The sequence below is a fragment of the Trichomycterus rosablanca genome, chromosome 2 (assembly GCF_030014385.1).
Source record: "Trichomycterus rosablanca isolate fTriRos1 chromosome 2, fTriRos1.hap1, whole genome shotgun sequence".
In the NCBI taxonomy this organism is placed as follows: domain Eukaryota; kingdom Metazoa; phylum Chordata; class Actinopteri; order Siluriformes; family Trichomycteridae; genus Trichomycterus; species Trichomycterus rosablanca.
The window spans coordinates 55,547,983-55,603,374 of NC_085989.1; the positions used below are offsets into that span (position 1 = coordinate 55,547,983).

Genomic DNA, 55,392 nt, shown 5'->3' on the forward strand with positions numbered 1-55,392 from the left:
CATGCTTTGGGGCTTTTTTTTTGCAAAGGGGACAGGACGACTGATCCGTGTTGAGGGAAGAATGAACGGGGCCATGTATCGTGAGATTTTAAGCCAAAACCTCCTTCCATCAGTGAGAGCATTGAAGATGGAACGTGGCTGGGTCTTCCAGCATGGCAATGATCCCAAACACACCGCTCGGGCAACGAAGGAGTGGCTCCGTAAAAAGCATTTCAAGGTCCTGGAGTGGCCTAGCCAGTCTCCAGACCTCAACCCCATAGAAAATTTGTGGAGTCCGTGTTGCCCAGCGACAGCCCCAAAACATCACTGCTCTAGAGGAGATCTACATGGAGGAATGGGCCAAAATACCAGCTACAGTGTGTGCAAACCTGGTGAAGACTTACAGGAAACGTTTGACCTCTGCCATTGCCAACAAAGGTTATGTTACAAAGTATTGAGTTGAACTTTTGTTATTGACCAAATACTTATTTTCCACCATAATTTACAAATAAATTCTTAAAAAATCCTACAATGTGATTTCCTGGATTTTTTTTTCCTCATTTTGTCTCTCATAGTTGAAGTGTACCTATAATGAAAATTACAGACCTCTCTCATCTTTCTAAGTAGGAGAACTTGCACAATCAGTGGCTGACTAAATACTTTTTGACCCCACTGTAGATGTCTGAGGAGAATTTCTAAAAGGCTTAGCTACATAGTTCTGTTGTGACATTGCTGTCTCGCATATACAATAGAGCTGGGCAGTTCCTGATTCACCCGGGTAATTCAAATCTTTGTACTGAATCAGGAATCACGAGTTCGAAATCTCAATTACCCCGGATTCTATGAGTCCTCTGAGTTGCTGCTAAGTACACAAGGCGAGTGAGCAGACTCACTGGAAACCCGCGGACTCAGATGATTTGGCTGGACCAACCTCACTCCAGTCTGTGAATCTAAGTAATAAGTTAAATATTCTAATAAACAAGCAGTTAAACACACTGGTGTTCATTATATAGCTGGTTTTATGCACCTGCTATTATTATTATTATCAGTAGTCAAGGTATAGATTAGTAATACAGCATATTTCCTTGTTAGCAAAACAACAACAAAATATAGTTATATATTTTATTATAACCCATCTAATCGGTAGGTGAGTTCACCCCCTCTCACCCATGATCAAGATTTCACTTAGAAAAAAGTGTCAACTTGTCACTGACAAGAGAAGTGTGAGGTGGCAAGATAATTAAGAGAGAAGGATTTATTTACAGAAGATGAGTGCACGAAAGTAATATTTGGATGCATTTTTATGCAGTAAATCAATCACAATCAAGATGTCGGTACAAGTGACTTAAGTGAACCGGATAACATTACTGAGTGACTCAGATTAACCCGAGTCCATAAAATGAACTGGATTTACCACCAGTAATAACCAGCTGGTAGTAGTAGTAGTAGTAGTTTAATCGTCCTGTTTATTAAATCTATTTGTAAAGATTAAAATGGTTGCTCTGAAGCTAATACGACCATGTTTTACAACTTGTGTTGTTTTTGTTGTTTCTGGCACAGATTAGACCAGAATCAAGATGTACCAGTAACTGGCAAGACTGTTTTCAGGTCTATGACCAGGGAAAAATTAGAGAGGTTTTCTATCAGCAGAACGGAAACCCCCGGATTTCCAAATTTTATCAAAGTTAGCAACCTTAAAAGCATAACAAGACTCAGTATAGACTGTGACAAATTGATTTTTTACAAAATAGACATGCTTGCTTGATTGATTACTTTAATAATCCTCTCAGGGAAATTGCAAAAAAAAAAAAAGCCCTAGTATGAGACACAATTCTATAATCAATAATAAATGATTTACGTTTGAAAATAACTCAGTTCATTGCTCTGCACCATCCACCATATTTGTAATTTTTTTTGTGAGAAAAGTTGTGCCGCACTGAATGCTGGGATTGCCTTCACCGCTAATGCCAGGTTCACACTACACGACTTACTGATTTGTCGGGTCACTGTACAGTTCACACTACACGACTGAATCTTTTGCACTCGGGAGTCTTTCAGTCGGTGTGTATTTCACACTACACGACTGATCGGCGATAGGGGGTTTCACACTACACCATCTATCACCAACTGGAATCGCAGGCGAGCTTCTCTGGTCTCCCAAACACACGTGAGAAGTGACGAGGGGTTTAATGATACCACGTCCAAAAATGCACGTCAACAAGAAGCGAGCGATCAAAGTGTTTGTGCGCTGATGTGGTGCAGCGTAAAATCAAAGAGAAAAAATAAATGAATCTGAGTGGATTTGGCAACACGAACAGTATGGATTGTTGGAGGTTAATTAATATTTTTGCAATGCAGTGTTGTTATGGTTTGTAGAGGACGATCAAGTCAGAAATACTGTAAAACTTGTGTGTGTGCCGGTGTATTCTGATATAAACTATATTATCCCCCTGTCCCACCTGTTTACACTCCTCTCCTGCGTTTCCCCTCAGACCGTATCTTGCGTTCTTACTGGCTGTTCGACATAGCACTCACTGCCAGTCTGGCAACTGAGATAAGATATCTGACATGTTAGAAATCTCGATCCGGTCACCAAGCGCTCAGCAAGCCGCTCAGATCGAGTTGTTGGGTAGTTCACACTTAGCGATTAAGAGCCGAGTTTTGATCGCCGAGCGAACGCCGAGTTCCTCCCGAGCCGGCAAATCTAGCGCCGACCAGTCGCCGAGCGAAAATCAGGGCAACAATCGTGTAGTGTGAACTAGGCATAAGGCAGCATCAGATGCTCCCTCATTATTTAGGCAAAATACCATTCAGATTTAAGGTCCCTTACTAGGCAGCATTTTAAGGCATCTAAGAATTTGAAGAGCCTCTTGGGGTATGATGCAAAATGCTGTTTATGTAGGGAGCTCACTAGGTCTTCAAACAAACCCAGTGTGATGTTGACATTAAAGCACCAACATTTTTAATCAAGTGTATGTAGTTACTGACTAGCTGTCCTATGTGTTGTTGCTGTTTTCCTTTTTCTAGTTGACTTTTTTGTACATGTATGTACTGAAATGCTTGCTGCAGAATAGATATTAATGGTACACACAAAAAACACAACACTTACAGCACTAGACTTTAATGACTTCAGGTTTTGTCATAGCCTAGTGTTAAGGTACTGGACTAGTAATCTGAAGGTCACTGGTTCAAGCCCCAACACTGCCAGACTGTACACTGTAACTGTAATATAAGTCGCTTTGGATAAAAGCATCTGCTAAAATGCAGAAAATGTAAATGTGCATGCATGAACTTCAGGAGGTGTTTTGGTTTCCTGAAAAGGAAAAGGTGTGTACAGCCACTGTCAGGAAGTCATCCTGCTGCTTTTTACTGGCACTGATGTCATTGATGGCGTGGCTCTGTAATTTAAAGAGCAGTATTTAAAATAGCCTTTGTTTTAATTTTTCAGCTGTCACATGATTTCAAGTACCTGTCCGTCTGTAGTATAAAGACCTGTTTGGCTTCTTTTGATTTAAATAAGAACAAAGAGGCTTCAGAGCTCAGAAATAATTTTATCTATAATAAACTATATACAGAATATGTATTGTGTTGATTTATAAAAATGTTTCCTTTTGGTTTTGATATAAAATTTACTAATTAACTAATAACAAAAATTTACAATACAAATACAACCCAAATCAGAAAAAGTTGGGACAGTATGGAAAATGCAAGTGCAGTGTTGCTTACATTTACTTTGATTTTTATCTTATTGCAGACAGTTTGAACCTGAGATATTTCATGTTTTATCTGCTCAACTTCATTTCATTTATTACTAAACATCCAATCCTGCATTTCAGGCCTGCAATACAATCCAAAAAAGATTGGGACAGGGGGCAATTTAGGGCTAGTAATGAGGTGAAAAAACTAAATAATGATGTGATGTGAACAGGTGATTGTAATCATGGTTTGGTACAAAAGCAGCATCCAGGAAAGGCTGAGAGTCTCTGATGAGTAAAGATGATCAGAGGATCCAGTTTGTCCACAAATGTGTGAGAAAATTATTGAAATCTTTAAAAACAATGAACCTCAAAGAAAGATTGGAAGGGATTTGCATGTTCTCCCTCTACAGTGCAGAATATCATTAAACCATTCAAGGAATCGTCCCATTTTTTTGGAAAAAATGGACGCCATGTGCTCTGGACCAACGATGAAAAGGACCATCCAGACTGTTATCAGCAACAAGTCCAAAAGCCAGAGTCTGTCATGGTATGGGCGTGTGTCAGTACCAGGGTCTGTCATGGTATGGGGGTGTGTCAGTACCAGGGTGTGTCATGGTATAGGGTGTGTCAGTACCAGGGTCTGTCATGGTATGGGCGTGTGTCAGTACCAGGGTCTGTCATGGTATGGGGGTGTGTCAGTACCAGGGTCTGTCATGGTATGGGGGTGTGTCAGTACCAGGGTCTGTCATGGCATGGGGGTGTATCAGTACCAGGGTGTGTCATGGTATAGGGTGTGTCAGTACCAGGGTCTGTCATGGTATGGGGGTGTGTCAGTACCAGGGTCTGTCATGGTATGGGGGTGTGTCAGTACCAGGGTCTGTCATGGTATGGGGGCGTGTCAGTACCAGGGTCTGTCATGGTATGGGGGTGTGTCAGTACCAGGATCTGTCATGGTATGGGGGTGTGTCAGTACCAGGGTCTGTCATGGTATGGGGGTGTGTCAGTACCAGGGTCTGTCATGGTATGGGGGTGTGTCAGTACCAGGGTCTGTCATGGTATGGGGGTGTGTCAGTATCAGGGTCTGTCATGGTATGGGGGCGTGTCAGTGCCCTTGGTAAAGGTCATTAACACTTCTGTGATGCAGCATTAATGCAGAAAATTACATTGAGATTGACATGTGCTGCCTTCAAGACGTCGTCTTTTCCAGAGACGTCCAGCATTTTTCAACAAGACGATGCAAAACCACCTGCTGCACACATTACAAAAGTGTGGCTGCAAAAGAAGAGGGTATTGGTACTGGACTGGCCTGCCTGCAGTCCTGACCTGTCCCCAATAGAGAACATGTAGAGGATTTTAAAACGACAACAACCCTGAACTGTTGCACATCTTAAGACGTGTTTTCATGAAGAACGAGACAAATTAAAAGCTCAAACACTAAATCACTTGGTCACCTCGGTGCCAAAACCTCTTTTAAGTGATAAATGATTTAATGTTTTTAGAATGCAGGCCTGAAATGAAGGAATTTATGTTTATTAATAAATGAAATAAAAGTCAAAGTCAATGTAAGAAACTCTTGTGTTTTTATAATTGCATTTTCCATACTGTCCCAACTTTTTTTCTAATTTGGGTTTGTATAATACAACTACAACAGTTCCAAATATTATACAGTATACATTGGCACTTATTAGCACACATCCCTGCCTGTATGAACCAGGCTCACCAGATGGGGGTTCTGAGTAAAGGAATTGACTAAAATTCAAAATGGGGAATTATCACATTTATTTATAAAAGCAGGCATCATATAATGTGCGATGATAAAATGTACATTAAATTCAACGCTTGGTACAGTAACCAGTGTGATGTTGACTAATCATTAGGTAGTCAGTATTTAGTGCATTTGTCGGTAATTTTCTAGTTGACTTTTTCGTACATGTATCTACTGAAATGCTTGCTGGAGACCAGGTGTCAATGTTACACACAAATAACACAACACTGTCTGTATTATTAACAAAATAATGGAGGTAAGGTTGGAGGCAAGTGGATAGCACTACACTTTACTAAATAGCCATTGTTTTAGGTGTGTAGTACTTAAGGTATTTATTGTGTAATGACTTCAGGTTTTGCATGAACTTCAGGAGGTGTTTTGATTTCCTGACAAGGTAAAGGTGTGTACAGCCACTGTCAGGAATTCATCCAGCTGTTTTTTACTGACACTGACGACAATGATGGTGTGGCTCAGTAATTTAAAGAGCAGTATTTAAATAGCTTTTGATTTTAAGTAATACCAGTCCTTCTGTTTGGCTTCTTTTGATTTCAATGAGGACAAAGAAGCTTCAGTGCTCAGGTAAGATTTTATCTATAATAAACTATATACAGAATATGTATTGTATTGATTTATAGAAATGTTATAAATTTTTTTGGTTTTGATATAAAGATTCCGATTTACTAAGAAACCAATAACAAAAATGTACAGTACAAATATAAGTATAAACAGTTCCAAATATTATATACATTAGCACACATCCCTGCATGAATGAACCAGGCTCACCAGATGGGGGTTCTGGAGGGAAGAATTGACTAAAATAAAAAATGGGGAACTATCACACTCATTTATAAAAGCAGGCATCATATAATTTGCTTATTCAAATCTTGGCCCAGTAACCAGTGTGATGTTGACTTTAAAGCACCAAAAATTTTTATCAAGTGTATGTATTTATTATGTAGCTGTTCTTTCTGTGTGTTGTAGGAGTTTTCAGAGTTCAGTAAGATGCCACCAGGAACTTACAAAGCTACAGAATGAGTTTTTGATGTCACTGATCCCTACACACCAAGCATTGTCTCATGGTAAGTTTAGATAGATAGATTTACCACAAATATCATTGGATAGGGGAAATACAGGGGTTGGACAAAATAACTGAAACACCTGTCATTTTAGTGTGGGAGGTTTCATGGCTAAATTGGACCAGTCTGGTGGCCAATCTTCATTAATTGCACATTGCACCAGTAAGAGCAGAGTGTGAAGGTTCAATTAGCAGGGTAAGAGCACAGTTTTGCTCAAAATATTGCAATGCACACAACATTATGGGTGACATACCAGAGTTCAAAAGAGGACAAATTGTTGGTGCACGTCTTGCTGGCGCATCTGTGACCAAGACAGCAAGTCTTTGTGATGTAACAAGAGCCACGGTATCCAGGGTAATGTCAGCATACCACCAAGAAGGACAAACCACATCCAACAGGATTAACTGTGGACGCAAGAGGAAGCTGTCTGAAAGGGATGTTCGGGTGCTAACCCGGATTGTATCCAAAAAACATAAAACCACGGCTGCCCAAATCACGGCAGAATTAAATGTGCACCTCAACTCTCCTGTTTCCACCAGAACTGTCCGTCGGGAGCTCCACAGGGTCAATATACACGGCCGGGCTGCTATAGCCAAACCTTTGGTCACTCGTGCCGATGCCAAACGTCGGTTTCAATGGTGCAAGGAGCGCAAATCTTGGGCTGTGGACAATGTGAAACATGTATTGTTCTCTGATGAGTCCACCTTTACTGTTTTCCCCACATCCGGGAGAGTTACGGTGTGGAGAAGCCCCAAAGAAGCGTACCACCCAGACTGTTGCATGCCCAGAGTGAAGCATGGGGGTGGATCAGTGATGGTTTGGGCTGCCATATCATGGCATTCCCTTGGCCCAATACTTGTGCTAGATGGGCGCGTCACTGCCATGGACTACCGAACCATTCTGGAGGACCATGTGCATCCAATGGCGGTGCCGTGTATCAGGATGACAATGCACCAATACACACAGCAAGACTGGTGAAAGATTGGTTTGATGAACATGAAAGTGAAGTTGAACATCTCCCATGGCCTGCACAGTCACCAGATCTAAATATTATTGAGCCACTTTGGGGTGTTTTGGAGAAGCGAGTCAGGAAACGTTTTCCTCCACCAGCATCACGTAGTGACCTGGCCACTATCCTGCAAGAAGAATTGCTTAAAATCCCTCTGACCACTGTGCAGGACTTGTATATGTCATTTCCAAGACGAATTGACGCTGTATTGGCCGCAAAAGGAGGCCCTACACCATACTAATAAATTATTGTGGTCTAAAACTATAACGAGGTCTGTAGTAGCTGGTGAACGTGCCCCGGGTTCTCAGCGAAATAGACCTTACAGAGCTCAGAAATCAAAGGCCTCATATACCAGGCCTCCCAATTAGTGCAGATCACCCGCAGCTGTGGGGCTGCCTATTTAAGCCAGCTCCACACAGCAGCGGGTGTCGCACCTTTGTTTGGTTTAGCTCTCTCGTGGCAGCTCGTCCACGCTTGTTTATAGCCTTAGGTGGTATCCCTGGTGGCACAAGGCCATCCGGGAGTGTAAAACCGCAAGGTTTGAGGTAGACAGGGTTTTCTTTCTACCTTTTAGAACTAGTGTGGTGCGACGCCATGCAGTCCTCGAACTGCTGTTCCTTTAAGCGCTAGCATTTAGCTTTAGCGATTTTCATTCAGCGCCAGCGTTTCAGCGCTGGTAGCAACTTCGGCCTCAGTGCCATTAGTTAATCTGTTCACTGGATTCTTCAACCGCTGGGTGGCGACTCCGCAAAGCAAGCGGTAGTCTCGCCAACGCCCCCGGTTCGAATCCGCATTTCAGTATCTGCCTAACTCTGCTTATTTGTTTTCTCTCTTGTTTCAGATCGGCCACGACTAAAGGTGCGCCGATCGATTCCCTGGCTAGTCGACCGCAGTACGGGCACTAGTTTTCCTCGGAGGTTCCTTCCTCCCGTTTCTCTCTCTCCTGAGGGCTTTAGGCACTCGCGTGCTTTCATTTTTCCAGCGCTGCAGTAGCGCGTTGGTAACGCCGCAGACCCGGGTTCGCGTCCCGCTTTCTTTGTTTTGGTTTTGGTTTTTGGCATTTTTATTTTGCTGCGCCTGCAGCCCCCATCGGAGGTTCCGATCATTTTTTTTTTATGTCTTTTGTTTACTGTTTACCTTTTTCGTTGCTTATGTTAAATAAATAAAATATTCTTTATTATTTATCTTCTCCATTTGTGTCCTTTCTTCACCACGTGACAGAAAGGTGCGACCATACCATGGACGCAGCAGAAGTGCCACCCTTTGCTGACGTTCTACGTCACCAAGGGGTGGCGTTAGGCAGGCACGAGGTTGCCCTGAACGAGTTGGCGCAGCGGGTAGCTGCGCTCACCCAGCAGTCGCTAACTCCTAGCTCCGGTCCTGACTCTTCAGTCCCCTCTCCTACCCACTTCGGAGTGTGTGGAAACCGCGACACCCCTATTCCGCCTCCCGAAAGGTATTCGGGAGAGGCTAAGAGGTGCCGTGGCTTCCTCCTCCAGTGTGCCCTTGCGTTCGAGCTGCAACCCTCTCGCTACCCCACTGAGCGGTCGAAGGTTGCATGCATAATATCCCTGTTGACTGGCCGAGCCTTAGAATGGGCTACCGCCCTCTGGGAGCAAAACGCTCCGGAATGCTCTTCAGAAAGCTCCTTTAAGGAAGCCATCAAGGAGACCTTTTTTCACCCTTGGGGGGGTCGTGAGGTAGGCCCTCGCCTACTTGACCTCACTCAGGGTGCTCGGTCAGTCGCCGACTATGTAATCGAGTTTCGAACGCTCGCGGCGGAGTGCGGTTGGGATGAGGGGGCCCTTACTGCCATTTTCCATCGTGGTTTGTCTGGTAAAGTTAAGGACGAGCTGGCCACTAGGGACCCTCCAACCACTCTTAGGGAGTTCTATGTCCTGGCCACCGCCATTGACACCCGTCTTCGCCAGCGAGCAAGGGAACGGGGCACTTGCCCTCCGTTCACCCGCTCGCAGACGTCTCCTTAATCTCCTCCGCCTGTCCTGGATCCCAAGCCCATGCAGTTGGGGTCAGCTCGCGCTGGCGCTCCAACAACATCGGCTCCGTCTGCCCGACCCCGGCAGCCGTTAAACGAGTAGGCCGCTCTCGAGCCAGGGACTCGGGAGCGAGCCGAACTAACATCCCTGTCCAAGGACTATTTCTGCAGGCCCGGTTGCTTTGGGGCCTGGGGAATACAGACCTCCGGGTCTGTGTGGATTCAGGCGCAGTGGAGAATTTCATTGACATCAATCTGGTACACAGGCTGGGGATTGATGTCCAACCGCTAATAACCCCAGTGTCGGTCCATGCAGTGGATGGCCGACCTGTAGCGGGCAGCCCGATAACCCACCAGACGCAACCTCTCACGTTGCGTCTGGAGAACCACGAGGAACGGATCACCTTTCTTGTGACTCACGTTCCTCACCTCCAGGTGGTATTGGGGTATTCGTGGCTGCGAAGACACAACCCCCAGATCGACTGGGCCACCGGATCGATCTTCATCTGGGGAACGCAGTGTCGGGACTCGTGCTTGCTGCAAGCCGGCACGAGCCCCGAACCGTCCGAACCCAAGAAGGCGATTCCGGATTTGGCAGCTGTTCCTCCTGTGTACCACGATTTACGGGAGGTTTTTAGCAAGTCCCGGGCGCAGGACTTGCCCCCCCACAGACCGTTCGATTGCGCCATCAATTTGTTGCCCGGCACTACTCCTCCTAGGGGGCGCCTTTTTTCGCTCTCCGGTCCAGAAAAGGTCGCTATGGAGGAGTATGTGCGTGAGGCCCTTAAACAGGGGTTCATCCGTCCTTCCTCCTCCCCAGCTGGGGCAGGGTTCTTTTTTGTGAACAAGAAGGACGGCACCCTGCGCCCCTGTATCGATTATCGCGGTCTGAATGCCGTTACGATCAAGGATTGGTACCCGCTGCCGCTGATGGCCACGGCTTTCGAAGCCCTTCAGCGAGCATCTGTTTTTTCCAAGCTCGATCTTCGCAGCGCGTACAATCTGATCCGGATCAGGCAGGGGGATGAGTGGAAGACTGCGTTCATTACGCCCACTGGCCACTGAGTATCTGGTGATGCCATTTGGGTTAATGAATGCCCCCGCAGTCTTCCAGAGATTTATCAATGAGGTCTTGCGGGAGACTCTTGGTAAATTCGTCTATGTTTACCTAGACGACATTCTTATCTTTAGTCGGTCCATCGACGAGCACATAGGGCATGTCCGACGAGTTCTCCAGCTTTTGCTCGACAAACATTGGTTTGTCAAGCTGGAGAAGTCGGTCTTTCACTCCCCCACGGTTTCGTTCCTGGGGTTTGTAGTCTCCGAGGGCACCCTGCGCATGGACTCGGCTAAAGTATCTGCTGTGGAGAAGTGGCCAACTCCAAGTTCTTTACGCCAACTGCAAAGGTTTTTGGGCTTTGCAAACTTTTTTCGGCGTTTCATTAAGAGCTTTAGCTCAGTCGCCTCTCCGTTAACGGACCTCACAGGCAAAGGTCCATTCCAATGGATGGTGCAGGCCCAACAAGCTTTTGATAAGCTAAAAACACTCTTGACAACTGCTCCCGTCTTGCAGTTGCCAGACCCAGAGGAGCCCTTCGTGGTCGAAGTGGATGCCTCTGAGGTAGGGGCAGGGGCAGTTTTGTCCCAAAGAGTGGGACCAGGGAAGAAGCTGCATCCATGTGCCTTCTTCTCGCACCGCCTGACTCCAGCCGAGCGGAACTACTCGGTTGGAGACAGGGAACTCTTGGCCATTAAGTTGGCATTAGAGGAGTGGCGACACTGGCTCGAGGGGGCCAAACATCCTTTTCTTGTCTGGACGGATCACAAAAATCTGTCATTCATCCAGCAAGTAAAGAGGATGAACTCCCGTCAGGCCCGGTGGTCCTTATTTTTTGGAAGGTTCAATTTTACACTGTCTTATAGACCGGGGTCCAAGAACGTTAAACCGGACGCTCTGTCTAGACAGTGGGAACCGACTAGGCCGGAGACCGGACCTGATCCCGTGATCCCCTCGACCCAGATAGCGGCCCCAGTCACCTGGGGCATATCAAAGGTCATTCGGGATGCCCAACGGGCTGAACCCGACCCCGGTGGGGGACCTCCTGACAGACTGTACGTACCTTCATCCGTACGGCGTCAGGTCTTCGAGTGGGCTCATGCTTCCCCATTTGCGGCGCACCCAGGTGTGACTAAGTCCCTGGTCTTGCTGCGCCGAAGATTTTGGTGGCCGGGGATGGAGAACCAGGTACGTGACTTTGTCCGTGCCTGCTCTGTGTGTGCTCTGAACAAGAGCCCCAGAGAGCGCCCGAGGGGCCTTCTTCATCCGTTGCCAATACCTGCTAGACCGTGGTCCCACATTGCCCTGGACTTTGTGAAAGGCTTGCCAAAGTCCAGAGGGTTCACGGCGGTATTGGTAATTGTCGACCGGTTTACCAAATCTTGCCTCTTTATCCCACTGCCCAAGCTACCATCCGCCATGGGTACTGCGCAGATCATTCAGAATCATGTGGTGAGAGCACATTAGGTCCCGGCAGACATTGTGTCTGATCGGGGCCCACAGTTTGTGAGCCAGTGCTGGCGGGCCTTTTGCCAACTTATTGGCGCTAAGGCCAGCTTATCCTCCGGTTACCACCCGGAGTCGAATGGGCAGTCGGAGAGGCTTATCCAGGATCTGAGCAAGATGCTCAGGTGCCTGACGGCAGGGAATCCGACCACGTGGTCGGATAAGTTGATGTGGGCAGAGTTTGCTCACAACACCTTGCATCATTCGGCGATTGGCATGTCACCGTTTGAAGCTCAGTTCGGGTACCCTCCGCCGCTCTTTCCTGAGCAGGAGCAGCAGGTAGCGGTCCCGTCTGTACAGCTTCATGTCCGTCGTTGCCGCGCCACCTGGCGCAAAGCTAGGCAGGCACTTGTGGCCACCCAGCGCTCTGTGAAGCGCAAAGCTGACCGCAGGCGGCAGCCGGCTCTTACCTTCCGGCCAGGCCAACGGGTACTTGTTTCAATGAGGGATCTCCCCGTTCGAGGTGTCCCACATAAGCTGGCACCCAAGTACATTGGCCCGTTCAAGGTGGTAAGGCGGATTAACCCGGTGACATATAGGTTGGAGCTTCCTCCCCGCATGAAAGTGCATCCAACCTTCCATGTCTCCCATCTCCGACCATTTATGTGCGGGGGAGTTTTACCCCCTGCCCAACCTCCCGCCCCTCGTATCATCCAGGGTGCCCCTGCCTTCACTGTCCGTCAGTTACTTGATAGCAGGAAGGTTCAGGGTAGCACCCAATACCTGGTGGATTGGGAAGGTTACGGCCCTGAGGAACGTTCATGGGTACCGGCTCGCCAGATCCTGGACCCTGAACTGATCCGCGAGTTCCGACGGAACCGAGCTGCGGGTCTTGGGTCTCGGAGGTTCCTTCCTCCCGTTTCTCTCTCTCCTGAGGGCTTTAGGCACTCGCGTGCTTTCATTTTTCCAGCGCTGCAGTAGCGCGTTGGTAACGCTCCCGGTAGTCACGCCGCAGACCCGGGTTCGCGTCCTGCTTTCTTTGTTTTGGTTTTCGTTTTTGGCATTTTTATTTTGCTGCGCCTGCAGCCTCCATCGGAGGTTCCGATCGGTTTTTTTGTTATGTCTTTTGTTTACTGTTTACCTTTTTCGTTGCTTATGTTAAATAAATAAAATATTCTTTATTATTTATCTTCTGCATTTGTGTCCTTTCTTCACCACGTGACAAAAACCAGGTGTTTTAATTATTTTGTCCAACCCCTGTAGATGGGAAGGCACCAGCAGTATCTTTAATTGCTACCTTGTCTATTGTTATCTAAACCTTGTCTAAAGTAACTTTTGTTTTACTAATAGAGTTTCTCTGCTGTTAGGTGATTTCAAGTAATACCTGTCCTTCTGTGGTATAAAGACCTGTTTGGCTTCTTTTGATTTCATTGAGGACAGAGAGGCTTCAGTGCTCAGGTAAGATTTTATCTATAATAAACTATATACAGATTTTGTTTTGTTTTTTATATACATTTTACTAAGAAAACAATAACAAAAATGTGCATTGCAATTACAATATAGCTATAAATATTTTCATGTATCATATGCTTATACATGCTTTACTAATTCCATAATTAATTAATAATTTAATGATAGTTATACTTTAATAATAGTTATAATTTAATAATATCATTTTACATTTCTAATAGTAATTTATAAGTAGTTTTTATTTTTTATTTTAATAATGGTGGTCATTAAAAAACTCTTAATTAAATACTTTAATTAGTGACCATTTAAAAAAGTTTACATTTAATAAAAGCCGTAATAATGTAATAATAGTGTTGCTAATAATACCAATATCAATAACAAATACTGTAAATGTGTTGCTTATATTTAGTTTTAGAGGCTCTCCTATTAGGGTCGTAAAAAATCATTGAAGATAAACAGATCCTGGTGTGGAAATCTCAGGGTAAAATTAGACACTGAAGAGAGAATTTTAAGAATAAAATAATCCATACATCTTTTTTGCAGTGTTCCACTACACATAGTTTTGAAGTTTATCTTTTTTTTAATGATTAAAAATCAAAAATTGGTCACTCAGGTGGTACAGATGAAAAAACATGCTAACACACCAGAGCAGACACAGGCACAGAGCCTGGTCCAGGTGAAAAGAAGTGGTTGGTGCTGCATGCATGTCGGAGAGGGCTTGTGACCGTTGCATATGGGAAAATTGCCACAGAATATGACTTAACAACATCACCTCCGGCGCTAGCTAGCATATTACTAGTGCTAATAAGCACAGAAAGGACAACAGATACTCCTACTGCCTCTCAGAAAACAACAGCAGCGCAGAGAGAGAAAACAGTTCAGACTAGGTAACGTAGTTTATTCCTCTCCTATATGCGGTCTCTCACCGACAAAATGGACTTTCTTCAGCTTTTCATCACCATAAGGGGGAACATACAAGACCCCTGTGCTCTGATTTTTATTGAAACATAGCTACATCTATTAAGTTATCAGGCCATATGCTGAGGGGATCGGACCACAGCCTCTGGTAAGAACAAAGACGGAGGTCTCTGGGTATGCACACACAGCAGCCGATATACAGACACAAAAATTGTCTATCGGCACTGTTCACCTAACCTGGAATATTTGATGCTAAGCTAGCACTGGTCGAGCTGCTACTGGCCATAACAAAGCAACAGAACTGCAACAGAACAGGCCATAACACAGCATCTGGACAGTGTTTTTGTTATCGCTGGAGATTTCGCTTAAGACTTCATTGCCAAAATTTCCAGAGGAGACCTTGTATATTTAAATAGCAAAGGTACTTACAAATCCTCACCTACAAATCCTCACCTTCCCACCATCTGGGCTAATCGGACCATGCTTTATTCATCATCACTTTCACATGCAGACCTATCATAAGTGTTGTGGAAAGGAGAGGTTAGCAATTAATTATTTATTTATATAATTAATAGCTAATAATCAAATACGGGGAACCACTGGCATTTTTAATGAGAAAAGACCAGGAAACCAAATTCATAACATATCAGTCACTTTCTGTTGCGGTAAAGTCTGTTAGTCGATTATTTCTCTCACCCTGGTAATCAAACTTAGAGTGCTAAATTTTGAATCATTATAATGTTTATTGAACTAACAAAAACATAACATACAATGACAGTTAATAAGTAATGGAATAACTAAGTGGTAATGATAGAGGTATAAATCTGTAGGTAAACTATTACTGGATAAATAACAAATGCTTATCTACAGAGGGGCCAAAAAGTATTTAGTCAGCCACTGATTGTGCAAGTTCTCCTACTTAGAAAGATGAGAGAGGTCTGTAATTTTCATCATAGGTACACTTCAACTATAAGAGACAAAATGAGAAAAAAAATCCAGGAAATCACATTGTAGGATTTTTAAATAATTTATTTGTAAATTATGGTAAGTATTTGGTCAATAACAAAAGTTCAACTCAATACTTTGTAACATAACCTTTGTTGGCAATGACAGAGGTCAAACGTTTCCTGTAAGTCTTTACCAGGTTTGCACACACTGTAGCTGGTATTTTGGCCCATTCCTTCATGCAGATCTCCTCTAGAGCAGTGATGTTTTGGGGCTGTCGCTGGGCAACACGGACTTTCAACTCCCTCCACAAATTTTCTATGGGGTTGAGGTCTGGAGACTGGCTAGGCCACTCCAGGACCTTGAAATGCTTTTTACGGAGCCACTCCTTTGTTGCCCGAGCGGTGTGTTTGGGATCATTGTCATGCTGGAAGACCCAGCCACGTTCCATCTTCAATGCTCTCACTGATGGAAGGAGGTTTTGGCTTAAAATCTCAAGATACATGGCCCCGTTCATTCTTCCCTTAACACTGATCAGTCGTCCTGTCCCCTTTGCAGAAAAACAGCCCCAAAGCATGATGTTTCCACCCCCATGCTTCACAGTAGGTATGGTGTTCTTGGGATGCAACTCAGCATTCTTCTTCCTCCAAACACGACGAGTTGAGTTTTTACCAAAAAGTTCCATTTTGGTTTCATCTGACCACATGATATTCTCCCAATCCTCTTCTGGATCATCCATATGCTCTCTGGCAAACTTCAGACGGGCCTGGACATGTACTGGCTTAAGCAGAGGGACACGCCTGGCACTGCAGGATTTGAGTCCCTCTCGGCGTAGTGTGTTACTGATGGTAGCCTTTGTTACTTTGGTCTCAGCTCTCTGCAGGTCATTCAACAGGTCCCTCCGTGTAGTTCTGGGATTTTTGCTCACCGTTCTCATGATCATTTTGACCCCACGGGATGAGATCTTGCGTGGGCCCCAGATCAAGGGAGATTATCAATGGTCTTGTATGTCTTCCATTTTCTTACAATTGCTCCCACAGTTGATTTATTCACACCAACCTGCTTGCCTGTTGTAGATTCACTCTTCCCAGCCTGGTGCAGGTCTACAATTTTCTTCCTGGTGTCCTTCGACAGCTCTTTGGTCTTGACCATGGTTGAGTTTGGAGTCTGACTGTTTGAGGCTGTGGACAGGTGTCTTTTATACAGATAACGAGGTCAAACAGGTGCCATTAATACAGGTAACGAGTGGAGGACAGAAGAGCTTCTTAAAGAAGAAGTTACAGGTCTGTGAGAGCCAGAAATCTTGCTTGTTTGTGGGTGACCAAATACTTATTTTCCACCATAATTTACAAATAAATTTTTTAAAAATCCTACAATGTGATTTCCTGGATTTTTTTTTCTCATTTTGTCTCTCATAGTTGAAGTGTACCTATGATGAAAATTACAGACCTCTCTCATCTTTCTACGTAGGAGAACTTGCACAATCAGTGGCTGACTAAATACTTTTTGGCCCCACTGTATAGGGGATGCAGTAGAGGATCTAGAGGCAAGCATTAGCCTAGTGGTTAAGGTACTGGACTAGTAACCAGAAGGTCACTGTTTCAAACCCCACCACTGCCAGGTTGCTGCTGTTGGGCCCATGAGTAAGACTTTTTACCCTCAATTGCTCAGACTGTATACTGTAACTGTAATGTAAGTTGCTTTGGATAAAGGCGTCTGCTAAATGCCGAAAATGTAAATGTAGAACCAGGAGGTTTCTCCGTTCCGCAACACTTCGCTCAGGTGCCTCGACCCAACAACCATTGATTCTGAGGTGTTTAAATTGGACTGAAGCACTCTCCTTTTCTTCGTCTCTGATGATGTAAGATGTGGAGCACAATGCACGCTTTGTGCAATTCTATGAAGAGTTGGATTCTCTACATACAGCCGAATGGGAGCAGACCATTCACGTCAAATCCAAACTTGCAAAACATGAACAGTAAAATACTGAATCAACTGAGTCGGCTTGATCGGCCTAACTCTAACTCTTCTGATTTAGCAGCTTTCTGTATCATCTGCGGCTGATTCGATCTCTGGAAAAGCTCTTAAACTCTTCCAAAACTTCTAAACTTTGATCATTCTTTAAAACTTTGAACTAACTTTGAAATGTGCCTCTTTTTAAGTCAGTTTAAGAGGTGTGGCATGCAGTAGTTGTAGCCAATGGCAGATTAACTTTCCTTAGGATAACATGTCGAAAAAGTTTCTGCACACCATGCAAGATAACCACTTGTGGTCAGTATGAGATGCTAAAACCTAAGTTTTGACAAAACATTCTATGTTGACTCACAAAGGAAACTTATCTGTTGTAAAATTGAACTCTTAATATCACTAACATAATAAAATAACAAAATCTAACTACCAATATGTAGATTAAACAGGTCTAATACACAGAATTCATTTCATATGTGATTTAAGCATGCAGTAGAAATGTTCTTTAGCCTTGTATACAGGATATAGGTATAAGATAATTCTTAACACTATATCTTGAGTCGAAGTCAGTAAGCAAAAATAGAAACAATACATAAAAGATATAATCATGGGGGTGGTATGTCTATATTCTAATACTTTTCATAGATAACATTTACAACAAGTCCTTTCCAAATTGAATAGATCATGGCCAAATCCCAATTCAGGTGAGTGTGTGTTTGGTTAAGGGAAACAAATGGTCTTGGGCCTCTATTATTTGAAAGTCCAAATGCAGATTCCGAAATGAAGAATGGGAAGGGGCATTCCATCTGTATGCCTCTGGTGACTCTTCCCTCCAATGGGGTCATAAAAAAAGGGATATCCCTTGAGATGAAAGAACAGAGTTATTCTGAGCTGTGACACTCATGGCTTTTGAGGTCAGAAATGTGGGTGCAGAGTACTTGTAAATGTGTGGGAAGACACTTGAGATTCCATTTTGGGGTTCTAGAAATCTTAAAAATAAACAGATTATTATGGAAATACTGTAAATGGTAGATTTTTTTTTTCAACTTTTGCTAATCCAGAGTAAGCTATAAACTGTATTAAACTGTCAACACATTTTTAAAACCAAAATGAGAGCTCATTTATAAACTTTAGAAGATGCAAACTGGAACAGATTGTATAAACGATGTGAGGAATAATGTATAATGTATATAACATAAAATGAATTATGACTTTTAATAAATATGCTGTGATCAAAATGTTTAAATGTATTTTACAGGAGAAAAAGATGGAGCTTGGAGCAGCAGAATTTAGATCAAAATGTGAACTCTTTACTAGACTTCATCTTCTGAAAAAGCAGAGACTAAAAATGAAAACTTCAGATGTTCTTCAGCTAATTTTTCTTTCATTACATTACCAAGAACCTTGTGAAGAAAAAGATCTGGTTCAAACTTTCCTACAAAGGTTGTTAATGATGGATTACAGAGCAAGATACATCACCACCAAAGAAGAAGCCACTGCTTTAAACCCTCCTTTTCCAGATAAAGATGAAGAAGAAGGTGATGAAATTGATGTGTTTTTTGGCAAAAATGCTGCATCTTCTGATGGTCAGAGTGTAAAAAATTCTATCCATCCCATGGATCTTCAGATGGCGGTGTTCCACTGCTCAGACAGTTTCCTGAAGCAACTAATAGTGACTAAACTCTCTCAGTGTCAGTACGCTCTGCCTCTACTGGTGCCAAATCCATTTACTGGAAAGATCGAGTTTCCTCTGTGGACATTTCGCCAAATTGTTCAAAGTTGGAAAACCACTGACACTTCTGGTACCAAGATCAGTAAAACCCAGCATGTTTATGAAGCAGAAACTCCAATGGTGGCGTTCTTCAGGTTAGGAGACGTGTCCTTTTCCAAGTCTCAGCTGATGAACAGCTTGATGAGTGAGAAGCATCAGACGTTCTTCCACAGACACTGTCGTGGCAGCATTAAAAACCGTCTACTGATGGGTGGAGTTGTGGAGATTACTTGGTACTGTCCATCTGGAAAGGAAACTGATCATTTTACTGATTGTGTTGCTTTCTGTAATCTACATGGTGATGCAAAAACCAGTAAAGAACAACTGGATATTCTGACTGAAATGTCGTCTGTAAATGTTGTTCTTTTATCTGATCCTAAAAATGAAAGATACAGAGAGATAATACAGAAGTTTCTAAAAGACCCCAAACCACTCATCTGTCTCCTTTCTGAGGATGAATCAGGTGTCACAAAGACTAAGAATGGAAAATACAGAATTGGTCTGAAAGACAGAAACCAATCAGACGTATCTGACAACCTCAGGACAACCATCACAGAGTGTCTGTCCAAGTCATCTTCAGTTTTTAAACTTGAAGATTTATACAAAAACAATGAGATCACCACAGATGAAGATGATCCTGAATGCAGGAAAGGAAAAGAAGCTGCAAAGGATGTAACAAAACAGCTGGTGGGGAAGGAAATATCCACATTAAAGGAAACACACCTGCCCTGTCAAGGGAAGCTCTGGCATGAGTGGTGTCAGATAAACAAAGACTTACATCATCTTCAAGGACACAATTTGGAAATGCAAAAGAGTGAAAAACAAACACAAATGAAACAAATTCGCAAACTACAACAAAAAGATAGAGTCTCTGGCTTTATGAAACAAATTATTTCCTCACTGAATTCTCTATCAGGAAATGAAAAATTATTCTTTATTAAATGGCTCGAGATTCTACTGGACAAACAAACCTCAGATGATCTTTTAGATCTTCATCACAAGTACAATGAAACATGGACAAGGGTTTTAAATCTCAAAAAGAAACATGATAAATCAGGAAAGATGAAGGCTGAGCAAACAGAACTTGAAGAAATATCTGTAAGACTGAATGCCGCAACATTTGGTCTGGAACACATCTTCAGAGAGATGGGTCAGATATACGAGTCAAATAAGAAAATATTTGAAGAGAGAGGTATTTTTACTCTTCCCAAACTTGCTGCAGAACTCATAAAATCTGGTCTTCCAATAGAGCTGATGGATGGTGATGCTGCTCATGTTCCTCTGATCTGGGTTTCAGCAGTTCTAGATGAACTCATAAAGAAACTGGGAGACCAGAGAGTCTTTGTGCTGTCAGTTCTAGGGATTCAGAGCTCAGGAAAATCCACCATGCTGAACGCCATGTTTGGACTCCAGTTTGCTGTCAGTGCTGGAAGGTGCACCCGAGGAGCCTTCATGCAGCTGGTCAGAGTATCAGAGGAGATGAAGGAGCAGCTGAAGTTTGATTACGTTCTTATTGTAGATACTGAAGGTCTTAGAGCACTTGAGCTTGCAGGAAAATTCACTCACCATCATGATAATGAACTTGCAACATTTGTTGTAGGTCTTGGAAATCTGACTTTGATCAACATATTTGGTGAGAACCCTACTGAGATGCAGGAGATTCTTCAGATTGTTGTTCAGGCCATCCTGAGAATGAAGAAGGTCAAACTAAATCCCAGATGTATGTTTGTCCATCAGAATGTTTGTGACATCACTGCTGGAGAGAAGAACATGGAGGGCAGGAGACGTCTACTTGAAAAACTGGATGAAATGACAAAATTAGCTGCTAAAGAGGAAGACAGTGGAGCTGAGTGCTTCAGTGATGTTATTGCTTTCAATGTACAAGATGATATTCAGTATTTTGCACAGCTCTGGGAGGGCAGCCCACCAATGGCTCCACCAAACCCCTCATACAGTGAAAATATTCAGAGGCTAAAGAGAGCTATTTTCACAAATGCTACCAAGTCTCATAGTATGAAACTCTCAGAGTTTAAATCCCGCATAAGTGATCTGTGGAAGGCTCTACTGAACGAGAACTTTGTTTTTAGTTTCAGAAACACACTGGAGATTGCAGTCTACAGGAAACTAGAAACTGAGTTTGGAAAATGGACCTGGTCCCTCAGAAGTGCCATGTTAGAACATGAAGAAAAACTGCACAACACAATTAAAAACAGAACACTGCAAAAGATAGAGGACAAAGACCTTCATGCTCACATGAAGAAGACCAAAGAAGAAGTGGACAAATCAATGAAATGTTACTTTGAGGAGGACAGAGACAAAGAAATCTTAATTCAATGGCAGGAAAAATTTAAACACAAAATTGAGCAACTTCGTGAAGATCTTGTTAAAAATGCAAAAACAAACCTGAATGATTTATTTCAACAGCAAAAAGCTCGAGAAGCTTTTAATCACAAAATGACAGAGTATGATGAAAAGCTCTTCAATATGAGTAAAGCACTTGCTCTAAAACTAAAAAGCACAGAAACTGATGAACGAGTCCTCAGACAGGAATTTGATAAAGTGTGGAACAAATGGGTCACTGCTCTAACACAAGAACCAACTGTAGAGAAACCTTTTGATGTTTGGGAGGATGTGATACAGATTCTATCTGAAGGTAATGAACAAGCTGCTGTGTATGAGCGAATATCTCAGGGAGATTACACAAAGATACACAGACTGGGAGATTATTCATGTTACATTTTAAAGAAACCAAACCAAGAAGAAACTGTTGATTATGTTAAGTCTGTATTTACACACGATGAAATGAGTTCTTTTGAAGACCAGGAGTCAGTGAGGAACCTAATTAACAATATCATCCAAAAATCTGAGGACTTAATTAAGCAAAATTGCAGCAAAATTACAGGACAGGGGTACAAGAACAGCTACATTCAGGAAATAACTGACCAGGTCAAACACAGAGTAAATGAATATAATAGTGATAACAAGAATATAAAACTCAAGAAGGCATTCACTCTGGATCTCTGCCTTCATGTGTGTAAACTTGCAAACCCCAATTTCACCAAGATCCACCAACAGTTCAGAGATGAAAATGATGTAAAATTGTACCTGGAAAAACAGAAACAACAATATTACAGCATCTTCCAAAAATACTGCAGAGGAGCAACAACCACAACAGTATTTAGTGAATGTGTCTGCAACAATCTTGTAACAGCCATCCTGGAAGCAGCCTACAATAAAACTGCTATTGATCTGTCAACACTGATAAGATCAAAATTTAATGATAACAGGTCACAGCTTGAGAAACACATCCTGAAATCTCTGGCAGAGCAGGAGAACTTTGAGAAGTACATGGAGTACATCAACCATCCCAAGAAACACTTTGAACAGTTTATTACAGACGAGGTTATTAAATACATCACTGATAATAACAGCGAGGTTCTGGATCTTCTCAAAGGAAACCTGAAACACAAAGAGCAGAAAGTGATGAACGCTGTGAACATCACAACTGAAGAAGTGAAGAACAGCTGTGGTGATGCAAACATGTGGCTGAGAAGTTTGAAGAATTCACTAACAGATGAGCTGAGCTTAAAAGAAATAACCTGCACTGGTCTGGAGGAAATTACAGATTTAGATTTTCTTCAGCAGGTTGTGGGTGAAGGTCTCACAAAGATGATGTCAGAACAACAGAAAAGCATCAACAGTGTAACAGACATCAACATGGAGAAGTTCAGGAAGAAACCAGATGAGATTCTGATTGAACATCTCTGTAAATGCTGCTGGGTTCAGTGTCCATTCTGTAATGCCATCTGCACCAACACAATGGAGAATCATGATGGAGATCACAGCGTCCCCTTCCACAGAGTAAATGGAATTGTAGGAAGTTACTACAGAACGACAACAATTCTATATACTGATATTTGCACAACTTTAGTACAAAGTGATAAATATTTCTACCCCCGTCATTATACAAATGATTTGGTACAGTACAAAATCTACAGAAGAGCAGGAGGAGAATATGCTAAGTGGAGCATCACCCCTGATAATTCAAAGCTCCCATACTGGAAGTGGTTTGTGTGCAAATTCCAAAGAGACCTGGAAAAGCATTATGGTAAAACATTCCAGGGAAAGGGAGAGATTCCTATGGCATGGAGAAAATACACAAAAACACAAGCTATAAAAAGTTTAGATGAACACTTCTAAATAACTGTACATACACACACCCACACACACAATGTATGTGTACACACAAACTCTGCATACAGAAACCCATGATATATGTACACACACAAATGATATATAATGATTACTCAGAGTTTTATAAAGAGTTATTTTAATTTTTTTTTTTTCATGGTTGTGGGATTTATAGATTAGTAGGATGTGCATGAATCTGATCTTTTTTCTTCTTAATGAATGTAATAATGATTGTGGTTTTAAATGTAAGTGCATGTAACATTAAATAAAGATCAATATCTCAAAGCCCACCAGCAATTTCATTTCAGTACATTTCTGCAAAAACTCCATTCAAAATTCCTTTATTAGGATTTATACATTTCGTCAAAATACAAATAAAGCTAAATTTTATATTATGCACTAGTTCCTGATAAACTGATTATTACTCAAAAAAAGAATACATTTCATTATTAAAATGTACACTAAAATATTAGTGTAAGTAAGTGCTTCTCAGCCTGCTGGAGCAGCCGACTGCTTTTTATGAAAACTATTACATGTTTATAAAAATTAAATAAATAAATGTTTTATTTCTAAAAACAGCATCTGTAAAAAAATGTCTTAGTCTTTTTGGTGTTGAAGCAAAAGAACGTCAGAATGAATTTAAACACAACAAACAAATCCTAAAGAAAGTTTAAGTGTGAAGAGAATCAGAGACGATGTCACACTTCCGGGTTCCCATTCTACCGCTAGCACTCCGGACTACAATACCCATAATCCATCACCGTATGACGTCAACATCACGGGTTCGCAATCAACCAATCGCAAACTGTTTTCCCGCTCGTCATCACCGGAATTCTAATCTCACACACCTGTACCTCATTACCTGAAACATATTTATACCCCATTGTTTGCATCGCGTCTTTGCGAGGTATTGCCAACTTAGTTGTCTCACTGAGCGTTTGTATTGCATTTCTTGTCTGTTCTATGGTTTTGACTTCTGTTCGTATTTCGGTTTCGTCTTTTGGATTCGCCCTTTGGTTTTGTTTGCGTATATTGATTACTACTCGGTTTCGACCCTTGCTTGTGTAACAGTGTAAAAAAGATGCATATGTTTGTGTATAGTTATGAAATTCTTGCAAATGAGTTTGGCACCACCTTTTGGTCACATGCCGCCAGCACCCTTTTATATAACCAGCTGCATTCTGGGAGATCCACAGCACATAGACGGAGCAGTGCTGTGGGTAAGTCCGTCTCAGCAGAGCTCCCAAAATATTGCTAAAAATATACTTTTATCACGTTGGTAACTATTCAGCTCTGCTGTGTTTTGTTTAATAGCAATATGTAGATCAATATTTGTGAGCTGGTAGTTTTTATAAGCTATTTTACATCTTTTTAATTGAAGTTTGTTAATCGCACGTGCTCAGTTAATAATGAGCCCATTCTGTTTAGGCTGGCTGGCTGATCGTTTTGTAACTGTGATTGCTGAACTCATTGCAGGCATATGAATAAAGAAACCCCTTCATCCACCAACCAGTGTCGTGTGATAAAAGGACAGGACGAGACACTAAAGGTCACATTGGTGCCGTGACTCGTGACTTCATTCAAGAACTGGAGGTCGTCCTGTCATCACTTCAGGTGGAAGCCAAAGCAAAGCATTAAGTGGCCTGTCACATACATTTCTCTTCTATTTTTATTTGGGTGTTGTTACCATATTGGTGTCAGAAAGATGTATTCTAGTCCTGGTAACCAGCCTATTTTAAATACACCAGCGCCATCTGTTGGTAGAGGGAAGGGAAAATTTACACCGATACCTTTTTCTGTTGGTAACTCTGTCAACCATATTGATGTACCTGATCTTGATCAAGTGCCTGTAGCAAGCATACCCTCTGCATCTCACCAAAGTAGTGTACCACATACTATAGACCCTGTAACTGCATCCACACCAAACTTAATGCATGAGTACTCCGGTTTGGTTGATAGCATGAGCAGCATAATACAGCAACTTGGTCAACAGTTAGCTGATAGCATAATAGCTCACATTCCAGCTTCTAGCCCAACAGCTTCTCATTCTGACAATGCACAAGTAGACACCAGCCTTAAGTCTCAGTCCACAAACAGCCAGGTTATGGATCCGTCTCAGGTTCATATAGTCACACCTAGGAAAATTGAAGAACCTCCAACTTTTAAAGGAGATGGCTCAGACACTGTTTCTATACAAGAATGGGAGGATCTTATGAAAACCTTCATTAAAAGAACCAATATAAGTTTGGGGGAGCAGACAGAAGAAATCCTTATGCACCTGCAGGGGAAAGCAAAAGATGTTGTGAGGTTTGGAATTCGTAACAGTAATCTCAACATTCAGGGTAACCCCGATGTGATTTATAGTGTCCTGAGGAAACACTTTAGCTGCACTAAGTATTCTTCTCTTCCTCTGGCTGACTTCTACACAACATTGCCTAAGGACAAGGAAAACCCCTTTGATTATTGGTTGAGACTGAATAAAGCTGCTGACACTGCCGCAGACTGTCTGACCGAACAGGGTAAGACACTAGATAACCCAGCATTAGAAGTGACGCGCATGTTTATCAGAAACTGCCCAAGCAAAGACTTAGCCCTTACTTTTAGATCCAAACCCATTGATAAGTGGACAGCAGAAGAAGTACAGGAAGTGTTGAATGAATATCATGCCGAAACTAGCTTTTCAGCTGCTGCACCTGTGTTTACTGGAGGGAAGGTGAGCGTTGCTGTAAACAAGGTAGAGGTGGGTCCTAACCCAGTCAATAATTCAAGTGATCAGATTTCACAACAGATGCCAAGCCCAGACCATGCCAGTTTAGCTCGTGTTGTGGAGATGCTGGAAAAGATTTTGCTTCATGGCACTGACGTACAGTCTGGCTTTCGGAGAGGAAATGCCTACAAGCTACCGAGAATTGAAGGCTTTGACAAAACACCTTGTTCAATTTGCAGTGATACCACTCACTCTGCCCTTTCTCACTGCCGTGAAAAGAAACTGTGTTTCCAGTGTCATTCAGCTGGCCATGCACGCCGCAACTGCCCAGTGAAGACAAGCGTCATCCCTCAGCATCAGGAAAACTAACCAGTCTGCACTTCAGGGAGGGCAGCGCAGACAAGCATGATGTGCCTCCCAACAATAACATTGGATCTGCTGAGTTTCACGATTATGATTCGCTTTTTGAATTAAGCAGTACTAGTTTAGCTTCATCCAAAACATTAATTTTTCTTGGTTCTCAGAGAATTGCTACAGTTGATAGCTTATTCTACACAGAGGTGACTTTGCACAATGGTCCCAATTTCAGAGCTATGATAGACAGTGGATCAATGGCCTGCACATTAAGTGAAGCTGCTGAGGCAGGCCTTTTATTACATTGTCCTGACATTATCAAGGAAGTGACTGAGGATATTGTCATTGTTGGCTGTGGGGGTCACCATGTAACTCCTAAGGGCTTGTATAATCTTGATGTTACTGTCTATGGGTGTAGAATGGTTATTCCTGCACTAGTTGTACCAGGCCAAACAGAGCAGATGATCTTGGGCAGCAATGCAATTAAGCACCTCTTGACGTCCTTGAAAGACACTGATAGTTATTGGAAGTTAATGTCCTTACCATGCGGTGATCAGAATGATGAGCTTTGTCAATTCATGTGTCTGTTGTCCAATACAGAAAGATGGAGGGGTGGTCCTGTTCCTGATAGAGTGGGCACAATACAGGTTAAAAGATGTGTGACGCTTGAACCACAGAGTGAACATCTTGTCTGGGGCAGGTTACCTAATACATCTTCAATGTCTGCAGGCAGCACAGTAATTGTTGAACCTACTCAGTCAAAAGCTAGGCCTAAGCACATCCTTGTTGGGAGGGTTGTTACACCTTTATGGGGTGATAGATGGGTGCCTGTCAAAGTAATCAATCCCACTAATCACGTCGTAGTTTTAAAAAGAAATGCAAAGATTGCTGATGTTTCCCCCTGTATTGCAGTGGAAGATTTATCCAGTCCCACTGAAGTCCACTGTGGCACGCAGTGCACGCAAAATGTACAATTACAGCCCAGGTCAGAGGAGGACATGGCGCATGTTTTAGAGACGCTGGGACTAAGGGATCTGGACTTAAAGTCATGTGAGGTGTCACTAGAGTGCAAGGACAAACTGCTTCGACTCATTGAGCAGTATGAATCAGTGTTTTCCAGACACAAAATGGACTGTGGTGAAGCCAAGGGCTTTGTACATCGCATTCACTTGGTTGATGATAAACCTTTCCGATTGCCATACCGACGCATTCCTCCGAGTCATTACGAAAAGCTGAGAACCGCTTTAAATGAAATGGAAGAAAGAGGCATTATACAAAAGTCACACAGTGAATATGCATCACCACTCGTTCTGGTGTGGAAGAAAAACGGTGATCTTAGAATTTGCACTGACTTTAGGTGGCTCAATGCTAGAACAGTGAAGGACGCCCACCCACTACCTCATCAAGCAGATTCTTTAGCTGCACTTGGTGGGAACGCATTTTTCTCCACCATGGATCTCACATCAGGCTTTTATAACATTCCGCTACATGAGGACGACAGGAAGTATACTGCATTTTCATCTCCATTTGGGCTGCATGAATATACTCGTCTTCCTCAAGGTCTGTGTAACAGTCCTGCTACGTTCATGCGTATGATGATGTCTATATTCGGTGATCAGAACTTTACAAGCCTGCTTTGTTACTTAGATGATCTTTTGGTGTTTGGTCCAACTGAAGAGATCGCACTTCAGAGATTGCAGATTGTATTCTCTCGTCTTGCAGAACACAACCTCAAACTTGCACCTAAAAAATGCTCCTTCCTTAGACAATCTGTGAGGTTTCTTGGTCACATCATATGTGAGGATGGTGTTCAAACAGACCCAGAGAAGGTTAAGGCCATTAATGATATCCAGGCAACTGACCTCATGGAAGCTGACATGAAAACACCATGTGCAAAGAAAATCAGGTCATTTCTAGGTATGGTCATGTATTATCAGCACTTTATTGAGAGATGCTCTGCAAAGGCCAAGCCTCTTTTCAAGCTCACTGCTGAACCAGGCAAACATAAATCTGGGAAGAGAGGACGAAATGCACCTAAGAAGGCAGGACACGTCAAACTGTCTCCTTCTGATTGGTCTACAGAATGTCAAGAGGCATTCGAGTCTCTGAAACATGACATCATGACAACTGTCACTCTGGCCCATCCTAACTTCAATGAGCCTTTCATTTTGGCTGTGGACGCTTCATTTGATGGAATCGGAGCAGTCCTTTCTCAGATGTCACCTGGTGCAAAAATAGCTAGACCTGTGGCTTTTGCAAGCAAAACACTGTCCAGATCTCAGATGAACTACCCTGCACATAGGCTTGAATTTCTTGCGCTAAAATGGGCGATTTGTGACAAATTTAGCCATTGGCTAAAAGGCAGACACTTCATAGTTTGGACCGACAACAACCCATTGACGTATATTCTGACCAAACCTCGACTTGACGCATGTGAACAACGGTGGATATCTAAGCTTGCTTCCTACAGCTTTGACCTGAAGTACATACCTGGTCCCAAGAATGTTGTTGCTGATGCCTTAAGTCGGGAGCCATTTGTTCAGTCGTGTGTCAGTGTTACGTTCCTCTAAAAGATGTTATTACTAGGGGTACGGAGGAGGTAACAATGTGATTGTGTGTTTGAGAAAAAAGGTAAATAAATAAGTAAATAAATGAGAGAGATCACAACGGTGATGATTGTCAGCAATAAGTGTTCGAGTTTTACTTAGAAAGTGAATAACATAAGTGAGTTTTTACAGGTTTACACAAACAAAGTCAAATATTTAAACAATCCAATTTCGCTGCTGCATACAAATATAGAACTAAAATTCAAAACAACATTTTAGACTCAAAAGTAAAGGTGGACTATAGACTGTGCCAAAAGAAAGAAAAGAACAAAACAACTAAACTGCCTAACCAAAACTTACTCAAAAATACATAAGTGGCACCAGCCTGTAACCTAGTGTTTCTAAACAATTCATATATTACTACCATGTATGTGTGTGTGTAACTTGCCTGTCCACGCTTCACGTTTTCAAAATGAGCCAAAATACACAAATAGCAATCGGCAGGAGCACGCTGAGAATATAACTTATCTACATTACTACAAGCGGTTTTAATAAAAAGTAATCGGCAGGAGCACGCTGAGAATATAACTTATCTACATTACTACAAGCGGTTTTGCGGTCTAAACAATTCAGCAGTTTCCCAAACACAGTCTCAGCCTAACTGTAGTGCTCCTCCTCAGCTCCGTCTCCATTGGTGCCTTTATGTTCGAAGACCCGCCTCCAAAGACAACACAGGAAACGCGGATTGGCTACGGAGTAGCGGCGTTCTTTTCATAGGCTCCATTCTGCACCTAGTGAAGTTAGGTAGAAGCAAAAGAAAAGGAAAGAAAAACATACGTGCAGCACTTGCACGTAACACGCCCCTCCAAAAGAGAGAGCAAAGTTAGTTTGCGATGCTGATAAAAAAAATTACATCACAACATGGCTATACACGTGAAAGGGTATCAGCAATAACATTATGTACACCTTTCTTATGTTTAATTTCCAGCACATAGTCCTGTATCAAAAGAGCCCATCTCATTAACCTTTGATTTTGATTATACATACGTGATAAGAATACCAAAGGATTATGATCAGTGTAAACCACAACAGGTACAGAACTTGAACCAACATATACATCAAAGTGCTGAAGGGCAAGCAATAAAGCTAAAGCCTCTTTTTCAATAGTTGAATAATTCAACTGGTGTTTACTAAACTTTCGGGAGAAATAACACACCGGATGTGCTACACCATTTCTGTCCTCCTGCAAAAGCACCGCACCGGCACCGACAGCACTGGCATCGACCTCCAGCTGAAAAGGCTTACTAAAATCTGGGGCCGCAAGAACAGGGGTCTCAATTAAGAGTACTTTGACACTTTGAAAAGCATGGTCACACTCAGGAGACCACTTAAAAGGTACAGAGGGGCTAAGTAGCTTTGTGAGAGGCTCCACCACAGATGAAAAATTCCTACAAAACGCTCTATAATAGCCTGCCATACCCAAAAATCTACGAAGCTCACGCCTAGTGCGTGGAATAGAAAACTCCCTAATTGCCTCTACCTTGGCCTCTAAAGAACGTACCTGACCTCCACCGACTTGTTTCCCCAAATACGTAACCGTAGCTTTAGCAAATTCACATTTAGCTAAGTTAAGAGTAAGAGAAGCCTTGGTTAAACGTTCAAAAAGGGTTTGTAGTGTTTGTATGTGACTACTCCAATCAGATGAATAAACAACAAGATCATCTAGATATGCAGAGCAATTTGGTACATTACCAACTACAATATTAATAAGTCGCTGAAACGTAGCAGGAGCGTTTTTTAGACCAAATGGTAAGACGGTGTACTGCAGGAAGTTGTCTGGAGTTACAAAAGCTGACATATTAGAAGCTTCAGGGGTCAATGGAACTTGCCAGTACCCTTTTAATAAATCCAACTTACATAACGTGCTGCACCTACATTGTCAACACAATCATCCATGCGGGGAAGAGGATAAGAGTCAGACAAAGTAACACTGTTCAATTTTCTATAGTCAGTACATAATCTAAAGGTTCCATCAGGTTTGGGGACTAGTAGACAAGGTGAACTCCAAGGACTAATACTGGGCTTAGCAAATCCATGTTCTAAAAGATATTCTACTTCCTTTTTCATTATGTTTCTCTTAGCAGCATTTACACGATAAGGATGTTGTTTGATTGGGAAACTAGAGGTTACCTTAATATCATGTTGCAATACAGGAGTTTGAGAAGGAACATCACCAAATAGGGAAGGAAAGTCGTGAACCAGCTTGACCAAGTCATTTTGCTTTTCCACCGACAAATGACCTAGACTAGTGGTAAACACAGATAAAGCTTGAGAGTTAGTCAGTCTAGCACAAGAAAGAACAGGTTCACGGAAACTCAAACCATCATTAAGATTAGTAGCCACATCAAGCTGAGTACTTACAATAGCTACTGGAAACATACTGGATTCTGCCTTTTCAACTGGGGTGCTCCTAGAACAATAAGCTTTCAACATGTTAATATGACATACTCTAGTGCTTTTCTTACGCTCTGGAGTGCTGATAACATAATCTGTATCACTGAGTTTCCTTTTCACCACATACGGACCAGAGAATTTAATAGAGAGGGAAGAACCAAGAGTTGGCAGCAAGGCTAAAACTTGATCACCAGGAGTGAACGAGCGTACAACAGCTTTCTTGTCAAAAGTTTTCTTCATATTTTCTTGGGCTAATTTTAAGTTATCTTTAGCAAGTTCCCACACTTTATGTAGTCTCTCTCTGAACTTGCTGACATAATCTAGCACAGGTACAGGATCTTTCTTACTTGTGGCCAAAAAGGACTCTTTGAGAAGTCTCAAAGGACCACGGACAGTATGACCAAAGACTAATTCAGCTGGACTAAAAGAAAGTGATTCCTGCACAGCTTCACGGGCGGCAAACAAAACAAGAGGAACCCCCTCATCCCATGTCCTACCCGTGTCCAAACAGAAACGACGCAGCATAGATTTTAAAGATTGGTGGAACCTTTCGAGAGCACCCTGGGACTCTGGATGATAAGGACTAGAAACTACATGTTTAATTTTCAAAATTCGCATAACCTGAGCAAAGACTTTTGACAGGAAATTGGTACCCTGATCAGTTTGGATTATTTTAGGTAATCCAAAAATAGAAAAGAATTTCACTAAAGCATTAACTATAACTGGGGCGGTAATTTTACGCAAAGGTACAGCCTCAGGAAAACGTGTGGCGGTACACATGACAGTAAGCAAAAACTGATTACCTGTTTTACTTTTCGGTAAGGGTCCCACACAGTCAACAAGGATTTTCTCAAATGGTTCACCCATCACTGGAATCGGACACAGGGGGGCTAGTGGAACAGTTTGGTTAGGTTTACCCGTGAGCTGACATACATGACATGAACGACAATATTTTGCAACATCTGTTTTCATTCCTGGCCAGAAAAAATGTTTAAGAATACGATTATATGTCTTTGTGACACCTAAATGACCAGCCCAGGGACTATCGTGAGCTAAAGATAAAACTTGTGTTTTATAAACGGTGGGAATTACAATTTGATAAACCTCATCTAGATCTTTACGAGACTTCCACTTACGAACCAATACGTCATTGTCAATGAGATATGTAACTGCTTTATCAGGAACTTCTGTCTGCTTAACCAAGTTAAAACATTTGTTTAAAGCGGTGTCTGCTTTTTGAGCCTCTACCAGTTTATTATGGTCAACAGACAACTCCATGTGCGTTTCAGTGGAATTACACTCACCCTTCTCACTTTCTTCATTTAACTTGAGAACACCTTCAGGACATAAAACAGACCATTTATCATCAGATAAAAATGTTTCTCCCAAATCCACAACCTTTCCCAGTTTGTGAGACTGAGCGCGGGTGAGCACACAGGCAGGAAAAATGTCAACCTCACCAGCTCCAGATGCTTTACTGGTAATCTGTGGAGTGTTCAGAACTTCTAAAATGGGTAAAACTTTTCCACCTGCCAAGTCATTTCCTAAAATGAAGTCAATACCCTTTACAGGTAAAGCAGAACATACAGCAACTTTAAACATACCAGCACACAGATCAGTACTCAACTTTACAAAATGTAATGGTTCCCTAATATAACTCATGTCAAGCCCTTGACACACAGCAAATGAACCGCAAAAAGTCTTGGCAGAAAATGGCAGAACATCAGCCAAGATAAAAGATTGTGCAGCGCCAGTATCTCTTAAGATTCTAATGGTCCTAACATCAGTGTCCCCTTCCAAACTAACATTGCCCTTTAAAATAAAAGGCTGATAACACAAGTCTATATCAGAATTATCAAGTACGCCTTCAGAAAACAAGGAACCAGCAAGTGCAACAGTTTTTGTCTGACTGGAACTTACACTCTGTTTATTCTGTCTCTCCTGTTTATTTTTCAAAGCCAAACAATTTACCGCAACGTGTCCTGGCTTGTGACAATAATAACACACTCTAATATCACTACGCAAAGGTGATGGACCAACTTGTTTTGACTGATTTTCAGAGGCTTGTGTTGGTTTAACTGTTTTAAAAGACTGCTTATGTGTCAACACAAATTCATCTGCTAAAATGGCGGCTTGTGGTGCCGTAGTAACAGCACGTTCATTTAGGTACATTACAACCCGTTCAGGCATACAATTTTTTAACTCCTCCAAAAGAATCAACTGCCTTAATGATTCAAAATCACTGACTTTGCTTGCAAAACACCATTTATCAAACATTGTTCCCTTTTCCCTTGCGAACTCCACAAATGTCTGGGTGGCGTTTTTCTTATAATTTCTAAAGTTTTGCCGATATGCCTCTGGAACACGCTCATATGCACGCAATACTGCTGCTTTTACAATATCATACTGTGAACTATCATTAAGAGACAGAGAAGAACATACTTCCTGTGCTTTACCCTGTAATTTACATTGTAACAATAAAGCCCACACATCTTTAGGCCAATGTAAGGTGGTAGCAAGTCTTTCAAAAACAGTAAAATAAGTGTCCACTTCAGTTTCTCTAAACAAAGGTACTAAAGAAATATACTTTGCTAGGTCAAATGGGGTGGTATGCGACTCAGACTCAGTAGACACAGAAGGCGCCACAGACTGGGTTTGTGTATCAACAAAAGGAGTAGCATGTGCGAGAGGAACCGGTTGCGATGTTGGAACTGAGGCAAGCTCCCTTGACTTCAGCTCCAGCTCACGCAATTTAATTTCCCTCTCATTATCTAGCTCCATTTTGCGTACAGCCAGTTTAAAATCATACTCACATTTTCGAGCTTCAGCCTTTTCCTGAGCTTCTAACTGGAGACGTGCCAACCGCACTTTAACTCGACTCTCCACGGAACTCATGGACGAGTGAGAAGTAGTGGGAGATAACGGTTCATACCGAGGTAGAGTAGCTCTTACCTTAGACTCAGAAACCATTCCCATTCTCTCTGGTGTGCGTGGCTGTTCAGAGACCCCCGGTGCCTCCAACTCCTGGACCGTCTCCAGCCCAGTAGAAGCTTCCCCATCAGGAGATAAGGTTTGCTCAGACAACATACTTCCCGTTGTAGTGTCTACCACAGGATCTGCAGTCAGCACTCCGACCTCCATCAGACGATCTGTAACTAACTTACGAATATCAGATTTTAACAACGCCCTTGATATAGGGAGACTGAAGTGACCAGCAATTTTAATTAATTCATCCTTTTTACAGCAAAACAGTGCATCAAGACTGGGGCTAGCTAGAAAATCTTCTAAATTAAACCTGGCAGTAGCCATTACTCACACACTAGTACACTAACCTAAGCAAAACTCACAATGAAACCAGCAATATATCAAAACACACAAATAATTTTGACCCTGGATTAACAAAATAGATCAGATATCCCGGATGAGCCCCCACTTGTTACGTTCCTCTAAAAGATGTTATTACTAGGGGTACGGAGGAGGTAACAATGTGATTGTGTGTTTGAGAAAAAAGGTAAATAAATAAGTAAATAAATGAGAGAGATCACAACGGTGATGATTGTCAGCAATAAGTGTTCGAGTTTTACTTAGAAAGTGAATAACATAAGTGAGTTTTTACAGGTTTACACAAACAAAGTCAAATATTTAAACAATCCAATTTCGCTGCTGCATACAAATATAGAACTAAAATTCAAAACAACATTTTAGACTCAAAAGTAAAGGTGGACTATAGACTGTGCCAAAAGAAAGAAAAGAACAAAACAACTAAACTGCCTAACCAAAACTTACTCAAAAATACATAAGTGGCACCAGCCTGTAACATAGTGTTTCTAAACAATTCATATATTACTACCATGTATGTGTGTGTGTAACTTGCCTGTCCACGCTTCACGTTTTCAAAATGAGCCAAAATACACAAATAGCAATCGGCAGGAGCACGCTGAGAATATAACTTATCTACATTACTACAAGCGGTTTTGCGGTCTAAACAATTCAGCAGTTTCCCAAACACAGTCTCAGCCTAACTGTAGTGCTCCTCCTCAGCTCCGTCTCCATTGGTGCCTTTATGTTCGAAGACCCGCCTCCAAAGACAACACAGGAAACGCGGATTGGCTACGGAGTAATAGCGGCGTTCTTTTCATAGGCTCCATTCTGCACCTAGTGAAGTTAGGTAGAAGCAAAAGAAAAGGAAAGAAAAACATACGTGCAGCACTTGCACGTAACAGTCAGCCATCGCCTGTTATCAGAGCCTTATACTGCTCTTCTCAACCAAGTTAATGGTGTGAGTGGTGGAACCGTCCAAGACACCTTCAGATTCTCCAACAACTGTCAAGTGGTTCAGAATTCCAGTGATGATTCAGCTGAAGGGCTGGTGAATGAACCTACACTGCCTGTTGCAGAGGGCTCTATAGCAGCAGATGAGATTGATGCCTTGTTCAGTGCTCAGTGTACTGGTGGTGTGAGTCAAATAATTGGAACAGGCCCAAATATTCCTATGCTTCAGAAGGAAGATCCGAGCACTACTCTTCCACAGAGCCGGCTGCTCACTATGCAAGAACAAGATGGCACTATAGGCAGAGCCATGTTTTACGTGCAGAGACACAGGCGTCCCACCAAGCGTGAGCGAGCTGCTGAGCCTCGTAGCGTCATCAAGCTTCTTAGACATTGGAAAAAATTTATCATTAGGGATGGTATGTTGTATAAGACTAGAAAAGACCATCGCACAAACAAGAAGCTTTTCCTGTTTGTAGTCCCTGACTCTTTGAAACAAAAGGTTCTACATGGCCTGCATGATGCAGCGGGTCACCAAGGTCAGTCTCGCACACTGTCCCTAGCCAGGCAAAGATTTTTTTGGAGTGGCATGGAGCGTGATGTTATGAACCATGTTAAGTCCTGTGACCGATGCATTGTGGGAAAGACACCAGAACCACATGCTTGTGCTCCACTCACAAACATCACTACCACTGAGCCAATGGAACTAGTCTGCATAGACTTTTGGACTGCAGAGCAAGGTAATAAGTCTGTGGATGTGCTTGTCATTACAGATCACTTTTCCAAGATGGCACACGCTTTTCCTTGCAAGAACCAATCTGCTAAACAAGTTGCACGGCGTCTTTGGAATGACTTATTTCTCATTTATGGTTTTCCAAAGCGCATTCATTCTGACCAAGGTGCCAATTTCGAAAGCAAACTCATAAAAGAACTACTTGAGATGGCTGGAGTTCAAAAGTCACACACAACGCCTTATCACCCTATGGGGAATGGCATTACAGAAAGATTTAACAGGACACTTGGCAATATGATAAGGTCTTTGCCTTCACAGTCCAAAGCAAAGTGGCCCAACATGCTGAATCTTTTGACTTTCTGTTACAACTGCACAGAACATGAAACCACTGGGTTTGCGCCATTTTATCTCATGTTTGGGAGGATTCCTAGACTTCCCATTGACGTCATGTTTCAGCATGCCAGCAACAGCAATGGTGACATAGTCAGTCATCTTGAGTTCGTGACTCATCTAAAGAGAGACTTGCATGAGGCAGCTCAAATTGTGCAAAAGAACACCTTCAGAGAGCAGACACGTCATGCTAAGCTGTATGACAAGAAGGTGAAAGGTTCTCCCTTGGCAGTTGGGGATAGAGTGCTTCTTGCCAACAGAGGTGAAAGAGGGAAGCGTAAGATTGCAGACAAATGGGAGTCAACCCCATACGAAGTCATGTCTGTAAGACCTGCCATTAATGTTTACAGGGTTAGGGATTCTCTGACAGGAAAAGAAAGGGTTGTCCACAGGAACCTTATGCTACCTGTTAATTTCTTACCTCTGGATGGTGACGTAGATGCACAGTCTGATGATAAGTCTTCCACTAATGAACAAGATGCTGCTGTGCCTACTGAGGTAGAAGGAAGCGGTGATCGTACAATGTCATGGCTCATGCAATGTGATGATGATGGTGTATCACATGTGAATGATGACACAGAGCGTCAGTGCTTACCGGACCAACTCGATGAAGCACTTGACATAACATCTTCCTTTGACTCTTCACTTAGTATTTCTAACCAGTCAGCTAGCAGTCATCATAGTGTTGACAATGTTAACAATTCGCCTCAGTCATCCCTTGTTTCTCTTGATCACTTTCAGTCACATTCAGACACATCGCACTCTCAGGAACCTGTGATCTGCACACAGCCTACTACAGCTCGCACTAGGGTTGGTAGAATCGTTAGGCCTCCCAATCGTCTTATTTGTGAGATGAATGACCAGGCTTTGCATAGCCCAAAATCTACTGTCGGTACTTTGTTTACTTTTCTGAAGGATGTACTTTCAGTATAAGCAATTTAATTTAGTGCATCTCTAGTTGTAACTGCCTTTTTGTCGCAGCTGTTTGAGTGATTGGAACACTGTTTTAGTTCAAGAGGTGTATAGGGCATCTTTTGTGTCTGTGTCGAGTAAGGGGCTAGGTACCACTTCTTGCTCACACACTCCTTTAAGGAGAATTTTTCTAATTGACATGCAAACAGATATGTTCCATAGTGTACACATTTTGTTGTATTTCTTTCTTTCGTCAGTTTTGTCACTACAGTTTTTTTCTTTTTCGCTTTGTCGTAATGTTTCACCCATTTGCCAGAATTTCAGGGGGGTGTATGTAACAGTGTAAAAAAGATGCATATGTTTGTGTATAGTTATGAAATTCTTGCAAATGAGTTTGGCACCACCTTTTGGTCACATGCCGCCAGCACCCTTTTATATAACCAGCTGCATTCTGGGAGATCCACAGCACATAGACGGAGCAGTGCTGTGGGTAAGTCCGTCTCAGCAGAGCTCCCAAAATATTGCTAAAAATATACTTTTATCACGTTGGTAACTATTCAGCTCTGCTGTGTTTTGTTTAATAGCAATATGTAGATCAATATTTGTGAGCTGGTAGTTTTTATAAGCTATTTTACATCTTTTTAATTGAAGTTTGTTAATCGCACGTGCTCAGTTAATAATGAGCCCATTCTGTTTAGGCTGGCTGGCTGATCGTTTTGTAACTGTGATTGCTGAACTCATTGCAGGTAGGTTTGTTTGTTTGTTTGTTTGTTTATCATAAAAGATTATTTATTCATTTGTCTAAGTTTACGTTGTAAAAAATGTTTTGGCATTGCCGCCATTGTAGTGTTTGTGTCCGCCACAAGACGGCAGTGTTCTTTTTGTTTTGTTATATGTATAAAGAAAACTGTAAACTGCCGACAGCACATAGACGGAGCAGTGCTGTGGGCTGGCTGGCTGATCGTTTTGTAACTGTGATTGCTGAACTCATTGCAGGCATATGAATAAAGAAACCCCTTCATCCACCAACCAGTGTCGTGTGATAAAAGGACAGGACGAGACACTAAAGGTCACACTTGTGTTTTGGTTTTCGGCTTTGTCTTGTCCTTCGGTAACGTTCGCTGTGATTGTGTTATTTGAGTGTGTGTTTTCTATTGTAATAAACTGTTGTTATATCTTTTAGTTCTGCTCGCGTCGTGTTCTGTTTGCCCAGCGTTACAGACGACTGTTATATGTTCATTGTCCAGATGATCTTCCCAACTATATGAAATGAAACAAGCTAGAAATAGTTAATGTAAGAATAGTAACCAAATTCAAAGAAATGTTGTCTACAATTACCCCATTATGAAAAAATTGCTAATTAAACTCTGGTAAAAAGTATACTTAGGTATGGTAATATTTAATATGCTACAGTGCACTATAGTGTATTGTGGTCACACTAATGATCAATCCAAAAATGGAACAACTATTATTATACCCATTATACTTGAATTGTACACAATTATACAAAAGCTCTACTTTAATTGTATTAAGTGGATTAAACTGTACTAAACTGGAACTATTTTAAGTATATTTAATTCAAATTAAGAATTTTGCAGCTTGTGTATTTAACTAAATGTGTCACAAACACACTAGTAATTAAAGCACATTTAATCAGTATTTCAAGTGCACTGTCACGTTTTGAGCCTTTGTGTGTGCTCCTGAGGTGCCACGCCCCCCTCACCATGAGCACACTCAGTCTCCTGATTGGCTCCCTGAGCTAATCAGCCTCAGCTGCTCCTAATCAGGGACGATTGAAAAAGGAGAGCTGAGGAACAGACTGGCGGGAGTTATTTTAGTTTGCTTAGGTTTGGTGTGCTTTGGTATTGTTTGTCTGTCTTTGACTTTAGGAACCCTTTGTACCATGGTGGTTGGTTTATTAGCTTATGTGGTAAGCTCATGTTATTAGCTCATGTCAATAGCTTATGTTATTAGCTTATGTTATTAGCTTATGTGGTAAGCTCATGTTGTTAGCTCATGTCAAGAGCTTAGGTTATTAGCTCATGTTATTAGCTTATGTGGTAAGCTCATGTTATTAGCTCATGTCAAGAGCTTAGGTTATTAGCTCACGTTATTAGCTTATGTGGTAAGCTCATGTTATTAGTTCATGTTATTAGCTTATGTTATTAGTTCATGTTATCAGCTTATGTGGTAAGCTCATGTTATTAGTTCATGTTATTAGCTTATGTGGTTAGCTCAGGTTATTAGCGCATGTTATTAGCTCATGTTAATAGCTCTTGTGTGCTTTATTTGGTCTGTGTCTTTTGTTTAGTTTTCTTTAGCTGTGTTTAGTTTAGGTTGTTCTTGTTTATACTTTGTTATTAATACATTTAGTTTACATCTCTGCGTGTGTGTCCGCCCCCTTTGTATTTGTCTCGGTCCGTTTGCCCAGCGTGACATAATAACTCCCCAAACTAGGACACAGCGAGATGTTTTGGGTTCATGTTTTTCCGGAGTTTGACTCTATGTGGTTTCCTCAAACCTTCCTGCTTTATAAGCCAGCCCCCTATGATGGAAGCAACCATTGTGTTGAGGGCTTCCTTCTTCAGAGCCAGCTCTACCTGCAAAACCTTCTCGACCCTCAGCCGTCTGAAACACAGAAGGTGTTGTTTATGATGTCTCGGCTGAAGGGTGCTGCACGAGACTGGGCTAGGCAGCTTTGGACTGAGAAGGGAGCTGAGCTTAATTCAGTGCAAAGGTTTGAGGGCCTCATTCGAGATCAATTTTCAGTTACTCAGGTTCGGGTGAGTCCTTTGCCAGGTTCGTCTGTTTCCGTGACTCGTCAGTCTAATTCTTTTATGAGGAAAGTTTATGATGGTATCCTGCCAGTTTGGGTGGCTTTACGTTCTCCAGTGGTTTCGCAAGTGACTTCGGACGCCTCTCCAGGGTCCTCACAGCTGAGTGCTGTTTCTCCAGTGTTTTCTCCAGTGACTTCGGACGCCTCTCCAGGGTCCTCACAGCTGAGTGCTGTTTCTCCAGTGTTTTCTCCAGTGATTTCGGACGCCTCTCCAGTGTTTTCGCAGCTGAGTCCAGTTTCTCCAGGGTCCAAACAGCTGACTTCTGACGCATATCCAGGGTCCAAGCAGCTGATTCCGGACGCCTCGCTAGTGTTTTCACAGCTAACTTCGGACGCCTCTCCAGGGTCCACGCAGCTGAAGGACGTTTCTCCAGGGTTTTCTCAAGTGACTTCGGACGCCTCTCCAGGGTCCTCACCGTTGTTTCAAGGAGTTTCTCAAGGATTTTTGCAGCTGACTTCGGACGCCTCTCCAGGGTCCACGCAGCTGAATGACGTTTCTCTAGTGTTTTCGCAAGTGACTTCAGACGCCTCTCCAGGGTCCTCACTGTTGTTTCAAGGAGTTTCTCAAGGATTTTTGCAGCTGACTTCGGACGCCTCTCCAGGGTACTCGCAGCTAAGTGACGTTTCCCCAGTGTTTTTGCAAGTGACTTCGGACACCTCTCCAGGGTCCTCACAGCTGAGTGATGTTTCTCTAGTGTTTTCGCAAGTGACTTCGGACGCCTCTCCAGGGTCCTCACCGCTTAATTTAGGAGTTTCTCAAGGATGTGTGCAGTTGATTAATGACGTTTCTCCAGTGTTTTCGCAGTTAACTTCGGATGCCTTTCCAGAGTCCTCACAGCTGTTTCAAGGAGTTTCTCAAGGATTTTCGCAGCTGACTTCGGACGCCTCTCCAGGGTCCTCACAGCTGAGTGATGTTTCTCTAGTGTTTTCGCAGCTGACTTTGGACGCCTCTCCAGGGTCCTCGCAGCTGACTGACGTTTCTCCAGTGTTTTCGCAAGTGACTTTGGACACCACTCCAGAGTTCTCACAGCTGAATCAAGGAGATTCTCAAGGATTTGTGCAGCTGATTAATGACGTTTCTCCAGTGTTTTTGCAGCTGACTCCGGACGACTCTTCGCCAGGGTCCTCGCAGCTGACTCCGGACGCCTCTTCGCCAGGGTCCTCGCAGCTGACTCCGGACGCCTCTTCTCAAGGGTCCTCGCAGCTGACTCCGGACGCCTCTTCTCAGGGGTCACCGCAGCTGACTCCCGAAGCCTCTTCGCCAGGCTCACCGCAGCTGACTCCCGAAGCCTCTTCGCCAGGCTCACCGCAGCTGACTCCCGAAGCCTCTTCGCCAGGCTCACCGCAGCTGACTCCCGAAGCTTCTTCGCCAGGCTCACCGCAGCTGACTTCCGAAGCCTCTTCGCCAGGCTCACAGCAGCTGACTCCCGAAGCCTCTTCGCCAGGCTCACCGCAGCTGACTCCCGAAGCCTCTTCGCCAGGCTCACCGCAGCTGACTCCCGAAGCCTCTTCGCCAGGCTCACCGCAGCTGACTCCCGAAGCCTCTTCGCCAGGCTCACCGCAGTTGATTTCTGTTCCTGAGTTGGTGTCCTCCGACGGCACTTCTGTTCCTGAGTTGGTGTCCTCCGACGGCACTTCTGTTCCCGAGTTGGTGTCCTCCGACGGCACTTCTGTTCCCGAGTTGGTGTCCTCCGACGGCACTTCTGTTCCTGAGTTGGTGTCCTCCGACGGCACTTCTGTTCCCGAGTTGGTGTCCTCCGACGGCACTCCTGTTCCTGTGTCGGAGTACCCCGTCGGCGCTCCTGTTCCTGTGTTGGCGCCCCCCGATGGCGCTTTAGTTCCTGTGTTGGCACCCCCCGATGGCATTTCTGTTCCTGTGTTGGAGTTCCTCGATGGCACTCCTGTTCCTGTGTTGGAGTTCCTCGATGGCACTTCTGTTCCTGTGTTGGAGTTCCTCGATGGCACTTCTGTTCCTGTGTTGGAGTTCCCCGATGGCGCTCCTGTTCCTGTGTTGGAGTCCCTCGATGGCGCTCCTGTTCCTGAGTTGGCAGCCTGCGTCCCACCATTTTTACCACGCCTGCCTGAGGACATTTTAAATGACTTTGAATTTGCCCCTCAGGGACCAGGACCTCCTTGTGTGTGTTTTCTGTTTTGTAAAGGCACTCCTGGAGTAGTGCCTTTGGGGGGGGCATCTGTCACGTTTTGAGCCTTTGTGTGTGCTCCTGAGGTGCCACGCCCCCCTCACCATGAGCACACTCAGTCTCCTGATTGGCTCCCTGAGCTAATCAGCCTCAGCTGCTCCTAATCAGGGACGATTGAAAAAGGAGAGCTGAGGAACAGACTGGCGGGAGTTATTTTAGTTTGCTTAGGTTTGGTGTGCTTTGGTATTGTTTGTCTGTCTTTGACTTTAGGAACCCTTTGTACCATGGTGGTTGGTTTATTAGCTTATGTGGTAAGCTCATGTTATTAGCTCATGTCAATAGCTTATGTTATTAGCTTATGTTATTAGCTTATGTGGTAAGCTCATGTTGTTAGCTCATGTCAAGAGCTTATGTTATTAGCTTATGTTATTAGCTTATGTGGTAAGCTCATGTTGTTAGCTCATGTCAAGAGCTTAGGTTATTAGCTCATGTTATTAGCTTATGTGGTAAGCTCATGTTATTAGCTCATGTCAAGAGCTTAGGTTATTAGCTCACGTTATTAGCTTATGTGGTAAGCTCATGTTATTAGTTCATGTTATTAGCTTATGTTATTAGTTCATGTTATCAGCTTATGTGGTAAGCTCATGTTATTAGTTCATGTTATTAGCTTATGTGGTTAGCTCAGGTTATTAGCGCATGTTATTAGCTCATGTTAATAGCTCTTGTGTGCTTTATTTGGTCTGTGTCTTTTGTTTAGTTTTCTTTAGCTGTGTTTAGTTTAGGTTGTTCTTGTTTATACTTTGTTATTAATACATTTAGTTTACATCTCTGCGTGTGTGTCCGCCCCCTTTGTATTTGTCTCGGTCCGTTTGCCCAGCGTGACATGCACATTAAAGTTTACTTTAACATATTTTTAAATAGCCTTAAAATATATTTACTTTAGAGTAGAAATATACTTCCACTTCCTGTCTTTTTAGACCTGATTCTTTGTAGTGTTTTGTTTTATCTTTTTTTTTTTTTTTTTTTTTTCAGTGTTATTGTTATTGTAATTAGGGTCATGAGAGTGCAAAAGTGTGGTCCATGAATTTCTTGCTTTTGGAAACAACTAAAAGATCAGCAGTTGGCAATAAACCGACTGGAGTATTGTGCACTGATACACATTGCATTTAACATCTTCTCTAATGTTGACTGCAAGCAACAGCTATTGTTTTTGACCACCACTTTCTAGAATGGTAAACTTGTGGTAGTCTTTTTTTGTTTGTTTTTGTTTTTTTTACAATATACATTAAACCAAGACACATACCTAAGGAACACTGGTTGGTGGTATGTCTAAATGAAGCTCTATTGCCAAATAAAACATAATTCAATATATAAATAAACATTTATAGGAAAAGAAATATTTAATACAAGATTTAATGTGCCTAACACTGTCTTGCCTGACACTAATATACTGAGCCAGGGTTTGTCCCAGGGAGTTAATAATGGTTTGTTAGGTAAGATCTATAACAGGAGAATGCTTGTCTAAGCTGACCACGGTTTTTAATTATTTTTAATCTATCAGTAGTGTCAAACTCTGCATCTATTCATCAATATTAGAACAGAAACCTACCTAGTACCATGACACGTTCAGAAATGCTTGTTATTTCTACTTAAAATAAGACAGTGCTGTTGTATCTTAGACAGAACGATATATTTCAATGGTATGATGGTTGTCGAAGAAGTCCAGATATAGTTTCTTTGAATGTGATGCCAATATTAATGCTTCTGCATTACTTTCTTTTCTATCACGTATACTCTGTCATTCCGTGATAAGTTATTAAAACACAGTTGCTTTTTAACTTATTCACTGGCGTTTGTGTAGAAAAGTTTACATAAAGTGTTAATAGCAGCATCAATACTTTTGCCTGGTATGGATCTCAGAGCCTCTACTTTTGAAGTTTCAGCCTTCTCTCCTTCCTTGAAACCCTGATTATGACTTTCGACTTTTGCTTCTTTGATCTTTTCAGATCCTGCTTTTTCCCCTTCTTTGAATCCCTCACTATGTCCTTGTGCTTTTGCTTCTTGAACTTTTATAGCTAGCTTGGCACAGAAATCTTTTTCAGCTTGTTGTCTTGCTGCTAACTCCACTTGTTTCTGTAGCAGCATCTTTTCTTCTTCATGTTTGACCCTTATTTCTGACAGTTTCTGTTCTTCGGCTGCTTTACTAGCTTGTGTTCTTTCTTCTTCTACTTTGAAAAAAAACTTTCTCTGTGCATTCAGCTCCTTTTCCAGTTCTCTCCTGTATTTGTTTTCAATTTATTTTACCTCTATTGCTCTTTCAATGTCCATTTGCATTTTTATTTGCTCTATCTTTGCGTTAGCTTTAGCCTCTGTATTTCTCTTCTCTTCCTCAGCTTTCAATTTTTGCTTTTCCTCCAGCATGGCTCTTATATTCATCTCAGTTTTTCTTTGTAACTCATACTCCCTTTCCCTTAAATTCTGCTTAAACTGCCAGTTTTGTTCAATAAATTTCATTTTTTCTTTCCACAAATTTTCCTGTTCCTCTTTTCTTCTTTTGTCCTCCATTCTTCTCTTCTCCCACTCTTGTTGTTGAGATAACTGAAGCGTTTGTAGTTCTCTCTTTTTACTTTCCTCTGCATGCGATATTTTCTCTTCTAAATCTTTTCTTTTCTTCTCTTCCTCTGCTGCTCTCTGTTCGTACTCCTGCTGTAATTTCTTTAATGCTTCTTTTTCATTTCTTTTCAGCTCTTCTTTTTCCTTCTCAAACTTCTCTTTCTCTTCTCTCTCTTTCTCTTTCCATTCTTGTTCTCTTACTTTTCTATCTTCTTTCTCCTGATCTCGCCGTTTCTGATCTTCTTCTCTTTGCTTCTCCCACTGTTTTCTGTTCTCCTCTCTTTCTCGATTTATTTCTTCCATCAAATCCTTCATTTTTCTTTCAATCTCTTTTTTTTTTTTATTGTATTGATCTCGTTCCAGCTTTTCCTTATCAGCAAGCTCTCTTTTGAATTTCTCTTCTTTTTCTTTTAAGTCCTCCTCTCTTTTCCTCTCAGTCTCTTGTTTTTGTCGTTCCTCCTCCATTGTTCTCTGCATTTTCTCCATCTCTTCTTTGTGTTTAGCCTTAAGTTCTTCTTTCTGTCTTGCTATTTGCTCCTCTTTCTCCTTCAGGATTCTCTCCTGTTCTTCTTCTAGAGCTTCTACCTGCTGGAACATGTCATTGGTGTAGCAGCTTCCTCCGTTCTCTAGTACCATGGAACTGATCTTATCCAAAAGATCAGAAACTTGGGTGAGGTCTTCACGATTTTTGTTGTTAATGGTACCTTTACGTTTTTTGGACAGGCATGGTACCTGTTACCACATTTTTGTATTAACTTTTTCATTTCTGTTGCTTCTCCAACATATTGTTCAAGAGTTTTCTCCTCCAGATTGTCACGTCTAGTGAAAAGAATAATAGTATACATTGATGCTTTCTCACCAAAAGTTTCTTTGATCATTTCCACTGCATTTTTCTCCTCTTGAGTGAAGCGTTGTCCTATTGTCAGCACCAGCAGGAAAACATGAGGACCAGGTGTTGCCATGGAGATGCATTTAATAATTTCTTTTTTTGTTTCATCATTAGTAACGTTGGTGTCAAACAGTCCTGGAGTGTCAACACACTGGTAACCGATTTGTCACAGATATCTTCCTTAAATGACTTTTTCCCCAGAATAGTGTTTCCTGATGCACTCTTCCCAACCCCTGTCTTTCCCAGCAGAACTATCCGAAGGTCCGGTGTATTTAGGGCTTCTGCAGCGTAAAAAAGCACAAAATAACAGATTTTAATTAATTTACAACACTTTACACTAAAGAAAGCAAATCCAAGCATTGCTTACCACAGTAGCTCCATTCCAATTAATTGGAGTAAATAAACAAAATAGGGTATACATAAAATAAAAAATAAAGTAAATATATAAAGATATAGAGTAGATAAGGACCATTACTATTCTACAATAGTATGACACAGTCTAATTATATAAAACCAGCAACAAGATTGTAGTGTTTGTAGTGTTCAGAACAATCTTAACCCTTTCCGGTCCATGACCTTTTTACCCAGTTTTTGTAGTCTGGTCCAAGCTAATTTTGATGGTTTACGATAGTTTTTTGGTCTTATATTTTGATAAATGAATGCTGTCAGTATGGTGATTGGGGCTGATAAAATGTTTTTATTGTATCCAAATAAGCTAAAGACAATTTTACAGTTTTAATTTTTCATTGTATGGTAGCTTTTGAAACAATTACCACTATGTAATCCAGGTTTTTTTTCACACGTTTTGCATATATATATATATATATATATACATTTAATTAATAAATATAAATGTTTCCATTCATCCACCTGTCACATTTCTTCTAGAACACACTGTACAGTCTTTGTGTTTTCCTTTGGGGATGAGGAATAATTATATGTAATGTTCCATCTAGTCTCAGTTCCAGAACAGAATTTAGAATTTCTGCCCCTGTAATTTCTACTATCAGCTTGTTGATAAGCTCTGAAACAATCTGTTGCCTTAACTGGAAGTGACTCCTTGGCTTTGAACCCTTTTTTGCAGCATTCAACATAGAGGATATACAGCTGTTTATCACTGCAACCTCCATACCCCAGAAAAAAAATTGTCTGCAGTATCTACCATGTTAAACCATTAAACCATGTTTTTAGTTTAATTTATAATCACACTTGGCTTATAGACTTTTTCGAACTCTTCTACTGACAGTCTCTGAGCTAGAGGTACTCCAGGCACTGAGCATTGTCACCACACGTTTGTCACGCCAGGAGAGGAGTAGAATGTTTTCATTACTTCTGTATGCAACCTTTTCACCTTTCCTCAGCTTTGGTTTTTTTGGTAACGTCCTTCCTGTTACTCACTGTTCCTGTAAGATGACATTTGACCTTCTTCAGCTCCTTAGCAAGTGTGGGACTTTGTTGTAAAAGTTTGGGAAAATTGTTGTAAAGATGGAGAACAATGCGAGATGTAAAAGGAAGATCTGGTTTGATTAGTTTTTCTGTGGTGATTTTACCATGGTAAGGGATGAGGGTGCAGATGTAACTGGAAAAAGAGTCTGCAGGGACAAATATTCAGATTCCCCATTTTGTTTTGTTTTTTTGGATTGTAGGTGATGAAGGAAATCCTACCCTTGAAGTTTACTACTGATTTATCAACAGATGATAAGTTCTGCCCAGGAATATAATGTTCTCTGATTATAGCATCCTTTTCGTTTTCTAGTTCTACTTCTGTCAACACTGGCAACTGTCTCCAAATGCAACATCCAAAATATTTGAAAAAAGTCCCATATTGAGGATTGCCCCCCAAAATATAAGTAGTTCATTTTCCATTACATCAACCCAGTCATTGCAGATTGAAAATGTAGTTAGATTTAAAAAAAAAAAAAGTTTTCTCTTGCATAAGTGTTTGTTTCTGTAGCAATTTTCTACACTAATGTTGAAGTGAAAAACAACATTAAAAAATTGCTTAGGCATTGTACAATTTACCGAAACCTGTGGGCCTTTTGTTTTTTGCCCCAATGAGTAAAGTAGCCTGAAGGGCTCAGTGTCATTCAGTCTTTGTATGTAGTTGGCATTTGTGCTCTAGCACTAATAGACACAGTCCCAACATGACTGTCACTTGAATCATTAACGTTTTCAACATCAGCATTAGAATTTACATCACTATTGTCACTACGTCCATCATCAATCACAGGGTCAGCTTCATCATCAACAACAATATCCCCACCGCCTCCATTTCCAACACCGGACTCAGTTTCGCTGTCACTCTCAATTGCTCTTCTGTTTCGTTTATACGTACAAAGTGAATATCCTTCAGAATCGTCTGAAATCACAACGCCATCTAAAAATTTTGTTTGTACTTTATTACTAGCAACATTCCTCAGATAAATATTCTTATTTGCACACTCACCATAATTTTCACTCAATAAATCATCAAACTTGTTGTCTAAATCAGATAAATAGCTTTTCTCAACCTCTTCCATTATTTCATCTGGATCCATCGCAATGGTTATAGTAAATAATATAGAATGAAGCAGTGTTAATTTCGTTGATGAATGATTTTCATCATAGTTTTCGTCAACGAACCTTTTTTTCATGACGAAAACGAGACGATAACTAAATAGAACTACATAAACGGATTAAAAACTATGACGAAATGAATCGACACTTTCGTCAACAAATAAAAACGAGACGAAAATGTTTGGCAGGGACGACATCCAATCACTGATTTAGTTTTGTGGAAGGTAGGGACAAGTTAGAAAGAGATCCAATCAGAACTACTTTTAGCGTATGTGGAGGGGCGGGACAAGCCGATTAGCCATCCAATCAGTACTAATCTTTTGCGGTACCACGGTAAGACCACACTCACACACATTTGATCTAAACCCGGGAAAAACACAAAAATTAAGGATAAAACAACTCTAGAACTTACTACCCCAATTTCTGAACTCTTCAACATCTCCTCCTCAGAAAAAAATTTATCTAAAATTTAGAGGTTTTTATCTGAACAAGACCAAACAGTTTCTTTACCAAAAAACAAATGGGAAGAAGACCTCTCAATTACTCTCTCTGCCGATTTCTGGACAAACATTCTCAAAAACACATTTAAAATAACTAACAATACTAATGTAGCGCCCCAATCCCTCTAAGGTGAAAACTTAGACCTACTTTAAGGAAATAAGGATGGGGCCCTGGGTTCCGTGAACAATGTGAAGTTCTTACTTAGTCTTAGTGTTTTCTAGATGATTTTCCTAGACAACCAACAGTACTCAATAAGTGAAATAAACCAACAAATATACTTAAATAACACACTATTTACATGCTTTATTGTATACTTTTTAACTTAAATCACTTTAAATAAACAAATAAATTAAATACACCTTACTTAGAAATTATACTGTGTAATACACTGAAACACTCAAAAGTTATTACTTCAATAAGTCAAATAAAAATATACAGTTCCCCTTTAGGTACTATATAACAAGCATGCATGCATCATACTAATGCCGGCAATACCCAAATAAAGTTGTTAACCCGTTGCAGGCCTGTTCCGTCGCTTGAGTGCGTTGTGGCCTTAAAACAATAAAACACTGGCCGCTTCACTCCTTGGAGCAAACAAAATAAATAAAAGAAGGCCACAATTCCTTACCCCGTCTCAGGTGAATGGAAGGGTTCCTTTACTCACGCTGGATTGGCCAACCTGCAAAATGATGCTCGGAGGAACGAAACTCCCAAGGACGAAAGTTCCACTATCAGGCGATGGTGAAAACAGGTGTGTAACGGTCCTCATGCGGCCGTGACAACAGTCCCTCGGTCTCAGGTACAAAGAACCGGATACTGACGAAAGTCTAACGGTTATAACCGTCTTCAATCGGCTGTATTATTACACACTAGCTCCCTAATTGAAAAGCTAGGATATACAGGGGTTGGACAAAATAACTGAAACACCTGTCATTTTAGTGTGGGAGGTTTCATGGCTAAATTGGACCAGTCTGGTGGCCAATCTTCATTAATTGCACATTGCACCAGTAAGAGCAGAGTGTGAAGGTTCAATTAGCAGGGTAAGAGCACAGTTTTGCTCAAAATATTGCAATGCACACAACATTATGGGTGACATACCAGAGTTCAAAAGAGGACAAATTGTTGGTGCACGTCTTGCTGGCGCATCTGTGACCAAGACAGCAAGTCTTTGTGATGTATCAAGAGCAACGGTATCCAGGGTAATGTCAGCATACCACCAAGAAGGACAAACCACATCCAACAGGATTAACTGTGGACGCAAGAGGAAGCTGTCTGAAAGGGATGTTCGGGTGCTAACCCGGATTGTATCCAAAAAACATAAAACCACGGCTGCCCAAATCACGGCAGAATTAAATGTGCACCTCAACTCTCCTGTTTCCACCAGAACTGTCCGTCGGGAGCTCCACAGGGTCAATATACACGGCCGGGCTGCTATAGCCAAACCTTTGGTCACTCGTGCCGGTGCCAAACGTCGGTTTCAATGGTGCAATCAGGATGACAATGCACCAATACACACAGCAAGACTGGTGAAAGATTGGTTTGATGAACATGAAAGTGAAGTTGAACATCTCCCATGGCCTGCACAGTCACCAGATCTAAATAATATTGAGCCACTTTGGGGTGTTTTGGAGAAGCGAGTGAGGAAACGTTTTCCTCCACCAGCATCACGTAGTGACCTGGCCACTATCCTGCAAGAACAATGGCTTAAAATCCCTCTGACCACTGTGCAGGACTTGTATATGTCATTTCCAAGACGAATTGATGCTGTATTGGCCGCAAAAGGAGGCCCTACACCATACTAATAAATTATTGTGGTCTAAAACCAGGTGTTTCAGTTATTTTGTCCAACCCCTGTATATATACTGTATAGCAGAAACACGCTGCACTGCTTAAAAGTTATCGAATTGACAACATTCGGCAGATACAAACCAGCACTATAACTTGGTAATCTAACTGAAAACCTAGGGCTGGTGTTTCCCTTTTATTTACCCCGAAAACCTCGGAATAAACCTAACTTTTTCGTCTCATTCCCGTTCTCTCCTCACACACACACCTCCACACACTCCCGCATACACACCCTCTCTCCCCCTCCAACGCCCGCCTCCTCACTCTCATCCAATCACAACATGGCTCTCTCCGGCTGAAAACTAACCCGTCCAATCAAATAGGACAGTGAAGGTGATTGACAGAAAAAGTAAACATAGGTTGTAATGAGCACATGGAAAGTTATACTCTTCAATCTAACTTTACACAATTCAAAGATTTAAAACTTTATCAAAACCAAAATGACCAAACTGTTAAATAATGATCTATTTAGTAAAAGCTTAGTAATAACTTATTAAAACTCATAATTTACAATTATGTATTCAAGGGGCTACACACTCCCCCCTCTATTGGTCTTCATGTCCCTATGAGACCTTAAGAAACGAAAGAACAATTTGATTCAGGATTTGATTCTTCTGACCGTTCCTCCTCTAAAGTCGGAGCAGGTAGGTTTTCACTCAACTCTTCCTCTTCCTGAGGTTCCTCTAGTTCCAGAATAATGTTTTGCTCATCATCCTCTTGATTTTCAATTTCCTCTTGGTGTGACAATAGCTTTGGGAGATCTTCACCCTCCCTACTAGGGTATGGATCTGTTAACAGCTGCCTTTTCTCTCGCCACACATACTGTGTCTCCATCTCTCCCTCTGAGTCAGAACTAAGGTCTTCTACCACAGGTGCAACCATCTCGGAAGGAACAAGACCTTGTCTCTCTGCCTGACGTACATTTTTGTGGCTTCGTGTCACTGGCTTGGTCACTGGAACCATGGTATCATCCTCCGGTAATCTAACCATGCACCCAATGGGTAAAAGATGATCACGATGTATGGTTCTCACTCTTCCCATCCCACTTTCAGGTTTGATGCGATATACCGGCAAGTCAGGAATCTTTCCTACTATGACATAGGGGAATGAGCTCCATCTACTCTGTAGCTTGTGTTTGCCTTTTAGACCCAAGTTCCTCAGTAGTACTCTATCACCTGTGTCAAGCACTTGGGGCTGTAACAGCTTCTCATAGCATCTCTTGTTCCGCAGATGGACTTGATTGGCAGCTTTGGCGGCCAGTTCATAAGCATGCTGCAACTCTTTCCGCAGTTCCTCCACATAGCGGCAATGACTAACTCCCTCTCTTTCCTCTGCACCAAAGCAGACATCTACAGGAAGTCTGGCTTCTCTACCAAACATAAGGAAATAAGGCGAGTAACCAGTCGAGTCATTTTTGGTGCTGTTGTATGCATGTACAAGTTGACTCACATGCTGGCTCCATTGTCTTTTCTGAGTTGACCCCAACGTTCCCAACATAGACAATAATGTTCTATTAAATCTTTCGGGCTGGGGATCACCCTGGGGATGGTAGGGAGTGGTCCTACTTTTGCGAATCCCCAAGATTCTCAGGAGCTCATGGATCAGCTTACTCTCGAAATCCCGGCCCTGGTCGGAATGAATGCGAGAGGGTAACCCGTAATGAATAAAGAATTTCTCGACCAGTACCTTGGCCACAGTCACGGCTTTTTGATCTTTGGTTGGATAAGCCTGGGAATAACGACTAAAATGATCCGTAACTACCAGGATGTTAGGAGAATCCTTTTGAATCTGACTCAAGGCACAGGAAATCGATGCACACTAGTTCCATTGGACCACTAGTTACAATCTGGTGAAGTGGGGCTGCACGTACACAAGGACTCTTCTATGCAACACAACTCCCGCAATTCTTCACATACTGCTCTATGGTCGGTGACATTTTGGGCCAGTAGAATCGATTCCTTACCAGCTCAAGAGTTCTCTCTACCCCCAAGTGTCCCATTTCATCATGAAGTGACTTGATTACCTGTCCTCTGAACTTTTCAGGAAGAAGCAGCTGGTAAATTTCTCCTTCAGGATTCTTCTGAATGACTCTGTACACCAACCCACCTCTCTCAATCAACTTGCTGCTTTGCCTTTTCATCAAGGCCACATCGGGATGCAACTTTGTTATATCAGCAGGCCATTCACCAGAGTGCACAAATTTTCTAACCTCGCTGATGACCGCATCATCTGACTGAGCACTTCTCAAGTCTTCTACTGTCAACTGTTGCAGCTGACCCAATTCCAATTGAGCAGGGAATGCATATAGCTTGGGAATTCCATCAGACGGTACTCCCAACTTGTCCGCTAAACATTCCGATCTCTCAGGTGAGTTCTGTACGTTTGCACATTTACAAATGGCTCTCACTTCAGTTTGAGATATTTCTTTCCAGGGCTCTGCCTCATGCCTTGCCTCTTTCCTTGATAACAAATCGGCATCAATGTTGCTTTTCCCTGGGCGGTATTGTATTTCAAACTCATACGTGGCCAGGGCTGCCAACCACCTATGACCAGTGGCATTGAGCTTTGCTGATGTAAGCACATAGGTAAGTGGGTTATTATCTGTTCTTACAGTGAACTTCACTCCATACAGATAATCGTGGAATTTGTCAACGACAGCCCACTTGAGAGCCAAGAACTCCAGTTGATGTATATGGTAGTTCTGCTCTGCAGCACTCAAACCCCGACTGGCAAAAGCCACAGGCCTCAACCCCTCAGGGCACTCCTGATTCAGAACGGCTCCAAGCCCACTCAGACTGGCATCTACATGCAGCACATAAGGCTTATTTGGGTCTGCAAAAGCCAGAACGGGTGCATTGGTGAGACGATTAATGATCTCAAGAAAGGCTCTGGTACATGTGTCAGTCCATCTATTGCCAAAGGGTTCAGACTCATGGAAATACATCTGGGGTTTGGACTTTCCATCTGCTTGGTTGTGGTTTGTTTTTTTTACTTTTGTTGGTAGGAGGGTACCCCTTGGTTAAATCAGTCAATGGCTTGACGATGGAGGAGTAACCAGCAATGAACCGGCGATAGTAGCCGCAGAAGCCAAGAAATGATCTGAGAGACTTCAAGTCGGTTGGCTGGGGCCATCGCGTGACTGCTTCAATCTTATCGATGTCTGCTGCAATGCCCTCTGCTGACACTATGTGGCCCACATATTTAACTTTAGGTTGACAAAATTGACACTTGTCTATTGAAACATTTAAACCTACTTCCTCTAGCCGATCAAGTACTCTAAGGAGTCTTTCCTCATGCTCGTCTAAAGTGGCTCCAAAGACAATTAAGTCGTCCAGATAAACCAGCACTTGAAGCAGGTTCATGTCACCTACTGCCTTCTCCATTAATCTTTGAAAGGTAGCCGGAGCTCCAGTGACACCCTGCGGCATTCTCTCAAATTGATAAAATCCCAATGGGCAGATAAAGGCAGTTTTCTCTTTGTCTTGTTCGGACATGGCTATCTGGTAGTAGCCACTCCGCAAGTCTAATACTGAAAACCAGCGACTCCCGGTCAGACAGTCCAAGGCATCATCAATGCGTGGTGTGGTGTACTGATCTGGTATGGTTTTATTGTTAAGAGTCCTGTAGTCTATGCACATTCGAATGTTGCCATTCTTCTGTCGTGCAATCACTATAGGTGACGCATACGGGCTCCTTGACTCTTTGATTATGCCTGCAGCTAGGAGATCCTGAAGATGTCTCCGTACATCCTCAATGTCAGCAGGTGCTATGCGTCGAGAACGCTCACGGAATGGTCGTGGATCCGACAGACGGATATGATGTTCCACACCTTTTGCCCGTCCAACCTCCCATTCATCAAGTGAGAATACTTGTCTTCTACTACTTATCTTCCGTCTGAGCCTCTCCTTCCACTCCCTTGGAATGGGAGAGTCACCAAAATCGATAAGGTTTGGGTCTATGTTTTCAGGTACTTTGCTGCTTATAGGTGGTGTGGCAATCTCTGTGAGCTGTACCTGTCCAATAGGTTTACCTTCTGGCAAAGTGATCTCTTTCAAACTTTCATTCTGCAAAAGGACAGAAAAATGGTGGACATCCACAGTGGACGCTGGTGCAACAACAGGCTGAAGCATTAATCCTTGAGGCAGTGGGACAGATTCATTTGCTTCTACTAACATGAACCCTTGAGCTCCAGACTATGTAGATCCATTTGGCATTGTACCTGGCGACTTTGTAAGGGAGGGATAACCAGGCTGCCAGGGCCCATCCATCTCACGAGGCCCACAACGTCCTCTGTAGCAACTTGTTCTTCACCAAGAGAAGCTGACTCGTTGGCATTCAGCCCACAGTTCACGCCAAG

At 42.3% G+C, this 55,392-nt stretch overlaps 1 protein-coding gene and 1 long non-coding RNA gene across 2 annotated transcripts; both read left to right on the top strand.

Annotated features, from left to right (window-relative positions):
• The first annotated feature begins 13,435 nt into the window (after positions 1-13,435).
• Positions 13,436-23,322, top strand: LOC134335585 (interferon-induced very large GTPase 1-like). The gene is made up of 2 exons (XM_063018151.1): positions 13,436-13,484; positions 18,586-23,322. The coding sequence occupies exon 2, from the start codon at positions 18,595-18,597 to the stop codon at positions 23,296-23,298; it is 4,704 nt and encodes a 1,567-aa protein (XP_062874221.1). The 5' UTR covers positions 13,436-13,484; positions 18,586-18,594; the 3' UTR covers positions 23,299-23,322.
• Positions 23,323-24,359: 1,037 nt separating this feature from the next.
• LOC134335594 (uncharacterized) lies at positions 24,360-24,798 on the top strand. Its single transcript, XR_010015621.1, has 2 exons — positions 24,360-24,509; positions 24,718-24,798. It is a non-coding gene; the product is annotated as an uncharacterized LOC134335594 (long non-coding RNA).
• Positions 24,799-55,392: the final 30,594 nt, after the last annotated feature.

Bases quoted from the DNA above. Each gene is read 5' to 3' on its own strand.
- LOC134335585 (XM_063018151.1), top strand. From the start codon at position 18,595: ATGGAGCTTGGAGCAGCAGAATTTAGATCAAAATGTGAACTCTTTACT.